Source organism: Zingiber officinale, chromosome 6B (genome assembly GCF_018446385.1).
Source record: "Zingiber officinale cultivar Zhangliang chromosome 6B, Zo_v1.1, whole genome shotgun sequence".
In the NCBI taxonomy this organism is placed as follows: Eukaryota; Viridiplantae; Streptophyta; class Magnoliopsida; order Zingiberales; family Zingiberaceae; genus Zingiber; species Zingiber officinale.
This window is the reverse complement of record NC_055996.1, coordinates 100,469,879-100,541,967: the sequence shown is the minus strand read 5'-3', so window position 1 is coordinate 100,541,967 and position 72,089 is coordinate 100,469,879. Positions and strand designations below refer to the sequence as shown.

Genomic DNA, 72,089 nt, shown 5'->3' with positions numbered 1-72,089 from the left:
TAGCTAGTATGCTTATGTCTATGTTTATATACATGCTCTCGGTTGTGTCTATTTTATACTTAGCTTACGCACATGCTTAGGCTTATGTTTATGCTTGTATGCCTAAGTAGACGTCTATGCTCATGTCCATGATGTGCCAGTAAGTAAGACCTAAGTTACCTTTGATGTGGTTTCCCTTGGTACGCTAGATTATAGATGCTAACTAATACATAACACTGTTTTGAACATGCTGAGTCTCTCGACTCATAGTTTATATCTTTTTTTCTTCAGACAATGAGATGAATAGGATAGGAGGCATTGACTAGTGAGCCAACTCAGAACAAGGGCAGTACAACCCGAAGGCCTTCTAGATTAATTCCGCATGTAGTTATGTTTTCTTTTGAATCGTCTATGTAATTCTATTTGAAGTAAGGAACCATTATGGAAGTATGAGAAGTGAGGCCGCAGGTTATGCATTATACATATGTTTAAAAAAAAAAACTTGGGTCGTTACACAAAGTGACCAAGCTTTTGGTCAATTTATTGCCGAACAACATCTTGGAGTAAATTGGAGATTTTGAAGATGCCAAAGAACTATTGAGCAAATTGGCCAAGATTCATGAGATCCCCTCCACTATATCAAATCAAGAAGAATCCAAAGAGAGTAACTCATTAGATCAAAATCAAGAGGACTCCGAAGTTGAGAGATGCTCAACTTCCGAAGATGAAGAAGTCCAAGAAGCCTCATCTTCAAAGGAGTTACAATGAAAAGGGCAAAGAGGGAGCATACTCTTTGTTCCATATACAAGATGAGGAGGAAGAAGCCTCCACCTCTAGGATTGAGGGGGAGCGACCTTCGGTGACACCGGATCAAGAAGAAGGAGAAGTCTCCACATCCGGGTCAAGAGAAGAAGAGGATGAAGAAACTTCCACCTCCGCAAGTCAAGTCAAATCTATTGGAGGAGTATCATTATCGGATCAAGAGGAAGCATCTATCTCCGGATCAAAAGGAAGATCAAGTGTCATCCCTACACATGAAGGTATAGATGTTTCAACTAAAAATAAAAATCATATTATATGTTTTGAGTGTAGGGAACATGGGCATTATAAGAGCAAATGCCCTAAATTGGCCAAGAAGAAGGACCAAGTGGCACAAAAGGACAAGGAGAAGCCAAAGGAGACCACCCCCACAACAAAGAAGAACAAGGAGCACATTGTGTGCTTCTTGTGTAACCAAAAAGGATATTATAGAAGTCAATGTCCTAAGGGGAAGAAGACGGTCAAGCCTAAGGGAGGAAGCACAATTCAAGGGGGGAGCCTCCAAGGTAAATCGAAAGGTATCATTTATTGAGTCTACCCCTTTAAATAATGGTAAAAAGCATAATAGTTCTAATTTATATCATTGTAATGCTATTTACCATAAAAATAGGAAGCATGATAGCATTAAAGAAAAATATATGACTCTTCATGCTAAAACCGCTCAATCTAGGGCTAAGAAGGTGGATAACCAACTAGGAAGTAATCCTAAGGATTTTAGGTATTTACCTAAGAAAAAGAAAAATCAAGGTTTTAGTGAAAAATCCAAGGTTGAGGGATTATGGAGAGAAAATCAAGTTTTAAGGTCAAGACTTGATAAATTGGAGAGGACTCTTAGAAAAATCACAAATGATACACAAGGATTCAAGAGTAAAAATCTAGGTTTAGGACAACAAGGATCATTCAAGGGTCATAGGGGTTTGGGATACAAACCTAAAACAAAAAAGGATGTGCCTTCGTATCATATGGTTCCATATAATTATGGAACTAACCCTAGGTCAGATGGTTAAGTCAAAAATACTAGGAAGGTTATTCCTAAGAGTATTTTTGCAACAAAAGTGACTAATACTTCTAAGAAGTCCAAGAAAGTCACAAAGAAGGTTACAAGGGAAGAAATCCCTAGAGTTGACCTAGGAGATGTGACCAAGGCTTCTAAGAAGTCTAACAAGGTCACTAGGAAGGTATCTAGGGAAGTTATCCCTAGTGAATACCTAGAGCATCCAAGGAGCACCAATAGGTTTTGGATTCCTATGAGCATTTTCTCTATCCCTTAGATGGATTAGAGAGTTTCAACTCTAATTGAAAGGGTAGTTAACCCAATCGTGATGAAGTTCGCACTCTAAGAACATTTTCAAGGTTATTGTTAACCTTTGAAAAAGATAAGGATTAATGGCTTACTCTTGGAAAGAGTAAGATGTGTCATATGTTGAGTATTTGGATATAATTTTAATTGGCACAAGAAATCAAGTCTAAAGAAATACCAAGTTGGGATGTTGACATTTTATTGGAAAGTTAAAGGCAAATCTAAGCCTTATTTTAATTTGTTACTCTTTAAAAGAGTAATTTGTGTCAAAATTTGAGGAATATGCTTAATTTAAATTGACACAAATTAGGAAAAGTAGAAGAAATGTCAAAATTGAGTTTTGACATTTTCTTGAGACATTTTGGACAATGTAGGGTTTAAACTTTAAGTTAGCTAAGGTTTAAGGATACTTAGATAGTTATTCTAGGTATTTTATTTATGCTAATTTGTCATGCTTTGTTTGCCCATCATATGCCATGACATCATATTTTGCATTCATGTTTTATTATGAAAAACATAAAAATACAATGTCATGTCATACATACATCATGTAGGTATAGGAAATTTTCTTTTGAAAATTATTTTTCTTTGATGTATGCCATAACATATCATGCATTATATATGTTCATTTCCTTGCAATTAAGGACATAATGGCATTTTCCAAACAAGTAACATCCTAGGTGGATGTTCATGATCTCAAAATGCCTAGATAGATATGCATGCTCCCTAGTTTAGGGCAAAAACCAAAGTTTACATCTCACTAAGAACTATAAGGTGACTTGTATGTGGTTTCATACACATTAAATACAAGAGAGATGTTAGGATGATGAACAAAACTCAAGATGTTGATTTAGTGCACTCTTTTGAGTTTTAAGTTCATCAAAACACATAGTTATGTGTTTTCCAATCATTGGGAAAACTAATGTACAAGTCATGTGCATTGAGCCCAAAGAACATGATTGGATATTGGTTTTGAAAATAACTTTAAAATGCTTTTAGAAAACCTTGGTGAAGACTATCTTTTGATAGTAATCATCATTGAAAAGTTAGACACAAACTAGAAGAAAACACTAAAGTTTTTACAAGTTTTCAAGTTTATGTCAATCTTAGAAAATATGAAGTATTTTATTAGAAAACTATTTTTCCATGATAATATATACCCTAAATAATGTCTACAATGATTTTCATGATTTTTGAAATTTTGTAGAATTTTCTAGGGGTTTCTGGAGTTGACTGAAATGAAATTTCAGCAACTTCAGACCTTCAATCGATCACCCGATCGATTGAAGGGTCTCAATCGATCAGGCGATCGATTGAGAGTGAGCTTCTCGCGAACAGAAGATCACTAGATCGATCCACCGATCGATCCACGCAGTCTGAATCAATCAGTGGATCGATTCAGCAGGGTTCGATCGATTCAGCAGGGTTCAGTCGATTGGAACTCAACTCCAATCGATTGGGGATGCTGATTTTGGCTGGGAAAGCTTATGTTCAGCATTCTAAACCATTTTTAGTCTATAAAACCTTTCCTAACCCCTCAAAACACATTTATATACAGTTAGGGGGAGTTTTCATGATGAAAACAAGGACAGATTGGTTAAGGGAGACTAAGTAGAGGTTTAGATTGAGGTTTGGTTTCAGTATTGAATTTTTGAACCTCAAAACTTCTAAATTTGGGTTTCCTAAAGGTTTAGGGATTCCAAGTCATTGTTGGTGCAATGACAGAAGTTACGTGCATGTCTTTAGAGGGAGTTACTCTTTAAGGACATGAAAATTTACTTTTCATACACCTTGGAAGGTGGTTAACATTCTTTAGTTAAAATGCTCAAGTTTGGGCATTTGAATGTAATGAAGAGTGGATATCTTTATTTATCCAAGTGGTGTTTGCTCACGGATGAGCATTTGATGACAATGAAGGGTATGAGACCTTCATTTGAATTATGTGTGAATATACCAAGTGGTATATGCTCAAGGATGAGTGTTTAGAATAATGAAGGGTATGGGACCTTTGTTATTGTGTTGTGAACAACGAGTAAAGTTGTCAACAACGTTGGGTAACTCTTCAGGGGGAGAGTTTTTGATGTGTGCCAATAGGGGAGAATGTGTGATTAAGTTAGACTTTCATTAGCTAAGAGGGAGTTTGCCCTCTAGAAAAGGAGGAGAATGAAGAAAACCATCATTCTCATATTGGCATGAAGGGAGTTGAGGCTATGGGATTAGCCTAACTTACTAGTGGTATTGTCAAACATCAAAAATGGAGAGATTGTTGGTGCAATATTCCCTAGGTCAAGGTTGACCTGGCTGACTGAGCTTGAATTGGGTCAAGCTCGAGTCTTGATTTTGGGTTTCAATGTTTGACAATACATGAAAACAAGACATGGAGATTGCAGGTGTAATTATTCATGTGGTGAGATTGTGAAGGAGAGTCAAGTAGGTCAAGGTTGACTGGATACTTGACTAGAAAATCCTAGAGAGTGAAGCTAGGTGAAAGTCCCGGTGAGTGAAGCCAGGCAGCTGGAAAATCCTGGTGAGTGAAGCCAGGCAAAAGGAAAATCCTAGTGAGTGAAGCTAGGTGAAAGTCCCGGTGAGTGAAGCCGGCCAGCTGGAAAATCCTGGTGAGTGAAGCCAGATAGAAGGAAAATCCTAGTGAGTGAAGCTAGGTGAAAGTCCTGGTGAGTGAAGCCGGACAGCTGGAAAATCCTGGTGAGTGAAGCCAGGTGAAAGACCTAGTGAGTGAAGTTAGGCAGTATGGAAAGTCCTGGTGAGTGAAGCCAGGAAAATGAGAAGTCCTAGTGAGTGAAGCTAGGCAGAAGGAAAGTCCTGGTGAGTGAAGCCAGGCACAGGAAATCCAGATGGATCAAGTTTGATCAGACATCTGGTGTTGGGAAGCCCAAGTAGGTCAAAGGGATTGACCGGATACTTGGCACGGGAAATCCAGGTGGATCAAGGTTGATCAGACACCTGGTGGAGATAAGTCCAAGTGGGTCAAAGGGATTGACCGGACACTTGGTGAGGGAGTTCTAGCAGGTCAAGGGTGACCGGATGCTAGACATGATGTACCAACAGGTCATGGTTGATCGGATGTTGGTTTAAGAGGACTTTGGACTTATTTTTGGGTAAAAATAAGGGCTGGATAGATCAGCCGATCGATTAGCTCATGCCCAATCGATCGACCGATCGATTGGGAGAGTCCCCGCAACAAGCCTCCTCCCAATCGATCAGTGGATCGATTGGGGAGAAGTGTCGCGCGAACAGAAAGCCTCCCAATCGATCAGCCGATCGATTGGGAGCCTCCGATCGATCAACCGATCGATTGGGAGGTGCGATTCACACGATAAGCCCTAGATCGATCATCCGATCGATTCAGGCAATTCTCGAGAGCATAGAAGCGCTCTGGATCGATCGACCGATCGATCCAAAGCCTCCCCGATCGATTGGGAGCAATCCAATCGATCGGGATTTGACCATTGGCGCAGGATATAGCTGTTGGCGAAGGATATAGCTGTTGGCGAGCATTTCTCTCGAAAGAACTTCCACGGCTTTCCTCTCCGATCCTCACAGCGACGTTAGCCACTTCTCCATATTTCTCACTCCAGATCTTGAAGGTTCTTGGAGGTTTTTCCAAGTCAAGAGGCGAATCTACAGCAAGAAGAAGAAAGCTAGGGTTAGGGTGTTCTTGTGCAAACTTGTAAGCTTTTGCTTATATTTTGTTTCCTTTCTCTTTTTTCTTGTAGTGTGAACTTGTAGGGCTTCTCCACCTTCGGTAGTTACCGTAAAGGAGTGTTTTATTAGTGGAGGGTGCGTGAGTGTGTGGATCCTTGGATTGGTCACCTCTTGTGAGGTGGATACCAAGTAAATCCTCTTGTTAGCGTTGTATTTTGTTTCTTGTTTGTTTTTCGCTTCATATTTTTGAAGAAACGAGCAACGAAGAGCACGACGAGCGCGAAGAGCTATTCACCCCCCCTCTAGCTACAGTTTGGTTCCAACAGATACTTCTCAGAATCAAGTGAAACATAGCATTCTTTTCCCCAGTAACCTGACTCAGTCTCAAAGGGGTGAATTGTTAGTTTCCACTCACGACAACTATTTTTTATCCCTTATTCATTTTTTTTATATTTATTTATTTATTTTATATTTATTTATTTTTTTGGTGCTGTGTAACACTAATCACACATGCGGGATGCATATGTTGGGATTTAGATTTTTTCAAATGAGCTTTTATGATCCGAGGTTGTCCAGTAACCAAAATATAAGTAAGAAATCCCTATGGGAACACAAGTACTAACCAATTCGAATGAATCAAAACTATTCCAAAACTATTTCTACTATTCGAGCTTAAATACTTAGGTGTAGTGTAAATAAGATCCTTAAGGTTAGGACAAAACATATATCAAACTCCGTACAATACTTAGCTTATTTCATGCTACTAGAGATAGAGAAAAGAGATACACCAAACATACTAACACTATCTTAACAACTGATAAACTAAGAAAATGCTAGTCATTTTGCTATCGGACAAGTAGCAGAAAAAGTAGAAGGTTTGATGTTCTCACATATGCCTCAAAATCAGAAATGCGAATAAACAATGCAAAGTGCAAATAAAAACATGAAACTAGAAAAATACAGATGAACAAAACAGACTAAAAATAACAATATGCAAAGCAGAAAGAAAATGTAAAAAGAAAAGAAAACATGAAGACTCGACTAAGGTTATGCAGACAAACACAACACCCCCCCAGACTTAGACCTTCCATCATCCCGATGAAATCAATATGGTGGCGGGGGTGGGGGATAAGGGGGGTCCCCGATGTGTGCCAGGGGGAAATCTAGGCATAGCAGAAAGATGGCCAAAGTGTAGATGATATTGATATAGGGCATCTACTTGTTGTCTAGTGATATCCATATCATCCATAAAATTTTTCATTCTTTCCTGGTCAACATCATAATCCTGAACGAACCCTGTCACCTGACTATAGAAGTCCCTGATGAACTGAAAATGATCCTGTACCTCCCTAAACTGGTCGTCGAATAACTTGAAGCGACCCTCCAACAATCATTGTTGGGTATTTTGCTTCTCATGAAGGGAGTCTAAAGAGGTACAGAAGTCAAAAAAATCAAAGCTAAAGGATCTCGTGCTATAAGCAAAAGAGTGTCTAGGAGGTTCCGGATATCCGGAAGGCTGCGGGAATCCTAATAATGAGGGCTCTTGGTGGTACTCGAGTTCTTCTACAATGGAAGGTATAGTCTCGGGGTGTAAATCAGTAATCACCCAATTTGTGGGGTCGCGAACTGAAGTGCGCTCGGGGTAAGGAAGGGGTAATAGAAAACATTGGTTCTAGGGAAAGCAAACCCATTTTCATCCCGACAAATCATCTTCATAGCAAGACAAGAATCGATGTCGATCTTGTCATTACCATGAATCACCTCTAATCCATCAAGTACACAACCCAAATTGAATGCTACTTGGGTGATCAATCCACCAAACACTATCATCTCAGAAGATGCCTTAGTTGCCTTCCACAAAGTTTGCAAGAAATGAAACCCCGAATCAAAATCAACTTTATTTAACATTGCCCAAAGAGAATACAGTTCTATCTTTCTAACCACCCCATTACTCTCTCCTCGACCAAAGATTGTTTTGCTCATCACTCGGTGAAGGTATCTAAAGGTCGGGTTTTGCATGCGGGATGCTTTGGCTCTAGAGGGCTCATAAGGGTCTTTTGATCCGGTTATCGATATCCAAAATTCATTCCATCTAATTTCATCATCAAATCCTCAGGCACCACCAATGGGTAAACCAAAACAGTTATTGAAATCACTAAAATTCCACCAAACTTCTTTATTCATCATCCTAAAAGTTATCACCCTTACATAGTCATCTTCAGAAGAAAATTTAACATCAAGTGAGGTCAAAAATTCAAGGACTAGGCGGGGGTAAGTCGGTGCATGAGCGTACATAATATCATTCCAATCTAAAGAGTTTATCATCCAATCTACATCATCCCTAATTCCTAACATGTCAATAGTAATAGTGTCCATATATTTAGTACATGTAATTTTTCTAGTGACAAGGATATCATATCTAGCCTTTTATTCATGATTTCTAAAAATGATATTGAATTTGTTTTCGTTACCTTCATCGCGTGCCACCCTTTTTTCCTTTACCTTTTGAAGTAGAAGCCTTCCCTTTTCCTATGTCGCCTCCTGATGCATCTCCTTCGCCAGATCCACCGCTTCCTCGACAAAGTCTCTTCAAGATCTGTGACATGGTGCAAGGCTTTGAGGAGTTTCTTGTGGAGATGGGTCCTAAGGGTGGAAGGGGAGGAGAAGGAAGGGAAAGTAGGGAAGTTTCTTCTCTCTTTTCGGATTTTTTGCTTGAAGAAGTTTCAGATCTAGATGTAGATCTGAACAAAAGTGAGCTCTAGAGGTGGGAAATCAGGGTTTGATGAGGTATGGGAGAGAGGGGAAGGATCTTGGGAGAGAGGGAGATGGAAATAGGGTTTTTAGAAGGGTAGGGCGGTGCACACGGACAGGGGCACGACCGTGTCTTATAGACACGACCGGATTAGGTATGGCCCTGCACGGTCGTGCCGATTGGCACGACCTCCTCTGTCCTCCTTTCGGCCAAGGTCGCATGACCGTGCCGGTTGGCACGATCCAGTTCTTCTTCATCTCTGGGCACATCTCACAGCCGTGCCAATTGGCACAGCCTGAGCCATCTCCTTCTCTGGCATTCTCGCACGGGCGTGCCGAGTGGCACGGTTTGTGCCCTCCTTCTCTCTGCATAGGCCACATGACCGTGCAAGGTTGCATGGGCCATGGCTTCCACCCTGCCGTTGGCTTCGCACGACCGTGTGGGATCACACGGCCAACTCCTTTAGGCACACAGTGACTCACCTTTCACTCTTTCGGTCCCTCTGATGCCTCCACGCCCATGAAATGCTCACGGCCAGCTTGTGGGGACTCTGCACATCCTGAAAATGAATACCCGAAAGTGAATAAATAATAAAAATGCTCAAAATGCCTCCCAAGAAGCGCTTGTTTTAGGTCTTTAGCTCGACCTTGTTTCAGTTAATGCAGACTAACCTGTGGAAGCACGACTCTCCTCCAAGGGTTAATGCTCCAGTCTACGCCTTCAGTTTCGCTTGTGCAGGACAAATGTACTTCTTGTTGCTCGCTGGAGGGGAGCTCTCATGGACACTACACTCCTCGACTTTGTGTATGTTGATCTTGCTAGAATTGCCCTGAGAATAGGGGTTGCAGATGGAGGAATCAGATAAGTCAAACTCGATCTTTTCTTTGCCGATCTCCAAGGATAATCTGTGACTTTTTACATTGATGATGGCTCCAGCTGTGGCAAGGAAGGGTCTTCCAAGGATGATCGGTATCTTGGGGTCTTCCTGCATATCCAAGATAATGAAATCTATGGGAACTATACATCCACCCACTTCTACCGGCACATCTTCCACTATTCCCATTGGCTATCTGCATGAATGGTCAGCTAGTTGTAGAGCCATAGTGGTCAGTTTAATGTTCTGGAGGCCCAGCTTCTTGCATAGAGAGTACAGAAGTAGGCTAATGCTGGCCCCCCAAGTCGCAAAAAGCTCTCAGTATATGTTCAGATCCAATCTTGCATGGTATGGAGAAACTTCCTGGATCCTAAAGCTTTGGTGGAGAATTCGCCATAAGGAGAGCGCTGTAATTCTCTATTAATGTCACGGTCTCGAAGTCACCCTTCTACCTCCTGTTAGATAAAATACCCTTTAAGAACTTTGCGAACTTCAACATTTGGTACAGTGCATCTATCAGTGGTACTTCTATGCAGATCTCCTTAATGTTCTTCAAGAATCGGTTAAACTCTTCATCCTTCTAGGAGGTTATCCGTTTCTGAGGGAAAGGAATCGTCTGGTTCTATGGGGGGACTTGAAGAGTCTCTTCAACCTTTTTAGTGGCCTCCTCTCCATCCCTGTTTTGAGTCTGAGTGGGCATCAGGAGAGAGGGCTCCTTCCTTGAGTCAGGTTCCTTCTGAGTAGTGATTTGGGGGTCCCCCATAATGCGTTCGCTCCTTAGCTCAATGCGGTTGCAATGTTCCACTCGATTTATATCTGGTTTCCCTGGAAATGTTCCCTGTGTTCTTGAGATGGATTGGCCTATCTGGGCTATCTGGCTGTCTTGCATCTTTTGATGCTTTTCAGAATTTTCCATTCTTTGAGTTAACAGCTTGATCTCATTCTTCATCTCCTTTTGCTCTGAGAGAGCTTCTTCAAGCATCTTTTCAATTCTGGACAGTTGTGAAGGTTGCTGTTCAAAAGTTTGTTGTCCAACTAAGTAGTTCTGCTGCCCAAGTGAGTAGCTCTGTTGTCCAGGTTGATAGCTTTGTTTTGCTGACCCTTGATCTTGATTGTCCCGGTACGAGAAGTTTGGGTGATTCCTCCAACCTGGATTGTATGTATTAGAGTACGGATTATTTTGCCTTTGGTTGTAGCTGACTATTGCCTCACACTGCTCAAGTTGGTTTATTTGTTCTTGTATTGGCCCCAGAGGGCAAGTATTTTGAGCATGATCCGTACTTCCGCAAGTTTCGTAAACACAAACTATCGTGTTGACCGTGTTGTTGTTGTTTCCCATGGCCTCAAATTTATTGGTCAGAGCGTCCAGCTTTGCAGACATGAGTGTGACTGCATTTACGTCGAATTTCCCTGACGCTTTTATTGGGTTCCTTGAGAAAGAACCACCAGATATTTCTGATGCCCACTGATGGTGATTTTGTGCCACATTCTCTATGATCTCTTCAGCTTCATCAAGGCTCTTGTTCATCAGTGCTCCTCCTACTGCAGAATCGAGGGATACCTTCGTGTGATAATTGATTCCATTGTAGAAGGTGTGTAGGACCAACCATTTCTCAAGGCCATGATGGGGGCACTGTCTCAGCATGCTCTTGAATTACTAGACCGAACTCCTCGTGCATAAGGTGCTGCATAATCCTTTAACAATTTGCCAGTCATCTCTAAAGACTCCTGTGTTGCTTGTGTAGGTGCAGCGGAGGCCGGCAAGAGGGGGGGTGAATTGCTGTAAACAAAAAATAAAATATACCCTCCTCGTACTTTCAACTCAATTAGTGCAATAGTGATAAATTAATAAAGCAATACGAAAATCTAGAAAGACAGAGAAGACCGGGAGTTAACCTGGTTACAACCAAGACGGTTGTTAATCTAGGGCAATGAAGAACTCAGTAGAAAAATTCTCCTTCTCTGAAGGCGGAGAAGCCTTTTACACTTTGGAAGCTTAGAACTATTGCTAGGAATGGCTACACAATGATTGCTTGAGTTATTGTGACTTTCCTAGCTCCAGGGGCCTTTATATAGGTCCTGGAAATCTTATCCCGAGAGTCCAAGGCGCCTCCAACAAAGTTCAAGGCACCTCCAGCTCGATCAGCGAATAAAACTTTATCCGCAGCGCAAACGGTCAAACTGACCTGGCTCAAGGCGCCTTAAACAAGCCCTTCAAGGCGCCTTCAATGTTGAAGGCGCCTTGAATATGTTTAAGGCACCTTCAATATGTTTAAGGCGCCTTCAATATGTTTAAGGCGCCTTCAAGGTTTCTGCTACAGTAATTTTAGCCTCTTTTGTCTCCTTTTCTTCTTCGCTTTGGCTTCCGAAGCTCCGTTCTTTTGGGTGATTTCGGCCAACCGAAATAGGGCTCATTGGTGAGCTCTCTAAATAGATGTCACAAATAAACTCCCAAATTAATATTATGATCGAAAACCCACAACTACACAAGGAAATGTTTTAGTATAAGGCCCGAGTCGACTTTTTCGAGGATTATGCTAGAACGTGCTTATTTTGGATTAAGAACACTCTTTTGGGGGTTTCTAGATATGAAATGGGGGTTTGGTATTAAAATGCAAGAAAAGATCAGAATTGAACTTGCATACAGGCTGTTTATTTCTGCAGAAATGAATTTGTAAACAAACTAAAAATCGAACACTTGAGCCACACTTGCATTAAGTGGAATTCAACCAAATTGCACTGATGAAAACCACAGATTCTAAATAATTCCTAAACAACTTAAGAACTCACCTTGAGTTATCAGAAATTAATCTAAACTGAATGCGCTCCACTAATTAAATTGACCTAAATGGAAACCAAATTGCTGAATTTAACGTAACTAACTGCAGATCAAAATGTGCAAGAGGTAACACCACTTCTAACTCATCACACTAAAAATAATTCTGACTAGTTTATCAGCTAATAGAAGGCCACAACAGAAATGTTTATCTCAGCAAAAGGAAACAACATTGAAGCAATTCTGCTGCACAACAGAGCAAGATAGAATTCCAAAGAACAGAAATAAAAGATCAAATTCGTGCATAAAATAAGACTACAAACAAATCTAAGCTATGAACGAGGAAATTCAGAAACAAAACTTCAAGAACAAGAAATTTAAACTAAGAAATAACTGCAAGAAAAACTAAACATCCCTACACCAAATCTTAAACCAAACTCGTCTTCTCCTTGCAGTCACGCAAGGTTCTGCAGAGAACACTCCAACAGATTCAGAGTGATGATCTCGCACTTGAGGACGAACTCAGATTCACATGAATCAGCTCACAAAGCTTCAACGAGTTCAAGTTTCTCACTGTCGCGTCTGCTGGGTTCACTGTCGCTGAAAACGCGAACTAGACGAAGGGGCTGGAAGGGATAGGAAGCTGTCGGAATTAGACCAGAAGCACCGGAGGACCACCGCCGATAGCTCTGGAGTGGATTGTGAACTAAAATCAGAGAAAGACCCCTGAAATTAGGAAGAAAACGCGCGTCGCAGTAACAGTGCTCCGTCCGCCAAATTCACCCGACGAAGACGAACTGTGCTCAGGAACTAAACGCCCGAAGCTGGAAACCTCACACTGATGAAGACGAGCTTGCTCGAAGATCTGGTAGCAGGGAGGAGCCGCGACCGCACCGTCAAGAAACTGGCACGATGAACAGTAGCGCGAGCTCACTGTTCACCGTGCCAAAATGTTCTTTAAATACCTAGGGTTTTGGCTCATTGAACCCTAAGTTGGTGTAAGGCTCATGTGTGATCTAGCTTGGGTTTAAGCTCCTTGAAATCCATTGGAATCCAGGTTTAATTGATCCCAAAGATGGCCTTGCACTACTCCATTTGGTTGAGTAAACTAAGCCTTCACTTGAATCATGAGTCCTTGTGTACCCTACAAGACCAAATTCACAAAATGAGGAATAAATCACGCATAAGATGGAAAAACATCATAAAGCTCATAAAAACCTTGTTTGGGGAAATATAATCAAAATTGGAATTAAACATGTGCAAATATATAAAGAACACCAAATATTAACCCAAAATTAATATGTTAATTCATAGCTTATCAAATCCCCCACACTTATTCTTGCACGCTTCGTGCAAGTGAGCCCACCAAAATATCAACTAAGATGGTACCTCCTTCTCCTAACTATTCTTGATCATATCTAAAAGAAAGTAAAAGGAAGTTACAAATAAGTATCAAGTTCATAGACTCACACATTCATGACCTCTATTTTTACCTTGGTTCAATACTTAGTAAACTTCATCCATCATGAATAAAATGAAAATGATAGCATTTCTAATCCTCACAAGGTAATTCGAAGTGGCTCTCATCCTAATCTCAATTTTTTTTTTTCAATGGTGGAGATCCCTCAAGCCTCTCATAGCAAAATCACTACCATAAGCTTGCTCCTCATCTAATTTTAACCTCCATCACAGATATTAAGATGCATAATCATGAAAATTCACAACCATTGGAAGGAAGAGCAAATTGAGAAATAATTGAAAGAATTAATGTTAATGGAGCAAAGAAGAAAATAAGTTTCAACTTAAAGTGGAAGACATGGAACTAGAATGCTATGTGATGTTCAATTTCGGCCAAGAATAAAATTTCTGCATTTCTTCTTGTCACTGCATCCTTGTTGCTGATTTGGTTATGCAAACACTCTAATTTGCACTCTTCCTTTTACTCCACTTCATTCCCGGTGTATGAATCTGAAAGTTTGGCACAAAAACAGCACATGACCTGCTACACAAAACTTTTCTGCATTTAAATCAGAATTCAGTTTCTGTTTCAGAAGTTCACTTCTTTTCTCTAAGCATCCTCTTCAGCAATGGTACGAATTCAAGACTCCACCTCTTGTTCTTCAATGGCACAAAAATTTTCAGCTTGGATTTATTTTTTTTTCTCACTGCATTAACAGTCCAAAATATCAAGCTGCAGTTTTGGTTCAATCTTCTTCAGTTTACAGCTTAATCTTCCCTGTTTTGGTATCCAATTCCTTCTCTTAAATCTTGTAAACTCTGGAGAAGAAGGATAACCAATTATCAATACTAAGTGGTAGCTAGGTTTCAGATTTTGCTATGGTCATTAGCCCCTTAAAGTTCATTCTGCACTGCTAGTTTCAGATTTCCTTCAATGCTAGACTTTGTATCAATCTATCATGTTCAGCCACAAAAATTTTCAATACTCCTTCCTCTTGTCTCTACAAACCTTTTACAATGCATATCCAAAGACCTTCCATTTTCTAGCACCCCTGGCTCATCACAATTCTCATTCCAAAATTGGCACAAAACTGTCATTTCTCCTGCAATTCTGCACCTTCTAGCATTCTGCATTGTTTTACTTTCTTTTCTTGCAGCCAACGTTTCCTTTCGTTACATTTGTTCCATTCCCTACTTGACATTCCATTTGTTTCTTCACATTATAAAGCTTCCTCCAAACTTCTTCCTTCCTTGCTATCATTTCCGAAATTTGATACTAATTCTTTTCAAACATGCACAGAATTCCAATTCTTTTCAGAGCTGTCAATTCTGCATCTCATCAAATTCTGAATTTCAGCTTTGAATTCTTGATATCTTCATTTGATGCTACTGCTTACTCAATTCAAGCTTCAACAATTCATTCCCAATGAACTTAACAATCATTATAATCGAATAATAGCTTGGTTCCATCTAATTTCAGCTTATATCAGCACTTAGAAGGTTACCGAAAATTCAAAATTTCAGCAAGTTTCTGCTACCAGAATTCTTCCAGCCGGTTGAGAATGAAGAGGAAATAAACACAATTAGCTGCCAGAAAGAGTTTCACTTCATTCCCAAGGATTTCAAAGCTGATAACGAAAATATTGCACACTCTTGAAATTCTGAAAACTCCATTCTGATCCAGCATTTTCCTCACTGTTAAAGGTACCAATTGATGCCTTTTTCCTTCAAGTTTTCAAGGTAATTGATACTCCATTCAAGTGCTTCGTTGATGAAATAATTGCCACCAATTGAATTTCCTATTAAAGTCCATTTCGATCAGATTTCCCAGCTACGAATGAAGCTACAAATAAACTGAATTCTTGCTGTCCAGATTAAGTTTCTGGATTTTTTTTTTTTTTGTTTTATCTTGCAAATGCCATGACAGCTACAAATGAACTGACTTCTACATTCCAATTAAGCTTCCTTCACTTCGACTATTGCACTCTGATTTTGGTACAAAACTAGTACAGAATTCCCAGATCTGCTCCACTTCTGCATAATTCTGTTCTATAAAAACTAACCATGCATCAGTTCCCGGATTATAATCTGTTCACAAGATTTTCAATCAAGTGTATCAATATTGGAACAATGATACACAGCAATTTTCATCCACTGAACTTACTTAATTCTGCAGAATTCAATTTCTCAATCAAAACATTCTCCACCAAAACAAAAGAACTCAATTTCAATTAAACACCTCCCCCACACTCATTCTTTTGTCCGTCCCGGCCAAAATAAATTCATCACATATCATCCAAGATAACCACATCCAAAGAAGTAAGACATGAGAAAAAAAAAAAACAAAGATATGATGATACATGACAAGAGAAATAGCAAAAATAGGTGAGGGCAATGTGATAATGGAGCAAATTTCATAAAAATGACTCAACGCTGCTCTAATGGTATAAATCAGATTTGAAGCAAGTTCTAGAGTGAAATAAGCTACAAGTGCATCACTCAAACTAGGCTCAAACCTTACTAGGTAAATAAAAGTTATCATACCATTTCATCAATCAAGAATCCATCACTAGTATCAACCTCATGCAATCCTAGAGATCAATCATGCCATAAAGTCTTTAAACAAGATAATCAAATTTAACATCCCTTTTCAAATCCCTTAAAATGATACAAGGAAATGTCAAAAGAAGGAAGTACCATTTATTCCTAAAACAAAGACTAACAAACTCTAAGAAATGGTAACTATCATAAAACCTAAATTCCAAAACTATAACTATGCAAAAATAAAAATTACTAATGTAACTCAAAATTTATTGATGCAAGAAAATTCTAAATGAAACCAAAATTTTACCTAAACAAATAAGAAAACTACCTACACCTAAAATTTATTAATTTGCAAAGAAACAAAAGATAAAGTGAAACTCCCCTCTAACTCGGGTAGATAGCATCAACATGTTCCATTTCCTCCACCACCAAGCCCTTCACTTCTTCATGAAACTTTTTAAGCCTTTGTCCATTAACTTTAAAAATCCGGCCAGTAGACATATCCTGAATCTCAACCACTCCATAAAAGAAAACATTAGTAACACAATAAGGTCCTTCCCATCTAGATCTCAACTTACCTTTAATCAATTTGAGACGAGATCGATATAGAAGTACTTTGTCACCAATTTGAAACTCTTTCACTTCAATTTGTTTGTCATGAAATCTCTTGGCCTTTTCTTTGTAAATCCGTGAGTTCTCAAAGGCTTCCAATCTAATCTCTTCAAGTTCTTGAAGTTGCATCTTTCTTTCTTCTCCAACCGTGTCACTATCAAGGTTGCATGCTTTAACCGCCCAATACGCTCTATGTTCAATCTCCACAGGCAAATGACATGCTTTTCCATATACAATCCTGTAAGGGGACATTCCAATAGGGGTTTTGAAAGCGGTCCTATAAGCCCATAGTGCATCTTCAAGTCTTTTGCTCCAATCCTTTCTATCCGGTCTCACAGTCTTTTCAAGAATTGATTTCACCTCCCTGTTAGACACTTCTGCTTGCCCATTTGTTTGAGGATGATAGGATGTAGAAACTTTATGTGTAACCCCGTACTTATGTAGCAAAGCCTTCATGTGTCTGTTACAAAAATGAGACCCTTGATCACTAATGATCGCCCTGGGTACTCCAAACCTGCAAAATATGTGAGACCTGACAAAACTAACAACAACAGAAGAGTCATCAGTCCGAGTGGGAATGGCCTCCACCCATTTGGAAACATAATCAACTGCCAATAAAATATATGCAAATCCAAAAGAGGTAGGAAATGGACCCATAAAGTCAATACCCCAAACATCAAAAATCTCACAAAATAATATAAATTGCTGAGGCATTTCATTTCTAAGTCCTATGTTCCCAGTTCGTTGACACCTATCACATGATCGATAAAAAGCATAGGCATCACGAAAAAGGGTAGGCCAATACAAACCACATTCTAATATTTTCCTAGCAGTTCTTTGTGGTCCAAAATGTCCTCCACACTCAAAAGAATGACAAAAAGTAAGTACAGACTGAAACTCAGAGTCAGGTATGCATCTCCTAATGATCTGATCACTACAAAATTTCCACAAATAAGGATCATCCCAAACATAGAATTTTGAATCACTTCTTAATTTATCTCTTTGAGCTTTCGAAAATTGTTTGGGATAAACATGTGCAACTAAGAAATTCACTAGATCTGCATACCATGGAGACTCACCCTGCAGCTGTAGAAGCTGCTCATCCCTGAAATCATCATCAATGGTCGAATGGTCCAAGTCTCTTTCAATCCTGCTCAAGTGATCTGCAACCAAGTTCTCCTTCCCGCTCCTATCACGTATCTCTACGTCGAATTCTTGAAGCAGAAGCATCCATTTGATTAATCTAGGCTTTGCATCAGGCTTCTTGAGGAGATACTTCAAAGCTGCATGATCAGAAAAAATAATCACATGAGAACAAAGAAGATATGATCTGAACTTATCTAAAGCAAAAACAATAGAAAGAAGCTCTTTTTCTGTTGTTGTGTAGTTTGCTTGAGATGAATCCAAAGTCTTGGAAGCATAGCAAATAACATGGGGTGCTCCATCCACTCTCTGTGCTAGTACAGCTCCCACTGCATAATCTGAAGCATCACACATCAACTCAAAAGGTAAGGACCAGTCTGGGGGTCCGATAATAGGTGCTGAAGTAAGAGCCTCCTTCAATCTGTCAAAAGCCTCCATACACCTCTGATCAAAATCAAAAACGACATCCTTCTGAAGTAGCTGAGATAATGGCAGAGCAATCTTACTGAAGTCCCTAATAAATCTCCTGTAGAATCCTGCATGTCCAAGAAAAGCTCGCACCTCCCGCACGCATGCGGGGTAAGATAAAGAAGATATAGCGCTAACTTTAGCAGGATCTACTTCAATACCCTTCCTAGAGACTATATGACCTAAAACAATGCCATGCTCTACCATAAAGTGACACTTTTCAAAATTCAAAACCAAATCCGTGTCGATACATCTACTCAAAACTCTAGACAAGTTATCCAAACATACATCAAAAGATGAGCCATAAATAGAAAAATCATCCATGAAAACTTCCATGCAATGCTCTAATAAATCACCAAAAATACTCACCATGCATCGCTGAAAAGTACCTGGAGCATTGCACAAACCAAATGGCATCCTACGATACGCGAATGTCCCAAAAGGGCAAGTGAAGGTCGTCTTCTCCTGGTCCTCTGGGTCGATGCAAATCTGAAAATAACCAGTGTACCCATCAAGAAAATAATAATGGGATTTACCTGCCAGTCTCTCCAACATCTGATCAATAAAAGGAAGTGGATAATGATCCTTTCGGCTTGCTTGGTTCAGCCTCCTATAGTCCACGCATACTCTCCAAGAATTCTTCACTCTCGTGGGCACCAGTTCGTTCTCTTCATTAGCTACCACTGTCACCCCTGACTTCTTCGGAACCACATGGATGGGACTGACCCATTTACTGTCAGAAATCGGATAAATAATGCCTGCCTGTAAGAGTCTAGTCACCTCCTTCTTTACCACATCCAAGATCAAAGGGTTCAGTCGTCTTTGTGGCTGTCTCACTGGCCGCACATCCTCCTCTAAGTGAATCTTATGCATACAAATGGAAGGACTAATCCCAGGAATGTCCGCCAAAGTCCATCCAATGGCCTTCCTATGCTGTCTCAAAATCTCTAATAATCTCTCCTCCTGATCTGGTTCCAAATTCTGAGCTATGATGACAGGTAGCTGCTGATTTTCTCCCAAATATGCATATTTCAGATGTTGGGGCAATGGTTTCAACTCCTCTTGTGTCTGCTCCATAATAGGTGATCCTAGGGGTAATGCTGCTGAACAATCCCCTACACATACCTCTTCCTCTCTGAGCGATCCTAGGGGTAATGCTTCTCCTAAGCAATCCCCTACGCATTCACTTGAATTGACATCAGATTCCACATCTAAAACATCTTCCAATAATGCAACAAATTCATTCACTGTACCAAAATCAGAAATCTCTAAGTCTGAATCAATCTCTGACAAGAACTCCATGCCATCCAGCTCCTCTGAGATATCCACGCTAAGAATAGAATGATCCTCTCTAGGATGCTTCATAGCCTCAAAAATGCTGAATCTAACCACTGTGTCTCCTATCTCCATAGAAAGAGTTCCAGCATGCACATCAATCTTCGTTCTAGCAGTCTTCAAGAATGGACGTCCAAGAATAAGCGGAGCCCTGTTTGCAAGCACATCAACCTCCATGTCTAAGATGTAAAAATCTGCAGGAAAAATTAACTCCCTCACTTTTACTAATACATCTTCTATCACTCCAGCTGGGTGTGCTTGACTACGGTTGGCCAACTGAATCACTACACCTGTAGGCTGCAAAGGTCCAATTCTTAATGACTGAAAAACTGATTTAGGCATCACATTAATAGAAGCTCCAAGATCTAACATCGCATCCTCAAAAATACAATCTCCTATAACACAAGGCACGGTGAAAACTCCTGGATCTTCACACTTCTGAGGAACTGGCTGAAGTAATGCTGAAACATTCTTTCCCATACTTATCAATTCATTCCCCTTTAATTTCTTTTTGTGCACACAAAGATCCTTGAGAAATTTGGCATATTTCGGAATTTGTTTGATCATGGTAAGCAAAGGCACATTCACTTCAACCTTGCTGAATAATTTCACCAATTCTTGATATTCCCTAGCCTTTTCTTCCTCCATTTCTTTTCTTGGTTGTACACTTCTTTGAGGGAAAGGTAACGAAGTGGAATGCTCGGCTTCTTGCTGGTTAAAAGTTCTGTCCCGATTCTGTGGAGAATTTTCCAGATTCTGTGCTGAATTTGGAGCTGAATTTGAATCTGCTGTTGGAGTAAATTCCAAGCCGAAATCTGCTCCATCAATTTGATCAGAATCTGAAACTTCTGGTTGATTGAAATGTTGTTGATCAAATCCAGTAATCCCATTCTGTGCTGAATCTGGCTGCTCTGAATTTGCTGGAAAATTCTGGAAATTTTGTGAACTTGAAGCTGCAAATGGCCTGGAAATATTCCGCTGTGCTCCTACTGTAAAATTCGGATTTGGGTCTAAAATTGTTTTACCACTTCGAAGAGTTAATGCACTCACATTTCCCTTAGGATTTGGAGTCGGTTGTGAAGGCAATTGTCCAGATCCTTGATTCTGCATTTGATTAATGTTGCTAGCAAGCTGCCCAATCTGCCTTTCAATGTTTTGCAATGCTGTATCAGTCCTCTGCTGATGTTGCTGCTGTTGCATCATTTGCTGTTGCTGTTGTAACACTTGCTGCATCAAATCCTCAATTTTTGAGTTGCTAAAGTTCTGCTGAGGTTGCATTGATCTTGGGCTTGTAGAAGAAGGTAGTGCAAGCTGAGATTGGTGTTGATTCGCACTGCTTGGCTGCTAGAAATTCTGCACAGGTTGCTGAATTTGCTGGAAATGGTTTTGCTGATTCTGTGCATTCTGAAATTGTGGCTGAAATGCAACATTCGAATGCTGAAAATTCTGGAATGGTTGAAATTGCTGATTTTGGTTGAAGTTTTGCTGAAATTGTGGCTGCTGGAAGTGTTGATTTTGCTGAGAATGAACTGCTGGATGGTTCTGGAAATAATGTTGATTCTGCTGATGCTGAAATGATGGCTGTCCAATCTGATTTTGTGTTGGCTGCTGATAAAATGTGTTCCCATACCTCAAATTAGGATGATCCCTCCATCCCGGATTATAAGTTGAAGAGTTGGGATCATACTTGTGTTGCTGAAATTGAGGTCTTGAAATGGCTGCAACGGATTCATCTTGATGGAGATTAGGACAATGATCTGAAGAATGATCTTGGCTTGAACAAATTCCACACAACTTCATCATTGGTAAAGGAAAATTGGAAACATGACTTGAATTTTGCAACGCCATTTGCTTCACTAGAGAGGTCAATTCTTGCAAATTGTTTCTGATTTCTTGTTGCTCATTCGAAACCAAATGAGTTTCATTAACCACTCTAGTCCCAAGAGCTCTACTCCCAAATTGCTGTGAATTTTCTGCCATATTTGAAATCAACTCTCTTGCTTGATTTGGAGTCTTATTCACCAAGGCTCCTCCAGCTGCTGCATCTATCATGCTCATATCCATAGGAAGTAGACCCTCATAGAAATATTGAACAAGGAGCTGGTCACTAATTTGATGTTGTGGATAACTCGAACACAGCTTCTTGAATCTCTCCCAATAATCATAAAGAGTCTCTCCCACTACTTGCTGAATACCACAAATGCTCTTCCTGATAGTTGCAGTCCTAGAAGCTGGGAAAAATTTCTCCAAAAATGCTTTCTTCATATCAATCCAACTAGTAATGTATCCAGCTGGAAGGCAATATAACCAGTCCTTTGCTGCTCCTGTCAAAGAGAATGGAAAAGCCCTCAACTTAATGTCTTCTTCTGAAATCCCTTGTGGTTTCATGGTAGAACAAACCACATGGAACTCATGTAGATGGCGGTTGGGATCCTCTCCTGATAACCCTTGAAATTTGGGAAGCAGATGAATAAGTCCTGATCTAAGTTCAAAATCTCCTGCCAAGTCTGGATAAGTGATGCATGAGTACTTATAAGCCACATCTGGTGCTGCAAGTTCTTTCATAGTTCGATCCCCTTCTGTTATCTGATTATCCATCTCTGAAATTCTGCTCTCACAAGTTGCTGCTGACCTAGCTTGTCTCCTTAAAGCCCAAAAGGTTCTCTCAATCTTCGGGTCAAGTTCAAGTAATGTTGCAAAGGAAGACCTAGTCATGCAAGCCAATAAACAATCAAAATTCAGTAGATATTCAATAAAATCAGAAAAATCAGCAAACTAAAGCTGAGAAAATTATTCACAATCCAAAACAAACAAACAATTCTAGCAAAATTTTAGTTCCCCGGCAACGACGCCAAAATTTGGTGAGCTCTCTAAATAGATGTCACAAATAAACTCCCAAATTAATATTATGATCGAAAACCCACAACTACACAAGGAAATGTTTTAGTATAAGGCCCGAGTCGACTTTTTCGAGGATTATGCTAGAACGTGCTTGTTTTGGATTAAGAACACTCTTTTGGGGTTTTCTAGATATGAAATGGGGGTTTGGTATTAAAATGCAAGAAAAGATCAGAATTGAACTTGCATACAGGCTGTTTATTTCTGCAGAAATGAATTTGTAAACAAACTAAAAATCGAACACTTGAGCCACACTTGCATTAAGTGGAATTCAACCAAATTGCACTGATGAAAACCACAGATTCTAAATAATTCCTAAACAACTTAAGAACTCACCTTGAGTTATCAGAAATTAATCTAAACTGAATGCGCTCCACTAATTAAATTGACCTAAATGGAAACCAAATTGCTGAATTTAACGTAACTAATTGCAGATCAAAATGTGCAAGAGGTAACACCACTTCTAACTCATCACACTAAAAATAATTCTGACTAGTTTATCAGCTAATAGAAGGCCACAACAGAAATGTTTATCTCAGCAAAAGGAAACAACATTGAAGCAATTCTGCTGCACAACAGAGCAAGATAGAATTCCAAAGAACAGAAATAAAAGATCAAATTCGTGCATAAAATAAGACTACAAACAAATCTAAGCTATGAACGAGGAAATTCAGAAACAAAACTTCAAGAACAAGAAATTTAAACTAAGAAATAACTGCAAGAAAAACTAAACATCCCTACACCAAATCTTAAACCAAACTCGTCTTCTCCTTGCAGTCACGCAAGGTTCTGCAGAGAACACTCCAACAGATTCAGAGTGATGATCTCGCACTTGAGGACGAACTCAGATTCACATGAATCAGCTCACAAAGCTTCAACGAGTTCAAGTTTCTCACTGTCGCGTCTGCTGGGTTCACTGTCGCTGAAAACGCGAACTAGACGAAGGGGCTGGAAGGGATAGGAAGCTGTCGGAATTAGACCAGAAGCACCGGAGGACCACCGCCGATAGCTCTGGAGTGGATTGTGAACTAAAATCAGAGAAAGACCCCTGAAATTAGGAAGAAAACGCGCGTCGCAGTAACAGTGCTCCGTCCGCCAAATTCACCCGACGAAGACGAACTGTGCTCAGGAACTAAACGCCCGAAGCTGGAAACCTCACACTGATGAAGACGAGCTTGCTCGAAGATCTGGTAGCAGGGAGGAGCCGCGACCGCACCGTCAAGAAACTGGCACGATGAACAGTAGCGCGAGCTCACTGTTCACCGTGCCAAAATGTTCTTTAAATACCTAGGGTTTTGGCTCATTGAACCCTAAGTTGGTGTAAGGCTCATGTGTGATCTAGCTTGGGTTTAAGCTCCTTGAAATCCATTGGAATCCAGGTTTAATTGAGCCCAAAGATGGCCTTGCACTACTCCATTTGGTTGAGTAAACTAAGCCTTCACTTGAATCATGAGTCCTTGTGTACCCTACAAGACCAAATTCACAAAATGAGGAATAAATCACGCATAAGATGGAAAAACATCATAAAGCTCATAAAAACCTTGTTTGGGGAAATATAATCAAAATTGGAATTAAACATGTGCAAATATATAAAGAACACCAAATATTAACCCAAAATTAATATGTTAATTCATAGCTTATCACTCATCCGAACCCAATTTCTGGCCTTCTCCTCGAGCATCCTTCCGTCCCGACTTAATGTCCCTCGAACGCCGCACACGCTCTTCACGCCCACCGGAGTACTCTTCCGCAGCTCTCTCGTCCTTTGGACGCACCGAGCCCGTCGGCTCCCTTCCCGTGTCGTCCTTCACGCTAGCTGCATCTTCCGCTCGACTTCCTGTGCTCTTAAGCTCCTGCACACTCAGACACAGGGATCAAACACAGCAGGACCTAACCAACTTGGTTGATCATATCAAAACTACCACGGGGTCCAGCAATCTCCCCCTTTTTGATGTGCATCAACCCAAGTTAAGTTAGGGTTAAAATAGACACAAATAGTAATTTTAAAGGAAATTACTAAACTAACATAATTGTGCATAAATTTGCAATAAATAAATTGCAACACAGTTTAGAAAAAATATTAAATTTCAATTTTCCTAACTCCCCCTAAACTTGTACTTTTCTCTCCCCCTTTGATCACAGCAAAAATGGGGTCCTAATTAGAGGGAACTTAAAAAAAATTCTAAGTAAATGAATTTTCAAACAGAACTTTCCAGAAAAAATATTCCTACCAATGAATTTATAAACAAAATTTTCAAAAATGTTTGATTAAACTTTCAAAACATTATTTAATTCTAATTTTTAAATGCTTTTACAGAAAGTTAATTAAACTTTTCATTTCAATATTTCAGCTTCCAGGTCGTGGTGAGGCACTAGACCTTCTTGGTTATTGGAGCAACAACCACTTCCTTGACAAAGCTTTATAAAGAAATTTACTGTTTAATTTTCTTCTCTGAGAATGCTAAGTCTAATATTTTAACTAAGATCAAATATTATGATTTTTAAATTTCCATTTTAACTTCTCATAAGTTCTTAATTCACAGTTTTTTAGAATTATGACAAAAAATATTGAGCATGCAAAAAATTGTACATTTTCTATTGTTAGTTTGTCAAAATCTTTTAATTGATAAATTGTGTCTTTTAACTCAATATTCTTTAATAGTTTTTTAGTTTTTAATTTAAAATATTCTTTCGATGAAATAATTTGTAATTCACGAAAACCTTTCGGTAATATTTCAATTGAAATAATTAATTTGCCAAGAGGTGGAGACCATACCTGACTTACCTTGTCGGCGGTTGATTCTCCCCCTGTTGAGTTATTTTCGTCTTCTGATGTTTCTCCCCCTTCATCGATGCTCATTTGTGATGAGCATTCTAGGTCTTCAAGATGGAGTTCAGTTACTGGTTCTGTCTCGGCACTTACCTCAGTTTCAGACTCTTCTGACGTCGGATCAGTGTCCATCGAGGAGTCGGATTCAACTTCAATTTGTTCTTCGTGGAGTTTTAAGAACTTTTCCCAAAGTTCTTTTGCGCTATTGTACTCTCCGACTTTGTCGAGATCTTTATTTGGTATTGTGGTTAGAAGATGAAATTCAGCCCATGCATTTGCCATAAACTCGTCACGTTGCTTCTCGTTCCAGAGGTATTTCTTGAGCTCTTCTCCGTTTGCTTTCTTTGGTGCTTTATAACCAGATTTCATTATTAAATAAATAGAAAAATCAGAGTTAAGGTATACCTCCATATTTTGCTTCCATGAAGCAAACTCCCCCTCGAATACAGGTGGGTAGTCACTGTCTCTGGCCATCGTTTTGATCGTTGTGCGTCAGTCGGCGATTAGTCCTTCTGAGCGGTCTGACTCTGATACCAATTGTAGGTGCAGCGGAGGCCGGCAAGAGGGGGGGGTGAATTGTTGTAAACAAAAAATAAAATATACCCTCCTCGTACTTTCAACTCAATTAGTGCAATAGTGATAAATTAATAAAGCAATACGAAAATCTAGAAAGACAGAGAAGACCGGGAGTTAACCTGGTTACAACCAAGACGGTTGTTAATCCAGGGCAATGAAGAGCTCAGTAGAAAAATTCTCCTTCTCTGAAGGCGGAGAAGCCTTTTACACTTTGGAAGCTTAGAACTATTGCTAGGAATGGCTACACAATGATTGCTTGAGTTGTTGTGACTTTCCTAGCTCCAGGGGCCTTTATATAGGTCCTGGAAATCTTATCCCGAAAGTCCAAGGCGTCTCCAACAAGGTTCAAGGCGCCTCCAGCTCGGTCAGCGGATAAAACTTTATCCGCAGCGCAAACGGTCAAACTGACCTGGCTCAAGGCGCCTTAAACAAGCCCTTCAAGGTGCCTTCAATGTTGAAGGCACCTTGAATATGTTTAAGGCACCTTCAATATGTTTAAGGCGCCTTCAAGGTTTCTGCTACAATAATTTCAACCTTTTTTTGTCTCCTTTTCTTCTTCACTTTGGCTTCCGAAGCTCCGTTCTTTTGGGTGATTTCGGCCAACCGAAATAGGGCTCACCCGAACTCAATTTCTAGCCTTCTCCTCGAGCAGCCTTCCGTCCCGATTTAACGCCCCTCGAACGTCGTGCACGCTCTTCATGCCCACCGGAGTACTCTTCCGCATCTCTCTCGTCCTTCGGACGCACCGAGCCCGTCGGCTCTCTTCCCGTGCCGTCCTTCACGCTAGCTGCGTCTTCCACTCGACTTCCTGTGCTCCTAAGCTCCTGCACACTCAGACATAGGGATCAAACACAGCAGGACCTAACCAACTTGGTTGATCACATCAAAACTACCACAGGGTCCAACAGCTTGGAATGTCTTTTGTAGGTTTCTTCTTCTCAGGAAAGTCCTATCAATCTTTGAATCAAATGGTAGGAACTGTCTTGAAAGGTTAGCTCTTCGCATGCAAAAATAAAATATGGACTAAAATGCATAATGTAAAGAAAAATAAGAGTAAAATTATTTATCTCTAAATGCGAATGAAAGTAAAAAATAAAGGAAAAAAACAAAGTCTAGTCTAATCTAGTATGACTATCACCAATGTTATAGACGCAGTCTCCGGCAATAACACCAAAAACTTGTTACGATTCCGCAAGTGAACGGATTCATCGTCAGTAATATAAAAGATTGTCAAACTCACAAGGATTGGTTATAAGCACTGGTGACGACACACTTAGGATGAGCTACACTATCGATGGTTGTAAGTAATCTAAGAAAAGAGATCGGAGAGCGGGGAATGAGAAATAGCAACAAGAGGGAATCAACCTGGTTAATGAAGAGTTCTAGGAGTTCAGTTTCATTATGGTGGTATTGATGTGTCTCATACTATCCTATACTCATTGTCCATCGGCATGCATTCGCCGGAAGCTAAAGCAACTATCCTTGAGCACCAGACAAAGACAATCCCTACGAAATCCTGTTACGGTTAACCCCTGTCACTAGGGCGCCTCGGTAGATCACAAGGGCACGACTCTCACTGATGTTATCAAAGGTAGAATTTAGAAGCTAGGTTTGGTCTCTTACTTCTTTGCGAAGGAGTCACCTCTCCTTTCGAGAAAATACCCTAGATGTCCGTGAACAGGTTACCCCTATCACTAGGGCCCCTCGGGTGTACGATCTAAGGTGTTCCCTCTACGAGGTTGGCAATTCCTGCACAATCAATCAACACGACAAAGAGATCGAGGAATCGAAACAAAGCAAACGAAATCATCCAATGAATATAAACGTAATATGAGTTTTACATCAAACCAATCCACAATTACTCCCTCATCCTAGAACAAAGACTCTACTCCATAGACGCTAGAGAAGAAACCCGAAGACATGGTGAATATAAACATACAATCCTCAAAAACGAATAGAGAAAGAAGAAGTATGTTTATCCAATGACGATGAGTGATCTTCGGATCCAATTCTTTGCTTATGGAGTTGAGGTGGTGATGGACAACAACCTTATTATTCTGATAGGAGATCCGGGTGAGTACAGCTTCTCCCATTTCCTTCAGTTTTGCATTTTCCATTATTATTTTAGGAGACTATAGCACTGCACGCATAATTGTTACTATTAGTTATTTCTTACTATGCATGTCAACTTGGTATCCGCTGAGTGTCGGACTCACCCCATTGATTATTACCATTTCAGGTTGAAGCTGTCAGGAGGTTCTAGTCGCTAATCCCCACCCTGAGTCACGACGGTTTTCTACCTTTGGACTTGTGGTTTCCTTGATATATATTTTTTATATATTTGTGATGTATAACTGTACTCGTTGATTTTTATCGAGTTTTGATCTACTGCCTTGTTTTCAGCTGCATTGAATTTTTGTTGTGGGTTTAAGTTTTTCGTCGTATTAGTGGAGTAGGTTTTATTTAAATAAACTGCGTGGTTATGTCAGCTAGAGGCTGAGTTAATATAAACTGCGTGGATTGTTAGTTATTTTTATTGTTATTGTTCCGACCGTGTTGGCCGAGGTTTATGTGGCCCTGAGAGCTTTGTAGTAATGTTTCATATTGTCACTGGTACAGGGGAGATGCTGTCGAAATTTCCTCGGTAGGGACTCTCGGGGGCGTGACAATTTATTTGGTATCAGAGCGAGGTTTACGATGCCTGTTTTTCATGTTTTGGATTTTCGAGTTAATCTGATACCAATTTATTTGGTATCAGAGCGAGGTTTACGATGCCTGTTTTTCGTGTTCTGAATTTTTGAGTTAATCTGATACCAATTTATTTGGTATCAGAGCAAGGTTTACGATGCCTATTTTTCGTATTCTGGATTTTTGAGTTAATCTGATACCTATTTTTTTGGTATCAGAGCAGGTTTACGATGCTTGTTTTTCGTGTTATGGATTTTCTAGTTAATCTGATACCAATTTATTTGGTATCAGAGTGAGGTTTTGCGAGTCAATATGGGTATTTTGTTGATTTATACGAATTTCTGTTGATTTTTTTTATGTTTCAAAATTTCGAGGTATTATTTGACCTTGTCAAGGAAAGGACATTTTTGGGGGACTTGGCAGCGACAGAATATCTCCAGACGACAAATAAGTAAAATGATTAATTTTATAATTTTGGTACTGTATTAATATCTGGGTTATAATTTAACAGATATGAGGCGAAATGCACATATTCCCGTGCCGAGACGTGGTGCAAGACGACCACGCAAAAGGACGTTGGAATCCTTGGCAGCAAAGTCGCCAGAGACAGCTATGGGAGTTGAGTATGTCGATCAGGGACAGACTCTTTATGGTGCTGCATGCGCGTCGGGCTCTGGTGTCGGCCTTTTTGCATGTCACAAGGCGCTCCAAATTAATAAAGATTGGAACCCATTTAAGCTAAAGAAAATGCGTGTAGTAAGGAGTCCCAAGTCGTATTTTTCCAAGGATAACTAATATGTGTGTGTATTCTAGAATTGGTTCCAATCAAAAATCTAATTTAACTTGAATACATCTAATCTCGAAAAGTGCATTAGAACAATTTAAAATGGCTCAAAGAAATGTGTTTCTTATCCAAACATTTTCCACTTCATCTCAATACATTAGGATCAATTTAGTATCAATGAATCAAATTCTTCCACTAACAAATTATCCAATCTCACACATGATCAGCAACATATAACTGAGGTAAACAATCCGAATATCAAGTTAATCATTCAACAATAAGCTCCATCTCAGTTTCACAAATTGAATGCAGAAAATAAAGATTAGCTAACTAAATTACCGAAACTAGAAAACTTATGTTAATTCAAACCTCTAATTCCAAACTAAAACTAAATTACAAACTAATTGGTTAGCTTAATAACATTCAGATTGCAAAAGTTCAACAAATTCGGAATTGCAAGTAAGAACATCAGGATTGGGTTTTGCAGCAAGAAATTCAGAAAGGAATTGCAATAAGTTGAAACAAGAAGCAATGATAAGGAAGATGAATCAGATCTGATGATCTGAGCAAGTTCAAAACAAATCTATAAGACAAAATAAAGACAAAACAAAAACCCTAAACATTCCACAATTCAAATCCAAGCTCAACTCCTCCAATCTGCCGTAAACCAGAAATGCTCTCGGAACCCCTATAAGCATTCAACAACAATCAAACAAGCTTCTAGCTATTTCCATAGGGCACTCACAGCTCACGGAAACCTCCGTTCAAGCTCCATCCATCTGGAAACCTCATCGGCCAAAAAAAAGAGCATGAATCTGTGAATTTGCAAACCGGATCGAATTGGCCACATCGTCCAAGTATTGCTGTGAAATGGAGATTGGAAAGAAATCAGTTGCTTCCAGGAGACCTCCCTTAAGCATCTGATGGATGCGAATACGCCGATCTGGAAACCTCCTCAACCGGGTATGCGGCGGCGGAACAGACTCAAAATCGCCATCTGGAGACCTCCTTCAAGCTCTCTGATCACCGGAAGATGAACGCCGGCAGCTGGATGATTGTTGTCGTTGAAGAAGAAGAAGCACCGGATCTGGAAATCGGAATGGGAGCGTCGGCGTCGCGCGAAGAAGAAGACGACACTGTAGCTCAAAATCGCGAACCGAGCTCAGCTGCACTGTAGCTTCTCACGAAGCTTTTAAACCTCCTCAAAACTGATCGGACGGCTGAGAATGATCAAGACTTAATCAACGGTGAAAATAGCCCAAAATCTGATATGAAGGTACTGATCTTGCTCTAGGGTCTGGATCTACTCTCCCTTAAGTCGGATCGACCAGATCATCACTGGACGGCCCAGATCTGCCCTATCTTCAATGAACGGTCCAGATTAATTCAGGATGGATCAATGGCTAGATGAACTCAGATCTGGATGAAAACTTCTGGATCTCCATCAATGGCTTAGATCTGCTCCTCATTAGGTTGGATCGGCCAGATCTTCAACGGATGGTTCAGATCTCTCCTATTCTTGATAAACGACACATAATGCTTCAAAGCTTGATCTTCTCGTTTGAACTCCGATTCGAGCCCAATTTCGATCCAAATAGATCCAAATCGAAGATCCTTTGATGCCTACAAAATAAGAATCAAATATTAGCATCAAATAATATAAAAATATAATAATTTGCAATTAGGTCCAAAATAGATACAATGCACAAAATATGATGTAACCATGATTTAAACCTATATAATCAACATCAAACCATGCATATATGAATCAAAATAATGTAATGAAATCATGGTTATCAGGCTCCAAGACCCCGATGACTTCTTTAGAGGTACCTACATCGGTTGTACCCTTTGTACCCACCCCTACCGTATTTATGGTACCACCAGCGGTACCACCAGCATACCCGACACCTACTCCAGTCGTGCCCATTGCGTACCTAGCACCACCTCCACCTTTGCCTACTGCGTACCCGACACCACCACCACCGATGCCTACTACACACGCGACACCCATGCCAGCAGTAGCAGTTGCTCCACATCCGGTGCCACCACCTATCATACCTCCAACCGCACCCACCTATATTGACCCTGTTGTGCCACCAGCGGCACCTTCCCCAGCTTATGTAGCAACACCGGGGATACCTCCCCTGTCCTATCCAGCGGTATCACCTGTAGTACCAGCTCCAGTGGTTCCGCCAGTTCCAACAACAACCCCTACTCACCTTACTAATATAGTTGCGGCACGAGCTAGGATCCCAGCTCTGGTAGAGTCGATGAAAAGTCGATTCACCCTATTATGCAGAGAGACTGATCTGAGTGTGACCCAGTCCTGGATAGAGACTATGGAGCAGACCTTCTTCTACATAGCATGCTCTGAGTGGGAGAAAGCAAAGCTAGTTGCTTTCTATTTACGGGGCGAGGTCGATATCTGGTGGGATATGCAGTGTTTCATCATAGGCGAGCAGAATACCACCTGGGTGAGATTCATAGAGGCTTTTGAGAGCCAGTACTTTCCACGGTCGTATCATCTGACACGCCATCAGGATTTTCTGAGTCTTCAAAAGAACAACCGCACAGTGATGGAGTACAATGTTGAGTTTAATTGGTTGGCCAGATTTTGACTAGAATTAGTTGCTGAGGATAGATCTCGTATGCTTCAGTTTGTCTAGGGACTGTATGGACATTTGCAAGTAAAGATCGCTGGTTTTGGAAATTCATCCTATTCAGAGGCATTGGATAGAGCCTTATGATTAAGTTAGCTCAACAGAGAGCATATCCGGACAAGAAATGAAAGCAAATGGATCGGACATCAGGACAGATCCAGCGGCCCCAGGCTACTGGATAGCAGCAGAGTGGTCACAGTCAGCCAGGTTAGGGTACTTCTTGGGCATCTGGTCAGCCTTAGAAGTCAGGACGGTCTTCTTCAGAACGTTTCTGATCTCCTCAGCAGAACCGGAAACAGACCGCCAGCGACATTCACTGCACCCGGTGTGGGTCCAGAGACTACATCGCTTTAGCTTGCTCCCTGAGACAGTCAATTTGCTATTACTGCAAACAGCCTAGGCACGTGAGATGAGATTATTCGCTGAAGGCTCAGTATATGGCTTCCGAGGTTGCTGTTCATGGAGGACAGCGCAATCAGTCATGGACTCGGCGAGGAGGGCAGAGAGCCCAATCTTCGCATCGTCAGCAGAGGATAGCTCCCCCTGCAGTAGATGCATATGACATGCATGGACAAGAGCTCTCCAGTGCCCTTATGGTACCACAGAGTTCTGTTGTGGGACCACAGTATCAGTTGCAGCCCCAGCCACTAGTTCAGTACCAGTCACAACCTTAGACCCTAGTTCAGTATCAGCTGCAGCCACAGCTACAGCCACTAGTTTAGTACCCAATCACAACCTCAGACCCTAGTCAGTATTAGCCGCAGCCACAGCTACAACCACTGGTTCAGTACCAGTCACAGCCCTAGCCGCCGGTCCAGTATCAGTCGCAGCCCACATATCCATCTCTAGCTCAATATCTGGTACCATCATAATGGTAGACTCAGACTCATGCCCAGCAGCCTTTGGCAGCACTACCACCTCCACCACCGCCAGAGACTGGATGTATTCACGCGGTTACTAGAGAGGATGCGCAGCAATCCGAAGGATCCATTTTTCGTGGTATGGTTTTACTTTATGCATTATCCGTTGATATGATGATAGATACTGATAGCTCGCATTCCTTTATTTCCCATACCTTCATGAGGGACATAGGTACACTACCTACTCTTAGACCGTAGCAACTGACCGTCTCCCTACCGTCCGATGATACATTGGGCGTCACTCAGAAGGTCAGAGATTGCCCGTTAGATTTTGAAAATATGATACTCATGGTTGATTTATTAGTATTGGAAATGGTCGAGTTTGACATTATCCTTGGCATGGATTGGATGTCTGCATATCATGCCACTGTTGATTGCCAGACGAGGGTAGTCACATTCCGGCCTCCGAACCAACCCTAGTGGGATTTCATTGGCATCAGGGATGACGGCATATCGATCCTTTCGGTGATTCAGGCTCAGAAGCTGTTGTCGCATTATTGTCAAGGATTTCTTTTGTCATTAATTAATGCTGACAATAGCGGGAGTACTCAGCTCTCAGACGTTCTAGTGGTCTGAGAGTATCTGGATGTATTTCCAGATGAGTTACTTGGCTTGCCTCCCCGAAGGCAAGTGGAGTTTGCTATTGAGTTGATTCCGGGGACCGCGCCAGCATCGAAAGCTCCTTACCGTATGACATCGAAAGAGTTGGACGAGCTAAAGGTCCAACTCCAGGAGTTATTGGACAGGGGATTTATTCTCCCTAGTGTATGCGCGTGGGGTTCTCCAGTATTGTTTGTCAAGAAAAAAGATGGTACTCTGAGGTTGTGCATCGATTACAGACAGCTGAATGCAGTGACCGTCAGAAATAAGTACCCCTTACCACAGATTGAGGATTTGTTTGATCAGCTCAAAGGTACATCAGTGTATTCTAGGATTGATTTGTGATCCGGATATCATCAGTTGAGAGTCAAAGATTCAAATGTTCAGAAGACAACATTCCACACCAAATATAGACATTATGAATTTTTGGTAATGTCATTTGGGCTTACCAATGCTCCAGCGATATTTATGGATTTGATGAACCGTGTCTTTCTGGAGTATCTAGATTAGTTCGTTGTTGTCTTCATCGACGACATTTTAATCTACTCGCGTTCCGAGGAGGAGCATGCACAACATCTTCGCATAGTCTTGGAGACTCTTCGACGACATCGTCTATACGCGAAGTTCAACAAGTGTGACTTTTGGCTACCCTAAGTTGGTTTTCTAAGACACATGGTGTCTAGCCGAGGTATTTCCATAGACCCTCAGAAGATCGAGGCTGTCACCAGCTGGGAGCAGCCGAAATCAGTTCAGGAGATCCGTAGTTTCTTGGGACTGGCTTGATATTACAGATGGTTCGTCAAGGGTTTCTCTCGCATAGCTATGCCGCTGACACGCCTGACCAGGAAAGGCGTGAAGTTCACATAGTCAGAAGCCTGCGAGACCAGCTTCCAGGAACTGAAGTGGAGATTAGTGTCAGCACCAGTTCTGATTTTGCCTTCTGGAGAGGATGAATTCGTACTCTACACCGACACTTCTCTATAGAGTTTGGGCGTTGTTTTGATGCAGCACGGCAGGGTAGTCTCCTATGCTTCTCATCAGTTGAAGGAGTATGAGAAAAACTACCCAGTACATGGTTTAGAGCTGGCTGCTATTATCTTTGCTTTGAAGATTTGGCGACATCATCTATATGGTATTACATTTTAGATTCTCACTGATCATAAGTCTCAAATATCTTTTCACTCAGAAGGAACTCAATCTCCGACAGAGGAGATGGATGAAGTTCTTAAAGGATTACGACTGTACTATTAGCTACCACCCGGATAAAGCTAATGTGGTTACCGATGCACTTAGCTGGAAGTCCAGAGGGACTTTAGCTTGCCACTGAGTTGTGGTCACGGACTTGATTCAGGGTTTCTCTGGGTTGGGCCTTGAGGAGCAGGGACGGATAGAGCAGGGTATTCTGGTTACCATGGTTGCTTAGTCATCGATCAGGATGAGGATCTGAGAGACGCAGGCCGGTGATCAGTGCTTACAGTTCATTGGCAGCCAGATAGCTTCCGGGCAGCAGACGGAGTTCACCTGAGATGACGAGGGTGTTATTTATTTCCGAGGCAGGTTATGCGTACCTCAGTCTCACCCGGTCTTGGACGAGTTACTTCAGGAGACTCACCGCTCCCGATTTGTGATACACCCAGGCGAAACCCACATGTATCAAGATTTGAGGCGTTCATATTGGTGGAATGGCATGAAGAAAGACATCGCGGAGTTTGTAGCTAGATGTCTAGTCTGTCAGCAGGTGAAGGCTGAGCACCAGAGACCTGCCAGATTACTTCAGAGGATTTCAATTCTAGAGTGGAAATGGGAGCACATCACTATGGATTTTGTGGTGGGATTGCCTAGGACACGACGAGGCCATGACGCGATTTGGGTGATCGTTGACTGATTAACCAAATCCGCACACATTTTAGCAATTCGAAAGACCGATTCGCTGGATTGATTGGCAGAGCTGTATTGTCGAGAGATCATCAGATTGCATGGTGTTCCATTGAGTATTATATCGGATAGAGACCCACGGTTCAAGTCCCGATTCTGGCAGAGTCTGCAGCAGGCCTTGGGCACACAACTCTAATTCAATATAGCCTTCTATCCGCGGACAGATGGACAATCAGAGCGGACCATCCAGACTTTAAAGGACTTGCTGAGGTCTTGCGTTATAGATTTTGGAGGCAACTGGAAAGAGCACTTACCATTGGTAGAGTTCGCCTACAACAATAGCTATCATTCGGCTATCCAGATGACATTATTTAAAGTATTGTATGGTAGACCTTGTCGGACACCCACCCTCTAGGAGGAGGTTGGGGAGGCCCAGCTGCTAGGACCGCAGAGAGCTTAGCAGGAGGCAGAGTTGGTCCGTACTATCAGGCGGAGGATGTCAGAGGTGCAGGACCACCAAAAGAGTTATGTTGATCAGAGACGTAGACCCCTGGAATTTTCTACTGACGACCATGTATTCCTCAGAGTTTCACCCACAAAAGGGGTGAAGATATTTGACCTCCGAGGTAAGCTAGATCCACGATACATTGGGCCTTTCCAGATCTTAGAGAGGATTGGAGCGGTAGCTTATCGTCTGGCGCTATCTCCAGCTCTGGCAGGCATTCACAATGTATTCCATGTGTCTATGCTGAGGAGATACGTACCCAACTTAGCACATATTCTATCAGATATATCAGTTCTCATTCAACCTGATGTTACCTACGAGGAGGTTCCGGTACGGATTCTGGACCACAAAGAGCATCAGCTACGGAACAAGACAATTCGACTAGTTAAAGTTGGATGACAGTATCATTCTGACGAGGAGGTTACTTGGGAGCTCGAGGATACGATCCGAACTTGATACCCTCATCTTTTCACTTGAGGTATGTGGGTTAAATTTCCGTTCGACATTTATACTATCTATTTATTGCTAGTACTTGCTGATGATAATAACAAAAAATTGAGGATCAAATTTATATTAGTGAGAGAGAATATAAAATATCAAAAAAGGATGAATAACTATAAGATAATTTTTAGAAATTTTCTGGAAATTTTTCGGAGCTCATATGATGAGTTTAAGTGGATCAATTATTGGGCCACGGGAAAACCTGTTTAAGCTACCCATTTAAACGAGGAAAAATTTTATTTTTATTTTTCCTTTTTCCTTTTCTTTTTCTTCTCCCTAGTCGCCATTTTCTCTCCTCACCCACGCCATTCCCTTGCTCCCGACGTCGTCTCCCTTCTCGCCTCCTCCCCGAACTCTTCGGCTTCCCCAAACTGATAGCGTCGCCACGACATTTCTCTTACCCGAGTACAAAACCGTCGGCTAAGCCCTCTTCCTGTCCTTGTCGCCACCCCGTGCCCTAGATTGGGTCCACAGCCACCGACACCCCCTTACTGTTGCCTCATTTCTTCCCTGATTAGCCGGCCACCCGTGCAAAATCTCGGCCAAGAGAGAAAGGTCAAGCCCTAGTTTTGTTCGGTGCCACTGGATCAAGCCGGTGCCACCCGATCGCCGGTGTGAGAGGGCGTTCAAGACCTCGAGGGTAAGTTAACTTCGACCTGTTCTTCTCCTTTTTCTCTCTGACGCACACAATAGCCCCCTTACTAGCAGTCTGTCATCTTCCCGATCTGAGGTGCCACCCTTGCTCGGGTTGGTTTTCGGCCAAGAGCAAGGATCCGAGCCCTAACTTGGTTGGAGTTGATCGTGAGCGACTTTTTGACGATTTCTTCCTTCTCCCGTGCTCTGGAATCTAGCTATTACCGGTGATCTTGGCTTTGTTGATCTCCACAGCCCTCAGATCTAGCCCCCGCCGGAGAGGGAACCACCGATTGGGTAAGTTACAGGTTTGGGGTTCGAGCTCGTTGTGCGATACTGTCTAATTGTGATGAATGTTCCTGGCAGTGACATCTAGGTAGTGTCGGCCACAAATCTTTGGCAGCTGTATTGTTCGGCAAGCATTGTCCAGCAGCTGCTCTTCCTCTTCTTGGCTGTGAGTCAACAGTGGAGACTTTGTGTTGAGGTAAGGTGTAGAGAAATTGATCCTTGTTATAGCTTATGCCTAGAATTGAAGTTAGGAAGGATTTGGAATGGTTGATCCAAGTGGTTGTCGTGATAGTTAGGGTTAACAAATAGGGTCTTCCCTAACAAGTTTTTGGACTTTATTTAGCTATTTTAATTCATAGAAACTTAGCTAAATAAAATAATTTGGTTACAGGACTCTGATTTACGACGAGCTACCTTACGTGAGATTTCTTTTGGCACGCGCTACATTTGAGGCGGGTACCTTGACTTATCTTTTAGATATTGCCATTTGATATGCATAGTGGATTTTAATAAGTAGTAATAATTATGTTATATCTGCATCGGTATGTTATTGCTTGATTCCTTCAGCATGCTTATTTATTACCTGTTTTGCATCCATTACCCTCTTGATTATTTATGCTCATAGAGGTAGTAACATATCATGTCTTATGATATATCGGACTAGACATTTACCATATCTGATACGTGTACCTAGATCTTCGTATTTGAGTCATTTATTTTTGAAACATGTTTTATGGTGGTAGATATGGTCAGGATTTTCATGCTTAGTGTCATGCACTATATTGCATGATTGCATGCTGAGCGATTGACAGCTCCATTATTGTTAAGCTCATCGCTAGTTACATGGATCTACACACACAACCACTCATGGGTTAGTGGTATATCAGGCAGGGTGTGTGCAGTTTGCTCTGTTAGTGCTCCGCTGGTCCACTCATGGGTAGCATGCCGTAGCGTGGTAGCACGACAGGGATCCCTCCTCTGGACTGTCTCAGGGAGATGAGAGCATTGAGTTCCCCTACTTATGATTTGGGGTAGGAGGATAGGTGATGTGCGTAAATATTATGATCTTCTACGCATATTTTAGCGCACATTCACGTGACTGATGCACATATATTCTTCACATGATCACATCTTTTATCTTGTATTCATCATATCTATTGTTTTGTTCGGATATCTACTCTTTGTTTGATTTTATGTTGACAGGAAAGATTTTCTGAGCTTGAACGGAGGACATTGATGCACCGGAACCAACCAGAAGACACGACCGTGCAACCCTGCACAGCCGTGTGGCCAAACAGGAGAGGAAGAGCACACGACCGTGCAACCCTGCACGGCCGTGCGACCACAACAATGACCAGTTAGCACACGGTCGTGCAACCCTGCATGGTCGTGCTACCCCAGGTAGAGAAGGAGACTTGCACGACCGTGCACCCCTGCACGGTCGTGCCCCAGGAGACAGAGCCCAAGGGCTACATGACCGTGCAGCCACGCACCGAACCAAAGAAGGGCACGACCGTGCCGCCCTTACACGGCTGTGCCGCCACAGCCAAAACTTAGGCTATAAAAGGGGTATTAACCCTTTTTGCAAAGGGGAGGCGAGCCGTCAGGGAGAAACATGTCTTGGAGCAATTCTACGTCGCTTGGGATCACCGTTTAGCAAACTTCCACCACCACATCGACTCCAGAAGCTGAGAGTGGGATCCGAAGGCCGCTCTTCGACACTCGATAAGCATATCCCTTATTACTTGCTGAGAATTGTATGTTTGTCTATACTATGTTTTCGGATATCTCTCTAGCATTCATGGAGTAGATCCCCTTGTTCTGGAATTAGGGAGTAGTCGTGGTATGGATTGATGTAAGACTCGAATTGTGTTTGTACTTGCTGAATGAACCTTCATGCTTTGTTTCAATTGTTAATTGTTACTTTTGATTGTGAAGAACTTGTCAGCCTCGTAGAGGATTATCACTAGATCGTACACCCGAGAGGCCCTAGTGACAAGGGTAACCTATTCACGGACATCTAAGATAGCTCCTCGAGAGGAAGGTAAATTCTCCCCAAGGGAGCGAGAGACCAGGCTTAGCTCCACTCATCATTCTTAATTTACCAGTTAGAGTTATGACCTCAAGATTTGTTGAGGTACCCTAGTGACAGGGGTAAACCATGACAGGACTTCTTAGGGCATTACCCAAATCTGGCTCTTGAGAATACCCACTTAGCTTCCGACAATAGCAGGAATAAGGAAAGCGAGAATAAGACAAACCGAGATGCATCAATACTACCACGACGAAACTGACCCCCTAGAACTCCTCATCACCAAGTAATATTTTGACCTTGCGACTCTCTCCCTCGACCTTTCTTTTCCCTTAGCCTGTTCAAGACCGTTGGTAGTCTAGGGAACCATAAGTGAGCGATTGCTAGTGCTTGTAGCCAGTCCCTGTGGGATCGATATTTTTATTACTGACGATGAATCCGTGCACTAGCTCCCCGGCAACGACGCCAAAAACAGCACAAAGTTATGGCTGAATTACGATCGGTCTGCAATCTACCCAGAATTCGGCACAACTCTATTTTGGCATGGCACAGCCTGTGTTCTTTGTCGCACGGCCGTGTGGAATCCACACAGCCTCACACGGCTTCCTCTCGGATTGAGTCGCATGGCCGTGTGGGATCACACGGCCGTGACCTTCTTCATCTCTACCGAGGTCACACGATCGTGGCCTTGCTCCCCTCTGGAATGTTGGCATGGCCGTGCCATTTGGCATGACCGTGCCATTTGGCATGACCGTGTGTTGTTTGGCCACGGTGTGATTGGCACGGTTGTGCCATTCGGCACAGCCGTGGACTTCCTTCTCTCGGGATCCTTAGCACGGTCGTGCTAATTGGCACGGCCAAAGCACAATAATGGCCACACGGTCGTGTGGCCTACACGACCCAAGCTCCTGTGTGTGTTTTAGCTCCATTTTTGCTCCAAATAGCGTCCTGTCAATCAAAACAATCAAAGAGCAGATCTCCGAATAAAATATACTGGAAGTATGACATTACAAAGAAATAAGGTGCAATAAACATAGAATATGCTAATAAAATACAAGTAGATGTGCGTCCAAACATGCATAAATGATCATAAGATCTACACACATCAATAGGTGTACTCCGACAGCATCCTGTCCACTCGGTCACTCATCAGGAGCAGTGATGGCAGAGTGCACAGTTGTTATAGCCCTACCCACTCGGTCTCACCATCGTGTGTAAGATGACTGACTGGCGTCAAGGGTGACCATGTCATTTGCATCATATGCATGGATTGCATTTATTGCTTGTGTTTGTTGCACTTTGTTTGCTGCATATTTGGTAGATGTATATGATTGACATACATACAGGAGATATGACATTTTCGGTCTAACAACCTTATTATTCTGATAGGAGATCCTGGTGAGTACAGCTTCTCTCATTTCCTTCAATTTTGCATTTTCCATTGTTATTTTAGGAGACTGTACGCATAATTATTACTATTGGTTATTTCTTACTATGCATGTCAACTTGGTATCCGCTGAGTGTTGGACTCACCCCGTTGATTATTACTATTTCAGGTTGAAGCTGTCAGGAGGTTCCAGTCGCTAGTCCCCACCTTGAGTCGTGACGATTTTCTACCTTTGGACTTGTGGTTTCCTTGATATATTTTTTTATATATTTGTGATGTATAACTGTACTCGTGGTTTTTTATCGAGTTTTGGTCTATTGCCTTTGTTTTTCGCTGCATTGAATTTTTGTTGTGGGTTTAAGTTTTCCGTCGTATTAGTGGAGTAGGTTTTATTTAAATAAATTGTATGGTTGTGTCTACTAGAGACTGAGTTAATATAAACTGTGTGGATTGTTAGTTATTTTTATTGTTATTGTTCCGGCCGTGTTGACTGAGGTTTGTGTGGCCCTGAGGGCTTTATAGTAATGTTTCAAATTGTCACCGGTACATAGGAGATGCTACCGAAATTTCCTCATTAGGGACTCTCCCGGGGTGTGACATATTATCATCTATATCTATATCAATTCTATCTCTAGAAGACAAGGTTATTTGTTGAGAATTGTAAGTTTCCCCATGTTATAAAAGCCTCTAACGAAAATATGCATCCTAGCATCTACCTTAGAGATAAAATAACGATTCTTGTAATCACAACATGGACAATAAATTCTGTTATCTTCAGTCTTGTCTTTGTAAGCTAACTCTACAAATTTATTAACTTTTCTCCTATATTCTTCTGAATTCCTATTCTTTGAATGAATCCAACTTTTTCCATATCACTGGTCTTTATCGATGAACAATTTACTGATAAAAATAACTATTTATAAAAGAAAAGTAGTTTGTCAGATTTATATGTTTATGAAAAATAAGATATTTTGACAATCATTTATAAAAGAACAACACCTTTTATAGAAGTTCTCTCCAATGTGATAAAGCTCTAACTTCAAAACTTTCGGTATTCAATGCTTACAAAAAAATTATAAAAAATTAAATGTGCATCATCACATCAAAGGATTGACCACCCATCTTCAATTGTAACGCAAAAAATCATCACTAGATCTAAAACCTTATGAATAGATTACGAAAGTGAGTGTATGAGTGAATCTTGTAAAAGTATGATTGCTTTGTTTAGTATACAATTAGTAGTAATCTTAAAATTGTTGGGTTATCAAAAGTAAACATATTGACCATTTATTGAACATCTTAATTTCAATAGGATAGGGAACCCAAAATAGAAGCAAAACTCAAATAACACACGCTAAAACTTGTCAAATTTTGGAGCGGTGTGATTAATTTCTTATCACTCCCTCCGTCACCATAAGACAGTTCCCTCTTTCTGACTTGTAATTTATCACGATTAAAATTAGGCTAATTTCTCCACCGCATTCAGAAATTTCTTCAACCAGTGCCACGACAAAATATTACTAAAATCAAATCAAAGGCAATAAGAGATATATCATGTAAATTGATTTACCGACGTGACCTAATCGGGTAGATTATGGGGCGGGCACGACATGGTGAGAAGAAGAAGACGAAGAAGGTGGCAGTGGCGGCAGCAGTGGAAGCGGCGGCGACAATAATGGGGGCGGAAGCAGTGACAATGGCAGTGACAGTAGCGACGACGAAGTGGTTTAGGGCTTAGGCGCGTGAGAAGAGAAGAGAAGTTAGAAACAACATTAATACAAATTTAGAACTTATAACTCAGTTTTGATAAATAAAATTAATTTTCTAAAATATACTCATTTTTATATATAATATAACAAAATATAATAAAAATTCATTTTAAATTTTAAAAAAATCTAAAAAATTCTATATAATCATATAAATTTATTTTCATATTAACTATTAATTATATTATTTTTATTTCCTAAATTAATTTAATTTAATTTAATTTTAATTAATTTTAATTAATTTTATTATTTATTCTTATTATTATGTTATTTGGGGGTGTTTGGTTCAGATTTGTGAATCGGAATGGTACTGAGTTTGATTATGGGGTCAATAGGAATGAGAATTATGATTGCATTTTCAGTGTTTGGTTTAAAACAACGTCAGTAATAGGAATCAAATAAATTTCTAATTTTATCCTTATTAGTTAATGCATTAAAAAAATAATTTGAGTTGTTTTATTTTAAATAACTGCAATATAAGATTTTACTTGTTTTGACTTAAAAAATAACTACAATATAAGATTTTTTTATAGATAATTTTAGCGCTTTTATTTTTTTTTTTCCTTTTTCTTCTTTCGTCAACACATCTCTCTTTCCTCTTACCATTTCGCCCCCGGCCTTACGGCCCTCGCTGAGAGAAAAGAACCTAAACCTATGATTTGCATTGGCTGCGCTGGCGAGCATCGCTATAAGCTGGATTGCTTCTACTTCCTCCTCCAGATCTCTGTGGGTCGGTGGGATGACGACTTTGTTGATTAGGCTATGAGTCCATTATTTGCCAATCGAGGACAGGTAGATGAGCCGGGGTGGTTGTTGAGCAGTGGTTTATGTTTAAGAGGTGAAAGCTGCGGCCTAGCTGGAGGACCTTTAACTGGATGGCCTTGGGAGATCTGATGGAGTTCAGGTTCTTCGGGTTATCGTCGTCCGTTTTGCATCATTTGGATGAGTTCTCTCACCGGGAGGATGGGGAAGTGGCAGTGGGAGAGAGGGAGTAGGAGACAGCGCAACCGTCTGGGAACAACTTTGTAGGTGACGGTTGTTGCTGCCGAAGGCAGTAGCATGGTGTACTTGACTCAGACACTAGATTTCTTTCGCCGGAGCTACTCTGACCAACTTCCACTTCGCTGGTTGACAGAGGAGATGGGGCTACAGCACGGAGGGATGTAGATGAAGGGGGCCACGAGAATATTTGGTATTAAGGGGAAAAATTAGTATTGGGTCAAGGGTATTTATGAAATAAGGGAATATTTAGATTGTTGAAAATAGAGTAATGGCTGATTGAAGGGGGGACACGGGAATGAATCATTGCCCAATTATAAGGATTCATTTCTTTATTTGTATTCCCATTCTTGTAATGCAAACATTAACAATTGCAGTCAATGATTACTATTCTCATTCTCCACTCTTATTCCTCTAAACCAAACACCCCCGTGTTTTAAGCATACCCTCATAATTCTTAAAATCAATATGTTTTATTACATCATTAAGTAATAAATTAAATATTTAATATGTTTTATTTTCATAATTCATAAATTATCAATAGTACCTAAACACAAATTATAAATAAAAAATTTTCATTAAGTTAAATTTATAAATATATTTTTCTATGTTATTATTGTATAATAATTATATAATGTATATATATAAATCTAAGCTACGATCGTTCCGTGAAATGATATTGGATCTGGAACAGTAGAGTCCGCGACGGTTACCACGACCATTCCGACGAACCATGATCAAGATAATTTAAGACAAATACTTTTTTTACCGTGTTATTTGAATATCTTATATAATTATATTTTCAATCGTATTTATTAAGTGTCTTATTTAGTTGAATTTGAGATACAATCTTAAATACTATCTTAAATTTAATGTCTCCATGTAAAATTTTGAGACATCAATTATTACTGTTTTAATTAGTTAGTATTTGAGATGAATTTTGTTACTGTCTTAAAATATTTATCTCAAAAGCCTAGTTTTCTAGTAGTGCAGTTGTCTACCCAACTGGACTTCCTTCTGCCAGATCTCAACCAATTTGAACTTCATGCCAGCTACCAACCTAGCTGGACTTCAATTTGGTGTTTTGGCCCTCTAGACCCATCAGGTCCTGCACACATAGTAAAAGGTTAGACAAACAACACATCTAACTTTAACCTATTTGTCATACATCAAAACTTGATTATTAATGCAACCTGCACCCATAGTTGTAAGAGGTTTTTCCGCCTCCGGGAGGTATCCAAAAATGAGAAGTTCATAGTGGAGGAAGATCATTAGGAGTAGGTCTTGGATTAATCACCTAAGAGGCGAATACCAAGTAAATCTCAGAGTTGTGTATGTGGCGTCGGTATTGATTCAAGTTTCAGTTGCGTATTCAAACGATGATCACAAGATCAACACAAGAAGCAATTGAAACTATTCACCCCCTAGCTCGCACGGGTCCTAACATAGTATGCATCCACATATCCTATAATTGAAAGATCACCTTATTGTCTATTGAACAAGATGTCATAATTTATAGTATTCCTCAAGTATATGAAAATTCACTTGACTATATCCTAATGTTGTCGACTAGAATTTGAAAGAAACTTGCTCATCATACTAATAGTTTGCACCAAATCAGGTTTTGTGCAAATCATGACATATATCAGACAGCCAACTGCACTGGCATAAGGAACTTTTGACATGTCTTGGATCTATTCATCTATCCTTGGGCACTATACAAAAGATAATTTGAAATGATTCATCAGAGGTGTACTTACATATTTCACATTTCCCATGTTAAATTTGTCCAACACCTTCTCAACATCAGTCTCTATGTAACTCCATCACAAAAATCTTCTTGGCCACACCCAAATCTTTCATGTCAAATTATTTTCTTAGCAACATTTTAACATGTTAACCTCCTTTATACTCTTTGAAGCAATCAACATACCATCCACATATAGTAACAAGAAGATAAGTGAATCATCGTCAAGGCTCTTCATATAAATGCAGCAGTCATACTCACATCTTCCATACCCATTATGAACCATGTAAAAGTCAAAATGCTTGTACCACTATTTTAGATATTACTTTAGCCCATAAAGTGACTTCTTCAATTTACAGACTAAGTGCTCCTACCCAGGCTGACTAAAATCATGTGGTTGTAACATATAAATCTGCTCCTCCAAATCACCATGAAGAAACATTGTCTTCACATCCATTTGCTCCAACTATAAATCATGATTTGCTACCAAAGCCAACACCACCCTGATAGATGTATGTCTGACCGTCGGAGAAAATATCTCATCATAGTCAATCTCTTTCCACTGTAAGTAACCTTTTGCTACTAGCCGAGCCTTGAATTTATACTCCTCCCTTTTTGAGATGGCTTCTTTTTTCTTGTATAGTCACTTGCATCCTATAGTCCTTTTCCATTCAGGAAGATTCATCAGATCACATGTTTAGTTCTTATGCAAATACTTTATCTCCTCTACCATAGCACTCATCCACTTATCCTTCTCTGAGCTATGTATTTCCTCCTGAAAGGTGTTGGATCGAGTCACACATGAGGGGAGGGGGGGGGGGGTGAATCATGTGGTTTTGAAAATTTATTCTTTTCGATTTGAAGTCAAAGTGCATGGCGGAAATCTAAATTGGAAAGCTAAGTAGAAAAATGAGCAAAAGAACAAGAACACAGGCAGTTTTACTTGGTTCGGTGCCTTCAATGACTCCTACTCCAAGACCCAAATCTTGCGAACCTATCGATGCATAATCCACTAAAATACCTCTTCTAGAACCGCGGGAAGAGAGGATCGAGTACAAAGAAAGTCAGAGAAGTGTAATACGCTACACTTTCCATTTGCAGAAATTAAGTAAAATAAAAGAACTAAGGTTACCAAATAATGTTTGAAGTCGGTCGACTTGAGCTCGGTGTTTGGTAGGCTTCTCAGTGATAGTTGGGCATAGTAGAGTCGTGCAGGGCAGCAGCTGTTGGTTAGTCCTAGGAAAACATACCGGTTCCACTGTATAAATTTTTTTTGTACAAGCGTTGAACCTTTCCTTAAATAACCTATTGTGTTCTTTAGAAGTTAAATTAGGAATCCCAGACGGAACTTAACATCATTGATTCCAAATTTAACTTATCTGTTCTTAATGGTTTAGATTTGAATCGCAAGCGGAACTTAACACTATTGATTCAAATCTACCTAAGTTATTAATTTCATTAAATATTAATTCCCAAAATTGGCTTCCAGGACTGCATGGCGAGGCACATGACCTTCTTGGATATGGGAGCAACCACCACCGCCTAGGCAAAGCCTTTTAAGGAAAGCTAATATTTAATTTCCTTAAATAACTCTAGGTTAACCAAAAAGAACAATCGAATCACAAATTCGAAAAAGAAGAAAACACAAACTCGAAAAATAAATTCGAAAAACTAGATCTAATTGCCTCTTATATTTAGAATTCTTACAAATAAAATAACTAGTATGATGCGGAAGAAAATTACTAGTTATGCCTTCTCTTTGTAAGCTAATGACCTCGAGATCTTCTACCGTATTCCTCGCCTCTCCTTAGACGTCGTGTGGGCGACGATCCTCCAAGATGAACACCACCCAAAAGAGCTTCTCCTCCTTGTAATATTCGGCCACCACCACCACAATAGAAAAGAGAGCAAAGGGAGAAGAGAGGGAGAGAGGGGCCGACCACCAAGAGAGTCTCCAAGCCAAAGAATAAGAGTTGTATCTCATGAAGCCCCCTCACCCCTTCTTTTATATTCACTACAACAAATATGTTAAAAGACAACACTATAAAGATAACGGTTTTCGAAGGAACTGTTGTTAATTGGATAAAAGACAACAGTTTTGTCAAAAACCGTTGTCTTTGAGCTTTAAAAAAAAACTAAAAGACAACAGTTTTGTAAAAACCGTTGTCGTTGAGCGAATTGTTTTCTAATCAACAACGCATTTTACAACGGTTTTTTAAAACCGTTGTTGTTTAGCACATTTTTTAGAGGATACGACTACAGTTTTGTAAACTGTTGTAAACTTAATTCTTCAATTGTCGTGGCTTAATGCCTTTCCACTACAACAAAAACCCTCATAGACATCGGTGGAACAACAATAGTTTTAAGCAAAAACTGATGTCTTTGAGTATTTTACACCGATTTTTTCCAAAACCGGTGTCTATGAGCGCAGATTTTCGCTCATAGACATCAGTTTTTTAGGCGATGTCTATGAGCGCCTTTTTTCATTAATAGACACCGATTTTTACAGCGGTTTTTAAAATCTGATGTCTATGATTAAATAAAATAATTTAATCTTTCCACCCATACTTAGCCGAAATTTGCAACACTTCATTCTTCCCTCCAAACCTAAACCTATGTCGCGTAGTCCACCCATACTTAGCCCTAAACCTATATCGTCGCTACGACACCACCACTTTCCTCCGGCTATCTCTCTCAGCCCCTCATCTCCCTCTTCTCCTTCTAGCGTACCTGCCTCTCCCGATCAGGATCAAAACCACCTGCTCCGGTCCTAAGCAAAATCGCAGCATAAATGATAGATGCAATTCCCCCCTTCGAAGAGCACACCGGCCTTCCCATCGGTGACCCTCTGCACGATCCCATTGTACATGTGGAAAGGGTTCTTTGGGGATCACGATCATCCCGGGCAGGAAAAGGGGAAGCTCGGGGAGCTTCGGCTTTGCCCGCGCCAGCAACACCGCGATGCTCTCCTCGCCGCCCGCCCTTGCCTTTGCCTCGGAAGGAGAGGGGTTCCGCTGGATGAAGTCTTTGAGGCCCTTTTCGCCGCCTGGGAAGATTGAGGGTGAAGATTGAGGCACTGTGGAAATGTGAAAACCCTAATCCCCTCCTTACATCTACACTCTTACCTGTTGCAGTTCTTTGATCTGATGTTGGTTTTGTTTGCCATTTCACTATTGTGGTCGTCGTTGGGAGATTTGAGTGGATCGGTTGATATGTGTAGGGTTTACTCGATCGATTTGTTTTCATTGCAAATCTACGCCCGTAGATCGATTTGGTTCCTGCCTTTTAGTGGCTGTCTGTGAGACCACCTTCGAACTCCGATTATATCAATCTCCTGGGTCTACAAAATCTGCACTCCGCCAAAATCGAACCTTTCCTCTCTGAGATACCATCATTGTACCAATCTCCGGGTTCTACACTTTCAATTTGTTAGGAGGAGGCAACAAATCGCAAACAGAGTCGAAGAGAAATGAGAGGAGGGTTACTGGAAATCGAGCCTAAGGAGCTCAAGTTCGTCTGTAAGTCTACATTTCCCTTTTCTCCTCCTCGATCAATCGATCCATGTTTTATGTGTTTTTCGTGGTTTGCTTTCTTTCTGGACGGTGTGAGGTTGGAGTCGTGTACGATCTTAAACTTGCTTAATGGTTCGCATTTGGTCTTCGAAACAGTCTAAGTCCTACACTTCCCTTTTTTTATGATCATGCATAATGGTTGTGGATTGTTTTGTTTGGCTTCTTGGGTGGACTGTTTGATCGCAAGGAATTCAGTTAGTTTTCTAACAATTTTTTTGCTGGTTGTGGATCGAGCAGTTGAGTTGAAGAAGCAGAGCTCGTGTTCCCTGGAGCTAATTAACAAGACAGATCAGTACCTTACCTTTAAGGTATTTCTTTTCTCCTTTTTATTGCATTATTACTTACATCTGTGTCATTTATTGATTTAAGTTACTGGTTTGATCAAATCTGGATTTCTTATATAGTTGTTTGGGTTTTGTAATCTAACTAATCAAGCTACCTGTCATTGCTTGAAGCTTTCTGACAATCAGGCACAAAAGATGTTTGGCAACAGATGGACAGAGATTGCAAAGGTTGTATCAGGAAGGTATTTCAACCAAACTTCTTTATTTAGTATTTACTAATAAGCCATCCACTGTGATGGGTGGACAGGTTGTATAAATATGATTTGTATTTGCTTTACAACAGAACAGATAACGCTGTAAAGAATCGCTTCTCCACCCTCTGCAAGAAAAGGGCAAAATTTGAGGCTTCATCCAAGGAGAATAGTGTTCCATCTTTGGACCCAAGCAATAAGAGGGTTCTTGTTGAAGAACCATCTATAGCAATACTAATAGGGGAACCATCGACATCAAATAAGCAGATGGGGTAGATGAATTCACTGTGAACTAAACCACCAAGAAAAAGTTTAATTATTTATTTTTCTTATTAGTATTTCATTTGCAAGATAGGTATCACATCTCTCCTCTCAAAGAGACAATTGAAGCACATAGGAGATCTCTTGGGGAACATGGTCCAGCTCAACATCTGCAAAGGCCACCTCTATTAGAAGTTCAAAACTTTGACACAGTTAATCGTCATCATTTAATATGAGAGGCTATACATATGATGGTAAACCACTATCAATTTGGTTTATCTTCTTTTTGTAAAAAGATTTGTTGATGCATTCTGCTTCCCCCTAAGCCCTCGCCTTTTCCTAATGACTAAGCAGCTTCCAATAAGGTTAGTCAAGCAACTTTCCTTGGGAGAGATGACCCAAAACTAACTGCCTTGTTGCAACAAGCTGAATTGCTGACTACCCTTTCCAAGAAGGTTAATGCAGAAAATACCAACCAAAGTCTTGATGAGGCTTGGAAGGTGCTAATTTTGTCAGCGCAAATGATTTATATTCAATTTGCTTGAAATGTTAACCTAACTTCTATTTCATTGGTGTTGTGAATCTTTGGAAACTTTGAACCATTAGGAGCTTCAAGAGTACTTGATTCAAACTGAAGACAGTGGGCTACTAAGAAAAAGAATTGCTAATTTTGTAATCAGGTAACTAATCAAGCTACCTGTCATTGCTTGAAGCTTCAAGAGTATTTTTCTCTTGTAAATATTCAATGTTTTCATGACCTCACATTGATGGTTCTAATTGGAGTGGATCATAGTTCCTGTAATTTGATTCAACATATGCCAGTTCCATGTCTCGTTTATGCATGAGTGACTGGTTTCACTCATTTGGTTTATGTTAGCTACATCTATCTTGTTTGGTTCAGTCTTGATCAGTTCCTAATCGTTTCTTCCATAAGTAATCTCATGAATTTATGCATACCAGTGCATTTCAACTCTATGTTAGGGTTTTGATTTACTAGAACCACATTTCAACTCTAAATTAAACTTACCTTTTTCAACTCAAGAAATTCTATAGCCTCATGTGCCTGGTTGGTAACTTGTGTTTACTGTCATATGTTGATGAATGGCCTAAAAACCACTTCTATTTCTACCTTGAGATATGCTGATAGTTTGTTGGGTTTTGATCAGGTTGTTGAAGTACCAAATGTCAGTTGGGATGATATTGGTGCGCTAGAAAATGTCAAGAGGGAACTGCAAGAGGCATTTGAAGGTGAAAAGTGGTGAGATTAGGGAAATGAAAGGTGCAAGAAGAATGGAGCAGTATAGCAAGTTGAACAGATTCTGATTCTCATAATTTAATGCCCCCATCGGGTTTGCCTCCGCCGGCCTCTCGAACAACGAGATTCGTCTGGAGGATGAGAGCCCTCTCATTGCCGAGGACAACGGTGCCCCCATTAACGGCGTGGCGGAGTATGAGAGGCCGAAGAAGGTTTTGATTTTGATGAGTGATACTGGTGGTGGGCATCGCGCGTCGGCGGAGGCCATCAGGGCTGCCTTCAACCAGGAATTCGGCGATGAGTACCAGGTGAATTAGAAATTTAATTAATGATCTTGTCTCCAAGTGGTCCAGAAAGTAGCTTTTTCCCCTTGCTCTATGGATCAAAATCTTGTGCTAGTGTAGGTCTTTGTGACTGACTTGTGGACGGAGCATACGCCCTGGCCATTTAATCAATTATCGAGAAGCTACAATTTTTTGGTAAAGCATGGTGCTTTGTGGAAAATGACGTACTATGGTACCGCACCTCGCTTGGTGCAGCAACCACATTTTGCGGCAACTTCAACGTTTATTGCTCGGTTAGAATGTTTCCTTGTTTTTATCTTTCCGACACCTTGTTTTTATTCTTTTTCAACATTAAAATAGTGTTGGATAACTTCTAGATGTGTGTGTTGGGAAAATTGGTTATTGTTATGAATTAGTATCAATGTTCCTTAAATAGTTTAGCTGTAAGTTTATCTTTCACTTTGGCTTAAAACGATGAATTCCAATATTATCTTATCCTCAATCTCTTTCTTTGTGTTGGCTAACATGAGTTCTTATCCATATTGCAGAGAGAAGTGAAAATATTCTACTTGTTGACCTTCTCTCTGATTGTTTCACACAAACCTGAGAATAAATAGTTTGATGCGGTTTTTGACTACTGAAAATGGATATACCCTTTAATTCAGTGAGAAATGTTGGATCAGAGTGAATCATCAACTTATATTTGTAGTTAAGATCTTCTCAGAGACATTTTTTAGTCTGTTTATCTCTATTATTTGGCACAATCAAAAGCCACAGTCACTAAACACTAGGAAGAACTGTGTGCCTTGGTCAGTGATGGTGCAAAAAAGAGGATCATTATCATTATCATGCCTATTAATTTCAATTAAAGTCCATGCTGCTTTTATCTTAGGCGTATGAGGTAATCAGTGAAATTATATGGAAGTGGTTTTTTTCAATTAAAGTACTAGAACTATAGACTTGTCCTCTGCTCATTTTACTTTCTTAATTTGAGAGCAAATCAGGAGAACCCTATTTAAATTTAAATAGATATCTCGTTTCATCATCGAGTGGATAGATGCATAAATCTTTATGGTATTTTGCAGGTAAAGATCACTTGCATGTTTCTCAGTTTGGTGGAGAATAAGGTAAACCTTTCCATTAAAGGATCCAGAAGATTATTTTTTACTTACTGGGGTACTCCTCAATTTTCATCAGTACAACATGAATGTATTCCACAAGCTATTCTGGGAATGGATGTTATTTGTCAAGCAAAGTCTGGAATGGGTAAAATGGCGGTTTTTGTACTTTCTACTCTTCAGTAAATTGAGCCAACAGCAGGCCAAGTTGCTGCACTTGTGATGTGTCATACAAGAGAATTGGCCTTCCAGGTTTGACTTTATTTTTAAAGAATGATTTATGTTGATTTTGGTGGTTCTAGAATTTTGATTCATATTTATATTTGTGCAGATTTGCCATGAGTTTGAGCGATTCAGCACATACTTACCAGGCATCAAGATTGCTTATTGTATACTATACTTGTTGTCCAGTAACTTATCTTTGAACTATTAATATTATATCGTGATATAGGTTTTACATCAGAAACCAAAGAAGACACTGAAGGAGATAACCAAAGATTTATGCCCAGTTGAGACCACTTATAAATTTTCAAAGTTTCAGTCATTTAGATTGTCAGTAACGAACTATTTTTTTGGTTTGATTTGGTTTTCAGGTTCTTAGCATACAACAGTTATACAGAATCAGTACTATGTACTGGGATGACAAGTATGGCACGCAGAGTGTTACATCAGAGGTCTGATTTCACTTAGATATGTTCTTAAGTTGTATATATATATATATATATATATATATATATATATATATATATATATATATATATCACATGCATAATTTTCATATTCACAATGGAATAGCTAAGTGTGGTACCAACTAAGTTTGTGTGGGGACAAAATAGAGAGCAATTAAGGCACCAAGACGGGGCCAGTCTAGTGACGCAATAATGGTGCGTTTCTAGCATCTAGTAATATTCTTGTTGACATAACCAACTGATGGAAGACAATTGGGAATAAATATATTGGCCTATACCAAGTCTTCCATCTTATAGCTTGCCTTTGGGACAAATGGTATCAACCTTATTTTGCAATGACTTCAAACTGTTCTGTTGCACTTTTAGGTCTTTCCAAGTAATGACGTAGAGTTTTTTTTTTTTTTCCTTTTCAATTTTATAGATCATTTCAAGTATGAGACTTGTGATGGCCGAGGGCTCAAATAATTCTTCCAATAATTCTTTCTTGTTAGATGATGATTCCAGGTAGGCCTTAAACTTTTTCTTCCTCTGTTCTACATATTAGTTACTATAAATTAGATTTACATTCTCCTTTGATGCAGCATTCCATTTTTGGTCGATGATATCTCAAAGTCAATGACGGAAATAGATATAGCAGATATTGATCCACCGCCTTTCCTTTGTCAGAGTTCGGGCTTTGCATTTTTGGCACAATGAAAGTAGCAAATGTTACCCTCCTGTTTATCCACTGCTAATCCCCCTGTGCCTGTGCATAAATTTCTGCCTTCCATCCTGTCCATATCATCAAGTAAATAGGGTAGTATTATAGAAGATATAATATCATTCTTTTATGATATGATCTACACATGCACATTATAAACAATATACAATAAGCAATGATGATATATGGTGAATTTACTTCTTTACTTATTTCTTGTTTTACTTGATGTATTATTGAGCATCTCATCCATATATTATAGGCCTTGGAAATTATATACAGTTATATATTGACCATAATATTAGTAATTTGATTATCAAGTTGATCTCATAGTTCTGTTGGTTCTAAAGGAAATTTATTCTTTGTCACTTTTTATACGTACAAGAGTTTTGGATTGTTTAGGGGAGAGAATTACAAGTCAGAAAAGCTCAAGTTCTTTAGTGGATATATACAGTTGTTTATTTCACCTTTCTTGATCTCAATGCACACCAATCCCTTAGTTTAGGGAGGTAGTACATTTTGTTGAGTTGTTGTTACAAATTAATCCCTTATATTTATGTGATAATTGATGAATGTTTCTTTTTTTTAAGCATTTCAGTTAGTCATCTTGTTACCTGGTGCCCTTACTGCTTTTTCAACTATGATTTTTTGTCTTGGTTTACTAATATATTATTTATGTGTTTACAGTTTACAAATCTCAAGTACTCTAGAGTTGAAATTGATGAAGTGCGGATCGAGTGGGCTGAATGCATGCTAGATTACATTTGAAGTGCGGTTCTACCTTGATGTGTTGTTAAAAGAATGTTCTACCTTGATTTTGATATCTATTAGCTAGCTTTTGATGTAAAAAGAATGTTTGGGTATTTTATGGATACTGTTGTAAGAAGATTATTTATATAATTTGTGAATATTTATGTATTTTATGGATATTGTTGAATGAAGAATATTTATATAATTTGTGAATATTTGTGTATTTTTTTTATTATTATCGATTTTTCATTGTTTCGGAAATCAAATTGTTAAAAAATATCCATATTACATCGGTTTTCCACCGCTGCAAAATCGGTGTTATTAATTAATATTACATCGGTCATTTACCGCTGCCAAAACTGGTGTTATTAACATACAATATTACATCGGTTTTACACCGTTGATGAAATGGTGTCGTTAAATGATACTACACCGGTTAATAACCGATTCGAAAACCGGTGTCGTTAAGTGATACTACACCGGTTTTAAACCGATGTCTAAAATGACAGACCTTTTACATCGACTTCATAGACATCAGTCGAAAATGAAATAGACACCGGTGGAAAACCGATGTCTATGAGGGTTTTTGTTGTAGTGTTCCCTCTCCGAAAAATTTATTGGCGCGTGTTTTCCCTCCCCTTAGTCTTCGGGAACCCTAGCCTACGGTGTCTTTCTCCTCTCCTCATCACGCGATCTCTTCACGTTCCCTCTCCTCACAAAATCTCCTCTTCCCGATCTCCTCACACAATCTCCTCCACTCCTCACACGTTTTTGCCTTCCACCCCTTTGTCCTCAAAAAACCTCTCTCGCTGAACATCTCCGGCGAACCCCTCTCCTTGAACCTCTCCTTCGAAATCCTCTCAGACTAACCCTCTCCCGCTGAACATCTGAACAAGCTGCCTTCGTTCCCTTTTCAAAGGGGGTGAATCCACAGATACACTGATATAACTCAGGTATGGTTGGAAAAACTCTTTCATCTTCTTAGAAGGGTTTATAGTATTTTTTCCATCTTCTTAGAAGGGTTTATAGTATTTTTTCATCTTCTTATAAGGGTTTATATTATTTGTGTGCTAAGAAGTGTTAACATTTTTATACAGGTATAAACAACAAATGTACTCTACCAAAAGTTTGCTTTCATTGTATTTTTTTTATTAACTTGTCAATCCATACAAGCATGATCTACAACTGGAAGTTTTTTTTTACTAATTAATGTTATCCTGGTCTCTTCTTTTACAATTCTTCTAGCTTGTCTCTCTTCAAAGTATACTTCTCTTATCTCTACTACATGCTTAATGTTTAAAATAACTGATTCATAGTTGTCATAATTAATATTAATTTAGCTGTATTTACCTTAATAAATAAATGAAATTTAATAGATATATTCCATCATAATTCACTATATTAATTTTATGTTGTTCGTAGCATTGCTAATTTAATGTTATTCTTACAATTGTTTTGAAGGATTTGACTCATTATTAGCTGCTTAGTTGTACGAGTAATGGACAAAGATTGGATGTCAAAGAATAGGTTATCACATGATTATGAGGTTGGGGTAGAGTCTTTCTTGCACTTTGCAACGCAAAACGCTATAGATCCGAATGCAATACCTTGCCCATGTGCAAGATGTGGTAATCTAAAGACGAAAGATGTTGACACTATAAGAGCACATTTGTGTTGTAATGGTATGGATTTAACATATCATACATGGATTTGGCATGGGGAAAGATCTAAGATCGGGAACTCAATGAATGATCAAGTAGGCCAAGATGAACACAAACCAATTGATATGGTACATGCTGCATATGATAGTTATGCTGAGAATCCAAACCAATTCCATAAGCTACTTGAAGATGTTGAGAAACCTTTATATCCAGGATGTACTAAATTTACAAAGTTATCTTCACTTGTCAAATTATATAACTTGAAGGCAAAGCATAGTTGGAGTGATAAAAGTTTCACTGACATACTTAGTTTAATCGAGGAAATGCTTCCAGATAACAATGAATTACCTTTATCTTTGTATGATGCAAAGAAAAGCTTATCTGTATTAGGGATGGATTATGTGAAAATTCATGCTTGCCCTAATGATTGTATCTTATACCGGAAGGAGTATGAGGATTTTTCCAATTGCCCTATTTGCGGGATGTCAAGGTGGAAGTTGGGTAAAAAAAATACGATAAATGAAGGAGTTCCAGCAAAAGTCCTTTGGTACTTCCCACCTATTCCAAGATTTCAAAGATGGTTTAAGAACAAGGAGATATCTAAGGAGTTAACTTGGCATGCTGATAAAAGAATTCATGATGGATACTTGCGTCATCCGGCTGATTCACCCTCTTGGAAATTGGTGGATCACAACTGGCCTGATTATGCTTCTGAGCCAAGAAATCTAAGATTAGCCATATCAGCAGACGGGATTAATCCCTATAGTTCAATGAGTTCTACATATAGTTGTTGGCCAATTGTTATGATCACTTACAACCTTCCTCCAAGGTTATGTATGAAGAGAAAATTTATGATGCTCACTTTGATGATTTCTGGTCCCAAACAACCGAGGAATGATATTGATGTCTATTTAGAACCTCTAATTGATGACCTAAAATGCTTATGGGATATAGGTGTTGATACATATGATGCATATCGAGAGGAAAATTTCTTGCTTAGAGCTGTTTTACTATGGACAATCAATGATTTTCCTGCATATGGGAACATGTCAGGTTGTGTTATGAAAGGATATCATGCATGTCCAATATGCGGTGAAGAAACATATTCAACAAGGTTAAATCATAGTAGAAAAATGTCATATACTGGCCATAGAAGGTTTCTTCCTAGCAGTCATCCTTATCGAAGTCAAAAGAAAGCATTTAATGGGAATCAAGAGTTTAACCTCGCACCAAAACCATTAACTGGCCATGAAGTATTAAAAAGAGTTGAAAGTATTAATTATCGTTTGGGAAAATTGAGTGGGAAGCTTCAATTAAAGGATGTTGATGAAAAATCATGTTGGAAAAAGAAATCTATATTCTTTGAACTTGAGTATTGGAAACATCTACATGTTCGACATGTTCTTGATGTGATGCACATTGAAAAAAATGTTTGTGAAAGTCTCATTGGTACGTTACTTGATATTCCAGGAAAAACAAAGGATGGAGTACTAGCAGTAAGACTGGACCTTATGGAGATGAATGTGAGAATTGATTTGGCACCAAAGATGGGGGAGAATAAAACATATTTGCCCGCAGCGTGTTTTACACTAAGTAAGGCTGAGAAAAGAAAATTTTGCAATTCTTTGTTAGGAATAAAGGTCCCAACAGGTTACTCATCCAATGTTAAAAACCTTGTGTCGATGAAGGACTTGAAACTTGTTGGCCTTAAGTCACATGACTATCACACTTTGATGCAACAATTGCTTCCAGTGGCTATCCGTGGTGTCTTGCCTAAACATGTTAGAGATACTATCATTCGGTTGTGTGACTTTTTCAATGTGCTATATAATAAAGTGATAGATGTCTCAAAGTTGGATGATTTGCAAAGAGAGATTGTGATGCTATTGTGTTTACTTGAAAAATATTTCCCCCCATCTTTTTTTGATATAATGATTCATTTAACTATTCATCTTGTGCGGGAGGTGAAATTATGTGGACCGATATGGTATAGGCATATGTGCCCATTTGAAAGATTCATGAAGATCTTGAAAGGCTATGTGCGAAATCGTAATCGACCTGAAGGGTGTATAGCCGAAAGTTATATTGCGGAAGAAGCTGTGGAATTTTGCTCAGACTACTTGTCTAGTGTGCATACAATTGGGATCCCATCAAGGCATCGAAGAGTACAACTCATAAAGCCTCTATCTGGTTTAGTAATTCACTCCACTAGTCATGAGGAGTTGCATCGAGCACATCGTTATATATTAGAAAATGATGATGATGTTGATCCTTATATCGAGTAATTTCTCTAACTTATTAATACTCATCTTGCACTTTTCTTATATTCAATTGGTTAACTTATCCCTAATCATTTCATCAGGGAGCACATGATATTTTTGAATGCAAAATTTCCTCATAAGGCTAAGTCTAAAAGGTGGCTACAAGATGAGCATAACCGAACATTTATTAACTGGTTACGTGATCGTGTAAGTTTCATAAGGTTTGAAATATGGGTTTTTTCAAAGCTAAGTTCATATTTTATCACATTGTGAAATATAGGTTGCAAGTGCAATTGGTCATTTCACTAGTCAAATATCAGAAAGATTGAAGTGGATAGCGCGCGAGCCTAGCAATCAAGTGTTAAAGTACTCTAGTTATTTGATTGATGGGGTTACTTATCATACAAAAGAGCGTGATGATATATGAGTTGTTCAAAACTCCAGAGTAAGCTTAGTCGCAAAGACAATGCAAGTTGCTAGTTCAAAGGACAAAAATCCGGTTGTGTCAGACATGATTTTTTATGGAGTCATTCAAGAAATATGGGAACTTGATTACCAAAAGTTTCAAGTACCAATGTTTAAATGTAATTGGGTTGAGAATAATAATGGTATTAAATTTGATGATCTTGGTTTCACGCTAGTAAATCTCAAGAGAATTGGATTCAAATCTGACCCTTTTATATTGGCCAGTCAAGAAAAGCAAGTATTTTACATTGAAGATCCTCAAGATCCTACATGGCATGTTGTACTTGCAACACCTAATAGGGAGAACATTGAATATATAAATGATGATGAGTTGGACAATGATGTAATCCACTACCAATGTTTTACAAGATGGTTTCTATCAATGAATGTTGATGGAATAGATGAGAAAGAACCACCATGTAGTCGTGAAGATTGTGATGGGACTTGGGTTGATAATAAATAAGTGCAATCCTACATGACATCAACCAGCAGGTTTTTAGTCTTTTGACTATTGTTCATTAGTTGTAAATGAAGTTCATTTGTTTATTTGTATTATGATTCTTGTATGAGTAGAATTTTGAATGACATTGATGTATGATGCAAATGGAAAACTACTGTACTTTATTTACCAATGCATTGCATAGTGTAATTTTATGAATGGCTAACAAGTTGTCAATGCATAATGCAGGAACTGCATCATTGGAGAACTTAACAAGATTCTGGAATTGTATCACCTCATTTCTTTGTAGAAACTATGGCATCTCGTGGAAAAAAGAGTACAAGAAATGGAATTCAGGTACAAGGAAATACTGTAAGCACCAAAGAAGTTAATATGGCCAATTCTACAAATTCTGGAAATTCTGGTACAGTAATGGAATCTCAAGAGACCGAAACAACAAGAACTTCAAGAGGTCTCACTCGTTTGGATAAGCTGGTTAGGCAAAGGGTCCACAAAATTAGAAAGGATATAAAATTCAATAAATTTGGACAGCCAATAGGAGACTTTGCTAGTGAAATGCAAAGTTATATTGGCATTCTCGCTCGGGAAAAGGTTAGGATAAGTTACAAATCATGGAAGCAAGTTCCAAGTGGTGTTAAGGATTTAATATGGGAATCAGTTAATGTAAGTTAAATTTGTTTTGAAAATTTTAATTACCTTTTGTATGTTTATGATCTATTTAATGTGAGGGGTTAATATTTTTTATAGTTGAGTTATAATGTTGACCCTAGCTGGAAAAAGGGGTGTTTGACTTCGGCAAATAATAAGTGGCGGCAATATAAAGCTCCCCTCACTCATAATTTTATTGTTAGCAAGCTTGCTAAACCGGAGGAGTTGAAAGAACCACCAAGTGGTTATGGTATTACACGAGATGATTGGAGTGCATTTGTAATCAGTCGAATGTCTGACGACTTCAAGGTAAGAATTTTAATTTCCTATTTTCAATTAAGTTGATCACAAGCCACTGTTTTAGTTTTAAAGCTGGTATATGAGGAATGTTCAATTAACTAGAAAGTAAGTGATGAGCAAAAGAAGAGAAGAAAGCAGAATGTATACCCACATCGGCTTGCCCGTAAAGGTTATGCACGTTTTGCTGCAGAAATAGTAAGTATTTCTACTTAATTCGGTAAATATGATCTATAATCTGCCTATATTTTATTCCTACTAAATCTATTAATGTGATTTATAAAGTTGTTTATATTATACATTTTGATTGTAGGGAGATGAATTATGTGATGATGAAGAGATTAATCGAGCGATTATTTGGAAGAAAGGACGGATGAATAAGAAGGGTCAATTTGAAGGCGATGATTTGAAAATGGCAATAGAAAAGATTGTAAGCAAGCTCATTATGCGTCTTTCCTACTAAATCTATTATGAATTTATGGTTTTTATTATGCCTCTGTGCTTTCTGGCCGCAACAATAATTTATTGTTACATTTATTTACACTACATCATTGCAGAAAAAAAAACAATTGTTGTACAATAAAATTTGGATCTTTAAACATGAATCTGCATCTGCTTATTTTCAGCAATAGTTTGGATACAATTTTCTTTTTATTACAGAATCGTTTCACACCCAGAATAGCATCATAATCTGCATCTGCATCTACTTCTGCATCAAAATCTGCATCTACATCAAAATCGCTTCATCAAAATCTACATCTGCATCAAAATCTACATCTACATCAACATCAAAATCGTTTCATCAAAATCTGCATCTGCATCAAAATCATTTCATCAAAATCTGCATCTGCTTCTGCATCAAAATATGCATTTGCATCAAAATCTGCATCTGCATCAAATTCGTTTCTTCATCAAAAATGATGTTATGTACTAGTAATTTAGTCTGTACCAGTAATTATTTTGTTTTCTTTTGCATGGCAGGATGATTATGTGCAACAAAAATGAGAGGGTAAATTGCAATTAGCAGAGGCAAATACAGATATCCTTTCAAAAGCACTTTCATCTGAGGAGCATTCTGGGCGTGTGAAGGGTGTTGGAGTCCATGTCACTCCAACATTCTATTTTAATGTTGGCAGCATAGTGAAGAAACATCTTGTCGATGAGCAGTTTATCGTTCAGTAAAAGGAGTTGATGGAGGCAAAGATATTAATCTCAGAATAAAATGCACGCATCTTGGAACAAAATTCACGCATATCAAATCAAGATGAACGCATACAAAAACTTGAAGCAATGTTCAGAAAGGGTGCATGCGACTTAGATACTGATGAAAAGGTAGTTGCTCAGTAAACTTGCATCTCATGAGTGACGAAAATATCAAAATTGGAAAGTGTGTCCCAAATATTGAAACTTTGGATGATGATGACATGCAAATTTTGAACAATGATGATTTCTTCCAGGTATATATTTAGTTGTCGTTATATTACTTAGTATTATTGAAACTATGAATTGCATCAATTTATAACATGATTACTTATCTTCTAGGGTAAACCGGTTGCATTGACATTGGGTTCTAAGAGCAATATTGTTGCCTATGGTACAATTGTTCATGTCAATGCGGTTGGTAAATTACTTCATGGTGTTCCATTACCCATTAATTGTATGCGTGTCTCCATTGATAAAGCTGTGGATGAATTAGCACATTTGTCATTGCCAATTCCAAATCAATGTGATACAATTGGTGATGCTATAGGAACACATGTGGGATGGCCGGCTAACTTGGTAGTTATGCAAGTTGAGGTAAATGTCATATTATATTTATAGTTAAATTGTCCAACAAAGATTAGTGTTGCACCTAACATGTGTACATTTGCAATTTTTAGAATCCTCAAAGGAAAAGAAGTGTTGCCCAAAGAAATAACCCAATTATTTCATCAAGTGTGTCAAGGTCATTGCATCTACTGTATTGTTATTGTAAGCATGCTCTAAATGATGAAACAAATGTATCAATGATTTGTGAGCATGGTTTATTTGACGATTGATCCGGATGTACAGACAGGGGACCCCCTTTGAGAGGAATCAACGCCACGTGGAGGGCAAAAGTCAAGGGCAGTATGAGGCTCAGCCGACCGGATAAGGGTCAGGTCAACCGACCGAACGGGTCCAAGCGGAATCAAAGACAACCCGACGGGGAGTCGGGTTTCCGACGCTCATGATGAACAGGGTCGCCGGGCCGAGCGGGTGGCCCGCTCGGCCGAGGCGTAAAGCATCAATGCTGTGAAGGAATAGTCTCAGCCGAGCACCCGATCAGACCGATACTCACGCCCGGTCGGATCGATGTCTGCCGAGCGGACGGATGCTCGGCTCAGGGAAAAAGGAGACAAGGACAAGAGGACATTGGGGAACATCATCTTCTGACAGTAGGCATATTCAACGATCAGGCCATACGCAGAATCATACGACGGAAGGTTCTGCTGTCCCATCAGAAAGGTGCTCAGACTGTAGCAGTATGGTGTCAAGCATGCTCCTCTGGCAAGCCCATGCTAAGGTATGATACAGGAAACGTGTATGCCTCGGTAGGTGTGCACAAGCCTCTCCGTAGCTCAATATAAGAGCCCTCAGACTTCGCCGGAGGTACGCAATCCCGCGATCTCGCATCTTTGGAGCCACTTCATAGTTTCCTCTTGCCTGACTTGAGCGTCGGAGGGTCGTCGCCGGGAACCCCTTCCCGGCCCGACTTTCTTGCAGGTTCGCCGGAGATCCCTACGGTCAGTCGAAGATCCACGTCATCAGTTCGGAGAGCGCCACATGCCCAGCGTCCATTGATTCAGCGTTCGGACAGGATCAAATTGGCGTCGTCTGTAGGAACGCACCTGCATCCGAGCGGAAGAGATGGACGAAGCTGGACGACAGCACACCGTGATGCTCTCCCAGGAGGAGCTCGACCCTCTGATCGAGGCAAGAGCAGCCAAGCTTGTGGAGCAACAGAAATAGAAGGTGCAAGCCGAGCGTCTGGAGCAACAAGCGACGTCAGCGTCAAGAGGCCGAGCGGAAGCACCGACTGCCACAGTTCCATTTCATCGGGCCCTATTCCGTGCTCCTCCTAAAGTCACAACAGTTAACCATGATCAGGGATCTTCTTCCGACGAGGCGCCCATGCGAGATAACAGAAAAGGCAAGGCTCTCCGAACAGACGCCTCCCCCGAGCGGGTCAACCGGCAGTTTTCAGAGGCCATCCTGCGGGACCCTCTGCCGAAGCATTATGTGCCACCGGCGATCGGGGAATACAACGGAACCACCGACCCGGACGACCATTTGGGTAAGTTCGACAACACAGCTACACTACATCAATACACAGATGGAGTGAAATGTCGGGTGTTCCTCACCACCCTCTCGGGATCGGCGCAACGATGGTTCCGGAGGCTGCCGGATGGATCCATCACCAGCTTTAAAGAGTTCCACGTCACTTTCCTCCATCATTTTGCGAGTAGTCGGCGTTACCAGAAGACCAGTGTCAGTTTATTTACTATCAAGCAAGAGACCAGGGAGCCGCTCAGAGCTTACATCCAACGATTCAACCAAGTGGCCATGGATATTCCAACGGCCACCTCAGAAACGATGATGAATGCATTCACGCAAAGCCTCGTGGACGGTGACTTCTTCCGTTCACTTATTCGGAAGCTGCCCCGAGACTACGATCATATGTTACACTGGGCCAATGAGTACATTAATGTGGAGGAAGCCCAGGCGGCCCGAAGAAAAGAAGTTTCAACTGAATGGCTAGCCCATGCCGAGCGGAAGGCTGTCACTCGCCAGGAGCCGCCCAGAGGACCGCCGGCCGAAACAGTCCGCCCTCACCACACAAGGTCCCACGTCGTCCAAGAGGTAGCTGCCGAGCGGCCCAAACCAAAGAAGAAGGTATGGACCCCCATGTTTTGCTCGTTCCACCGGACCGACACGCATAACACAAGAGATTGTCGAAGCCTTCCCCTGATCGCCCACCCCGCTCCCCGGAGTGGCCGTCGTCGATCGCCATCGGCCGACAGGCGATAGAAACACCATGAAGCCGGTCGTCGGATATCCAGAAAGTCTCCCGAGCGGTATCATCCTCAGAGGCATGAGGACAATCCCCGTAGGTCTAGGGAGCAGCCTAGGCCGTCCACACGGGAGGAAGAAAATAGAAGCAACACATCCCGGGACGAAATCATCTCTGGCGGGCCAACCGGAGGTGACTCCAACAGAGCAAGGAAGGCGAGTGTCAGGCAGCTCCAGATCCATGCGGTCGGCTACAGTCAAGAACGGGCGAGCGAGCCCAAAATCAGTTTCGGGCCCAGGGACCTGGAGGGAGTTGAAGTGTCACATGATGACGCCCTCCTCATCAAAGCAGTAATAGCTAACTATACTATTCACCGCATTTTCATCGATACAGGCAGCTCGGTCAACATTATCTTTAAGAAAGCTTTCGACCAACTGCAAATTGATCAAGCTGAGCTACTGCCCATGACAACCCCCCTCTACGGGTTTACGGGAAATGAAGTTCTGCTAGTCGGACAGGCCCGACTGGCTATTTCGCTGGGAGAGGAGCCGCTCAGAAGGACGCGGACGGCAAACTTCGTCGTGGTTGACTCTCCCTCAGCATACAACGTTATCTTGGGGCGACCAGCGCTCAGTGAGTTCCGAGCGGTCGTTTGCACCTTCTACCAGAAAATTAAGTTCCCGGTCGAAGATAAAGTTGGAGAAGTGCAGGGAGACCAGCTGGCGGCTCGGCGATGCTACATCGAGATGGTCCGAGCCGAAGCTAATTCCGCTTAGAAGACGCCACGGATCGAGGTAAACGCCATAACCGAAAAACCACCCTCTTTGGTTTATGAAGAAAAAGAGGAGGTGCAGATCCACCCGACCCGATCGGAAGCCACCACATTCATTGCAGCCGATCTGGAGGCAAGTCAGAAAAAGGAGGTGATCAAATGTCTCCAGAGAAACTGCGACGTCTTCGTTTGGTCGACGCATGAGCTGCCAGGAATTTCGCCAAGTATCGCACAGCATGAGCTTCACGTCCGACCGGACGCTCGGCCAGTGAAGCAAAGGAAGAGGGACTTTAGCGCCGAACAAAGCACCATCATCCGAGCGGAGGTTGAGAAACTCCTGGAGGCCGGCCATATAAGGGAGGTACAGTTCCCGAGCTGGCTCACAAATGTAGTGCTAGTCTCCAAGCCGGGCAACAAGTGGAGGGTTTGCATCGATTCAGGGATCTCAAGAAGGCTTGCCCAAAGGATTTCTACCCTCTTCCCCGAATTGATCAATTGGGGGACTCTACAGCAGGGTGCGAGCTAATATGCATGCTAGACGCCTATCAGGGTTACCATCAGGTGCCGCTTGCCCGAGAAGATCAAGAGAAGGTCAGCTTCGTCATGGCCGACGACACTTACTGTTACAATGTAATGCCATTCAGACAGAAGAATGCGGGAGCAACCTACCAGCGCTTGATGAACAAGGTATTCAAGGAGCAGATCGGACACAATTTAGAAGTGTACGTGGATGATATTCTCATCAAGTCCGTCCGGGCGGTTGATCTTTTCACGGACATGGAGGAGACCTTTCAACGCTGAGGAAGTATGGAGTCAAGCTGAACCCTCAGAAATGTTTGTTCGGAGAAAAAGGTCGGCGTTTCTTGGGATATATAGTGACCGAGCGGGGCATAGAGGCAAATCCCAGCAAGGTAAAAGCGTTGCAAGATATGCCGCCCCCAAGAAATCTGAGGGAAGTACAGCGCCTGACCGGTCGGATAACTACGTTGTCAAGATTCATCTCCAAGACTACCGACCGGAGCCTCCCTTTTTTCAAGATCCTGCGCAAAGCTACTAAGTTTCATTGGGACGAGGAATGTGATCAGCCGTTTGAGGAGCTGAAGGCATACCTGAATTCCTTGCCTGTGCTAGCCAAGCTAGCTATAGGTGAGCCGCTCTATATTTATTTATCTTCAACCGAGCGGGCAGTAGGCTCGGCATTAGTGAGGAAGAGCGGAGAAGAACCCATGTACTTCTTGAGCCATATTTTAAAAGACGCTGAGTCTCGCTACACTGGGCTCGAGAAGCTGGCTTTTGCTTTGGTTCTCGCCGCTCGGAGACTTCGTCCTTATTTCCTAGCACATACAATCATCATCCGGACAAATAGTCCATTGGGAAGAGTGCTGCTGAACCCAGAAGCGTCCGGATGACTCATCAAATGGACAACGGAGTTAAGCGAATTTGACATTCAGTATCAACCCCGGTCGGCGATAAAGGCGCAGTCCTTAGCAGATTTTGTTACCGAAGTACAAAATCCCGAGCCCGAAGCTATGTGAAAAATATTTGTGGATGGATCGTCTACTCGGCTCGGGAGCGGGATTGGTGTGCTATTACTTTCTCCCCAAGAAGAACGGATGCATTTATCCGTTTGGCTGGACTACAAAGCCACCAATAATGAAGCGGAGTATGAGGCGCTCATAGCCGACTTGCAGGCTGCCCAGCATGTAGGGGTCGGTCGGGTGACACTCCATTCAGACTCTCAGCTGGCCGCCCAGCAGCTCTCGGGCACTTTTGAGATTAACAATGTTCGGCTCAAGCTTTACGCTCAGGCCTTTGAAAAGCTCAAGACCCACTTCAGAGAAGTCATCATCCAGAAAATACCCCGAGCAGAGAACCAGGCGGCAGATGAGTTAGCCAAACTCGCAAGTTCAATATCACCGGTCGTCATCCAGCAGCCAATCGAACAAGTATCCTTGGTGGCGCACATCGACCGGATGGAGGGCCTCGCATTCCCGAGCGATTGGAGGATAGCCATCATGGAGTTTCTGCGCTCGGGTGTGACACCGTCTGACCAGGAGGAAGCCCATCTGTTAAGAAGGAGAGCCGGCCGGTTCACACTCGTTGGAGACCAACTCTACAAGAAGGCTTTCTCCTGCCCACTTTTGAAATGTGTGAGCTTGGAAGACGCGGCGTGCATCATCCAGGAAGTGCACCAAGGATCGTGCGGAGGACATCCGGGCGGACGATCGCTGGCTAGGAAGATCCTGCTGGCTGGATACTTCTGGCCAACACTGCAAGAAGACGCCGCTCAGACCGTCGCGACGTGCCTCTCCTGCCAGAAGTACCACAACTTCTCCCACCGACCGGCAGAGGAGATGAAAGCGTCTACGGTATCCTGTCCGTTCGATCAGTGGGGAATGGATATCGTGGGTCCGTTCCCTATGGCGATCGGTCAGCGGAAGTTTCTACTGGTGGCGGTCGACTACTTTTCCAAATGGGTGGAGGCCGAGCCGCTGGCGAAGATCACCGAGCAAATGGTTAAAAAGTTTATCTGGCAGCATATAATCTGTCGGTTCGGCATTCCTCGCCGGCTCATATCTGATAATGGACGATAGTTCGTCGGGAAGCAGCTCGAAGAATGGTGCAAAAGTTATGGCATTGAACAACACTTCACTTCCGTGGCGTATCCCCAGAGTAACGGCCAAGCGGAAGTAACCAACAGAGAAATACTCAGAATTCTTCGGGCTCGACTTGACCACATTGGAGGGAGTTGGGTGGACGAGCTGCCGGGCGTCTTATGGGTTATCCACAAGACCCCAAAGGAGGGAACGGGCGTCACGTCATTCCATTTAGTGTACGGAGGTGAAGCAGTTATCCCGATTGAAGTCGGCGTCGAGTCCGTCCGGATCCAGAACTATGATGATGACAACGCCGAGCGGAGGAACATGGAGTTGGACTTGATCGATGAAGAGCGAGTCAAGGCGTCCGTCCGGCTGATGGCGTACCGGCAGAGGATGAAGCAAAACTACAACCGGCGCGTGATCCCCAGAGCATTCCAGGTCGGCGACCTAGTGTAGAAGAAAGTAAAGTCGGTCGGGGACGTTGGCAAGTTGGAGGCTCCTTGGGCGGGCCCCTTCAGAGTCATCGAAAAGCTCCGCTCGGGTGCCTATTATCTGGAGGATGAAAACAGACGACAACTGGATCGACCATGGAGCGCGAACCACCTCCAGCCTTACCGGGTGGGGTGAAAGGTGCGCCAATGTAATGTGTGTTGTATATTTTTCGTTCGGCTGTATATTTGAAATGCAGGAGTAAAAAGTCGAAAAATTAGCACAAGTATAGGACATCGTTAGCCGAATCGGAAGACCGTCGAGCTCCGACGTTAAATATCGAGAGTCGCACCGGCGACTATAAACCCTCCGGGCGGAAGACCGTCGAGCTTCAACGTTAAATATCGAGAGTTACACCGGCTGTTGGAGTGTATACTGAAAGCCTAAGCTTTGTAAACATTCATTATGAATAAAGAATCACATTTGGTCAAATTGTCTACATTTGTTTGTAGTTGTTCATATAATTTATATTGTAGATAACATAGTATATGGTGTCACATGCAGAAGATGATGTTATCAGTACCTTATAAATTATAAATAGTAGCTCACGACAAAAATGGAAAGGAACAAACCATTAGAAGGTCGTAGTGTAATTAGGTATTAGTTTATCTTGACTATATAATTACACTAGTACACTCAGAGTGTATTGAGTAGGACCATTTGAGGTCGTTTCTTTTATACTGACTTTATAAAGGAACAAAGACCTCAGTTATTATGGAAGTGTGTGCTCTTAATCCTAATATAATAACAAGCACATATGTTTGATATTTATTTCTTTAATTTATCAATGGGTGAGATTTAGTTCGATGAATCAATAAACCCGATAAGTTGGGAAATGGTATCACTTATAGTGTGTGTTGTTGATTATAGAAGGAAACTGTGTCCTAGAGATACTAAGTTGATAATGTCCTCAAGAGGAGCTCATAAAGATTGTCATGTTAAACCCTGCAGGTGGACTTAGTCCGACATGATAATAAGGTTGAGTGGTACTACTCTTGGACTTAGATATTAATTAAATGAGTTGTCAGTAACTCACTTAATTAGTGGACATTCGATATCTTAAACACAGGGAGACTAACACACTCATAATAAGAAGGAGCCCAAAAATATAATTTGGGATTGGTGCGGTAGTTCAATGATAGTTCTCTAGTGGAATGAATTATTATTGATAAAATTAAGTTGTGTGTTCGGGGCGAACACGGGATGCTTAATTTTATCGGGAGACCAAAACCAATTCCTCCTCTCGGTCCCTATCGTAGCCTCTTATTTAAAGAGTACTATACCCACCTATACCCACCTTCTATACCCACCAATAGGGGGTCGGCCAAGCTAGCTTGGGAACCAAGCTAGGGTCGGCCTAGGTATAATATTGGGTGGCCGGCCCTAGCTTGAACCCAAGCTAGTGGGGGCCGGCCAAATTAAATTAAAAAGGGATTTTAATTTTAATTTTTATTATGTGGAAGAAATAATTTATTAAAGAGAATTAAAATTAAAATATCTCTCTTGTAAAAGATCTACAAAAGATTAAAGAAAGAGATTAGATCTCTTTCCTTATTTGTAGATTGGTGAGATATTTTATTTTCTCTTTAAAATTATTCACATGTTGATAAAATTAAAATTATAGAAATTTCCTTTTATCAACCATGAAGAGATTTTTAAAGAGAAATTTTATTTTTAAAATTTTCGGAAACAAATTAGGAAGTTTTAATTGTTGATTAAAACTTGTCTAATTTTTTCCTTCATTGATGTGGCCGGCCATTGGTTTTAATTTGGGAAATTTTATTTTATTTTTCTCAATTAAATCATGTCAAGGAAATTAACGAAATTTTATTGTAATTAAATTTCCTAATTTACCTAGGCCAAGGAATATAAAAGAAGGGGTAGGGGTGCCTTCATGAGACACAACCTCTATTATTTTCTCTCCCTCTTTTCCTTGGTGTTGTGGCCGGCCATCATCTCTTCTCTTCTTCCTCTTTGTGGTGGCCGAAACTCTCTATTGCTTGGAGCTCTTGTGGAGGCCGGATACTACTTGGAGAAGAAGAAGAAGAAGGAGAGGAAGCTTGCATCTCTTAGAGCTTGGTTGGTGTTTTTCTTCTTCCTTGGTGAAGTTTTCTTGTTTTGGCCGAACCTAGCTAGGAGGAGAAGAAGGTGCTTGGTGGTTTCTCATCTCGGAAGATCATTGCCCACACAACGTCCGAGGTTAGAAGAGGAATACGGTAGAAGATCAAGAGGTTTTTCTACAAGGTATAACTAGTAATTTTTCTTTCCGCATCATGCTAGTTATTTATGGAAATAATACCAAATACAAGAGGCTTACGTTCTAGAATTTCGAATATGTTTTTCGATGTTGTGTTCTTTGGTTTTTTCTTTTCCTTGTGATTTGATTGTTCTCTTTGGTTAACCTAAAGTTATTTTAGGAAATTAAATATAAGCTTTCTATAAAAGGTTTTGTCTAGTCGGTGGTGGTTGCTCCCATATCCAAGAAGGCCATGTGCCTCGCCACGTCAGTACTGGGAACCAATTATGAAAATTAATATTTAATGGAATTAATAACTTAAGGAGACTTGGGTCGAACGTGTTAAGTTCCGCAGGAGATCCAAGTCAAAACCTAAAAGAACAAATAGATTAAGTTTTGGATCAAACGTGTTAAGTTCAGCGATCCAAAATTTAATTTAAAAGAACACATAGTAGCTAGGAAAAGGTTCAGACCTTTGTACAAAATTTTTGTACAGTGGAACCTAAAGGTTTTCCGAGTAGCAACCAACAATTGGTATCAGAGCTAGGGTTTTGCCTCTGTGTATTTGGTATTAGGTTAATTATGCACATGTCATACATAATTTAGGCAGGTTAATAGTAGGATGTGCTAACTTTGTGGATGCAGGATCCAACTATTATGGCTTTTAGTTATTATGTGTGTGATTGGACCCTTGGACATGTCAAGGGCATTTATATGTGTGTGCATGATTGTATTAAAATACAGCAGGAGCTGTATTTAGTTTTATTAGGATTTTATTTTTGATCTAGATACATGTACATTCCTTTTATGGAATATAGGATCAAAAGTATAAAATTCTATTTATGTCGCGGATCGAATCTTGCAAAGCGTGGAACCTTCTAAGAACCAGAGGCGCAGCGGAACTAGGAGCAAGATGGATGCGACAGCTAGACCCGGTAGCGGTGGCCAAATATGGCAGCAGCTTGGGATGACAACACACGGAGGACAACTAGAGATAAAAGCCATAATAGTTGAAAATTAGATTTTCTATTTATTGCTTTTATATTGTGTTATGTGTGCATGTTAGTTTACAAGTTAAGTAGGCTAGCATAGTTAAAATTCCTCATTTATAAATAACTAAGTGGGAGAGGGATTTTTAAGTAAATCTCATGGTCTCCATTACTGGTTTGTAAGTGATGCAAACAAGCTTACGCGTTGGCTCTGAGTGCCTTCCTCCATAACGGATGAGCTTGTTTACGGATCACTAGAACAGACTTCCATTTTTGGATGACTATAGGAAGTTAATTAAGAGCGTGTGATCTTCCCCAACGGAAGGGGCATAATCTTATTAATGGACTTAGTGTCAAGTAATGGTAAACACTTAGACACATCTAATAGTATCCTCCCCAACGGAGTCACTTCTATTATTTGTGTGACCAAATAATACCAACTATTGATTTTATTTGTCAAAAGTTAGGTTGACAAGATAATAAAATTAATGGGTTAAAACCCTCCTTTTACAAATGTTGAATTTGTATACGTCCACACTAACGTGGCATACAAAATTCACGGTGTTATAAGGTGTTGGTTAATTTAAAATAGTATTGTTTGA

The 72,089-nt window shown here is 40.6% G+C and overlaps 1 protein-coding gene and 2 long non-coding RNA genes across 6 annotated transcripts; 2 read left to right on the top strand and 1 right to left on the bottom strand.

The window, feature by feature from the left end:
- Positions 1–12,438: 12,438 nt before the first annotated feature.
- On the bottom strand, positions 12,439–22,565 carry LOC121991287. The gene is made up of 3 exons (XM_042545299.1): positions 21,069–22,565; positions 17,844–21,011; positions 12,439–17,291 (listed from the first exon to the last, which is right to left on the bottom strand). The coding sequence occupies exons 1-3, from the start codon at positions 22,436–22,438 to the stop codon at positions 16,550–16,552; spliced, it is 5,280 nt and encodes a 1,759-aa protein (XP_042401233.1). The 5' UTR covers positions 22,439–22,565; the 3' UTR covers positions 12,439–16,549.
- A 14,278-nt stretch (positions 22,566–36,843) lies between these two features.
- LOC121988484 lies at positions 36,844–38,268 on the top strand. The gene is made up of 4 exons (XR_006114034.1): positions 36,844–37,203; positions 37,272–37,493; positions 37,563–37,680; positions 37,876–38,268. It is a non-coding gene; the product is annotated as an uncharacterized LOC121988484 (long non-coding RNA).
- A 9,654-nt stretch (positions 38,269–47,922) lies between these two features.
- Positions 47,923–54,390, top strand: LOC121988483. 4 transcript variants are annotated; one of them, XR_006114032.1, is made up of 15 exons: positions 47,923–48,501; positions 48,636–48,933; positions 49,225–49,295; positions 49,443–49,513; positions 49,615–49,794; positions 49,878–50,037; positions 50,138–50,463; positions 50,950–51,346; positions 51,443–51,615; positions 52,408–52,449; positions 52,520–52,692; positions 52,772–52,948; positions 53,034–53,114; positions 53,551–53,633; positions 53,711–54,390. It is a non-coding gene; the product is annotated as an uncharacterized LOC121988483 (long non-coding RNA). The 4 variants fall into 4 exon arrangements; XR_006114031.1 differs by having other exon boundaries at positions 47,923–48,933; positions 50,138–50,283; positions 50,390–50,463; positions 53,711–54,386; XR_006114033.1 differs by lacking the exon at positions 48,636–48,933 and having other exon boundaries at positions 53,711–54,387.
- Positions 54,391–72,089: the final 17,699 nt, after the last annotated feature.

What these genes read in the sequence shown, in the direction of transcription:
- LOC121991287 (XM_042545299.1), bottom strand. Translation starts at nt 22,438, where the DNA reads ATGACTAGGTCTTCCTTTGCAACATTACTTGAACTTGACCCGAAGATT. An exon ending in CAACCTGTGCAGAATTTCTA is followed by an intron (nt 21,012 to 21,068) that starts GCAGCCAAGCAG and finishes TTCTTCTACAAG; the next exon opens with CCCAAGATCAATGCAACCTC. An exon ending in CTGCAGGGTGAGTCTCCATG is followed by an intron (nt 17,292 to 17,843) that starts GTATGCAGATCT and finishes CATATTTTGCAG; the next exon opens with GTTTGGAGTACCCAGGGCGA.